The following is a 72,089-nucleotide window of genomic DNA, read 5'->3' on the forward strand; positions in this document are numbered from 1 at the left end:
AGCGCCAAACTCAGCGTTTCATCCTTCCGAGGTCGATAAATGAGTACCACACACCGTGGGTAATAATAAGCAGCGCTCAGATACCTGAGGGTTCGTAGCGCTATATAAATGCCAAATTATTATTATTATTATCTCCAAAGTGACAGACTCTGGGCTGGAAATGTGAGTAATTCCCGAATTACTTCCTGGATTCTGTCAATGCAAGGCTTTCCTGTGGAGGTCAGATGTGGCCAAAACAAGAAGAGTCCCCTCGCGCCAGGTCTGGCTGACTTGCATGAATGTGCCAGAGAAAACTGTCTTGAGGACGAAAGACTTAAAATCAAGGACAACATGGAGGCATACCTTAATTCCCCACACAAAGTGTTTGAAGAAGACAAGTGTGAGGGAATGCCCACTGTCTATGTGGATGGGTGCTCCTACCATGTTGACAACAACGGGGAAAAAGAACTTGTGGTCGGCGTAGGGAATGCCTGGGTGAATGATGCCCCAGAACCCTCCGCTGGGTACACAATCGGTCCCCGAAGTAGTCAAATGGCAGATTTGATGGCTGTGCATCAAGCCATCCTCACTGCTGTCCAACACCAACTCCATGAACTGGTCATAATCACAGATTCGGATAATGTACGGAACAGGTTCATGGAGCACCTGGTTAACTGGAAAACCAGAGGCATGCTATGTGCTAATAACAAACCATTGAAACATGGAAAATAATTCGAAATATTGATGATCTGGTCACCTCAAATGGGATGACCATCTACTGGAAAAAGATCAAGGGTCATTCTAAAGTAGAGGGACCAGACAAAACTGGAAATGACCTAGCTGATCAGCTAGCCAAAACCGGAGCCATCCAAGGGGATCTACTTGAGATCGAGTCCCTGTTGGGGAAAATCCAGGTCACTGCTATCAATAGGTCCCAGACAAATGCTCACAATGAACTCTCAACTGCACAATGGAGTAAGGAGACCCAGATGCTTATTTGATTAATGCTCAAAAAGTGTTGATGAAATGTCAAAAAATGTTCTGGTTCCAAGATGGTTTGTTGGTGAGGAGTTCCCTAGCTGGCCATGATCAGTGGGTGGTCCCTAGCTCATTCCGAAGCCTGATGCTAAGTCATGCCCATGATGCGGCCATAGCCGGTCATAGGGGGTTTCATACAACACTTGAAATCTTAAGAGAGGTTGCATACTGGCCACACATGGGGCAGGACCTCGACCAATACTTGAAGGGGTGTCTTGTGTGTGCACAATTTCAGCCAACATCCCTCACACACTGTGCGCCTCTCCAAAAGAGGGGGATGACACTGCCTTGGTCAGATTTACAAGTCGATTTTATCGGGCCCATGATTCTCTCCTCTAGGGGGAACAAGTACATGTTGAGCGTGACATGCTTGTTCACCAAATGGGTGAAATGTCTCCCGGCCCCAAATTGCAAAGCAGAAACAGCAGCTGCCCTGATGATCAACCACATCTTCTCGCGTTTTGGACTACCCCAAAGGATCGAGTCAGACCGAGGTAGCCATGGCACTAGCGAAGTGATGACAAAGATATGGGAGATACTTGTGGTCAAAAGGAAACTACACATTGCCTGCCGGCAAGCCTCTAGTGGTAGAGTTGAGAGATTCAACAAGACAATTGTGAGCATATTAAAAAAGTTTGTGGCAGATTCTGGGCCAAGTTGGGACATTCGATTACATCTTGTCCTGATGGCCATCAGATCTACCCTCTCTTCTGCAACAAAAATGTCACTGTTTGAGCTCATGACTGGACGAAGAATGGTGCTTACCCAGCATCTGCTCTACAGAACCCAAGAGCAGACGATAAATGCCACCACAACTAATGAGTATGTTGAAAATCTGAGAAAACACCTTCAACATGCTTTTGCCTATGCTCAGCGAAATCTAGAAAGATCTGCAGACAGTATGAAGACCCAATATGACCTTAAGGCTACTAGAAAAGAATACCGAGTAGGAGACCGGGTCTACTTGTACAATTTCCAAAGGAACCAGGCCAAACAGCGCAAATGTCTTCCTAGCTGGCGGGGACCTTTTGAAATTGTAGACAAAATCTTACCAGTGACCTACAAAATCTGTATCCCCAAAGGCAGTTTGTCAGAGGGGGCAGATAAGTGGATCAACCAACTGAAGTGTTGCCATCCTAGGCACACTCTGCAGCAACTAGAGGATTCATCTAGAAACCCAGAGGAGACATCCCAGACCCCTAGAAATTCCAACTATAAAACTATTCCATCTGTTATAATTAGGAATAATTGCAAACAGAAAAGATTGTATGTAAAATGTATGCGTCTGCCCCACTACATGAATAGTGGTGGGGAAATGTCAACAAATATGCTCTGCTTTGTCATCCTAGAATTTGAAACTATGGATCCTAAGCATCAAGGAGGACCACTCGGGGACCGGAAGGAAAGATCCAAGGGGCCCTGGGTATCGCTCCATACTCTCATCCGGAACCGGCGAGGACAACCTGATGATCCCTCACTGATGGGAGAAGCAGATGAATTTTGCCATTTGGGCCAGAAAGAAAAAACTGAACATCCCAATCTCGCGACGTCCCCTTGTCGGGCGGTCAAAAGTCAAATCTCGAGGGGTGGGCTTTGTGGGATGTTTTAATCCACTCTGCTCTGCCCTGCGACATCCCTGTGTGCTGATGGTGCAGGAATCATCAAAATGGCCGCAAAATCTCTGGGCGCACCAAAACCTATGAAAATTGAGCTTTGAAACCGGAAAAGATGGCTGTCAAATCTACTTTGCCTGTTCTCAGTAGTGGGAAGGAGACCACACTGCTGAAACATGCCACTGGGATGCCTACCAAGGAAAAATGAAAACTGCATGAAAGGCAGTGCTTTATTGCAAGAAACACAGAATTTGCTTTTGAATCCCTTTTTCTTGGTTGCTGAAAATACAAAATAATGGTCCAAAACACCACAAAACATCCTATATCGTTGCTGGATGTTACCCGCCACTTCATTTAAGGAATCATTATAAACACACAATGACAGGAAAAGCAGACTATATCATCAAAATATCCACAGTAAAAAGTGTGCTTGCCTTTGAAAATCTGTCAAAATATTGGCGCTGTACCAGCGGTCGCCTGTATGACAGCTGTTATTAGTTGCATCAGAAGCTTAAACTTGTGCAATTGAAATCAAATGTCTATAAATTAAGTGACCTGTTATCAAAGGTAATATAGGTTGCAACTATTTAATCTCCACGGTTTAGAGACTGGAATTAGAGTTATAGTTGCCTGTTTTAAAATTGCAGGTTTATTTTCAACAAAGAAAAATTTAACAAAGTGACTTTTAAAGTAAGCCTGATGCAAGCCAAAACTACAAAGCAACTCCCTCACTGGGCAAGGCACCTCCCTTCTGCTCTCTGGACCAGGAACTCACATTCAGGTGTTGATTAAGAGGGAAGGGGCAGTGGGGCTGTTCCTGGGAGAGACAATGAACCTTCCTTGGCTGAAAGGATATGAAGATTGGAAAGTGTCAACAGTGGCCTCTTCCAGAGGAAGAAGGCGGCGATTGCTCTTGAGCTACAAGATGGAGATGGAGGTGGGTACAGACGACGATTTGTGGATTCACAAAGCACAGAAAGCATATTTTTGAAAAAGACTAATAAAGCACTGTGCGTATTTGTAAAAAGTATAAAATTAATAGCATTGTTAATGTGATTTTTTTGTGTACATTTTAAGAGGAGCCAGAACTCTGTGCGATGTTCTGAGAAGGCGCAGTGAAAATTCTGGTTTTGTAACAATTGTATTTATGTCAGAAGCATGAAACTTCATACGATTATGCCCAGATATCATGCGCAAATATGTACAAAATTCTGGACAAGTCATATGTTGTGTCCTGGTAAAAAAGTGCGAACATTTGTCAGATCCAGACCCAAGATCCCACCGCAACGAGGATTGGAAGAGGGTTTGCTCCACAAAATATGTGATTTATGTATTTATTGGTATAAAGATTGTACACATGTAAAGATGTATTATATCAAAAATAGATTTTATGTGCAAAAGGCAAAGGGGAGGATGTTTTGCCTCATAAACTACATCATCATGATGACACTCTGTTTTCTCCTCCAATCAAGGGAGAGAGCAGACTTTAGCCAATAGACTACCTAGGGGGTGCGCCTACGACAATTCAGCATGGCCACCCCTTTATGAAACACATAAATAGAGACAGCTGAGGACCTAGAAAAACACACGGATCCACCCACCATCCCGAATTTGGCGAAGCACTTTGAAGGAGATCCATCCATACTCCTTGTTCCAGACTCCAAAAACTTTGCAAGCAGAAAGGCTCAGAGCGTAGCTGAACCACTTTCAGCTGGGACTAACTTCCAGAACCCATCCCTCAACTTAAAGGGGAAACCAAAGTGCAGCCAGGCTGTGCTGTAACTGCTTGCCTGCCAAAGAATTATCTTCATAACCAGAAGGGCTGATTAAAACCTAATCTGGTGCCGTGCTGTGTTGTGCAGACCAGAGAGCCATTGCAGATCCATTCCAGTCGTGCTGTGCAGTGCAGACCAGAGCGCTTTGCTGTCCAGTCCTGCTGTGCGGTGTCCAGAGCCCCTTGCTGATCACTGAACCAGACCAGTCCGGTATGCCCAGCAGTCTGTCCCAGAAAGTATTCCTGACCAGAACCAGAATTCCGGACGGTTCCATTCAAAACATTGGTAGTGAGTATACATAGCATAGGAGTGTCACTAGAATATGTACTGTCCATCGTCATCCCTAACCAAATCAAATCTATCTTATATCCAGAACTGTATTGTTAGAAATCCTTTTTGTCCTGCCTGAACTCTCTCTCTTATCCTATAGTCCTTCTGTAATAATATTGTTAAAATCATCTCTGCGCTGATATATTCATCTGAAGAAGGCAAGCGTCTCGGTGGGCAAAAACCTGATCGGTGACATCCTGGTCTGGTGGTTGTGCTGTCATGTAGTTTGTTTCTTCATAGTCCATCCCTAGTGTAAAGAAACCTTGTTTGTACTTTTAAAAGCGCATCTTGTTTTACATTTTGCCTCTATCTGAAAAAAACAACCTCCACAAAACAATGCACATAACTTCTTCATATTTTGTGCTAGAAACAGAATTTAAGTGTCTACTTGAAGCTAACATCCTAAGCTTTCCAAAGAATCCAAAACCGTATCTCAACTCCTTATAGTTTTTTTCGCAATCGCGCTTATTGTGCGCAGAAAAGTTTGCCGTGAATATTTTGTTTGGCTAAAATCTATAACGTATAAAATTGCTTTTCATTGCACCGACCTCAAAATTAGGGTTTCAACTTGCTTATCGCTCTCAAATCATTGTTAGTGTCTGTCTGAAACCATACAAAGCGGCTCCCATGAGAATTTCAATAATTTCAGGGAATTAAACCATTTTCAGCGTTTTACCCCATTCATTCAAAGCCAACTTTAAAACCATGTTTGACAAGTTTGCCAATCAATTCTGTTTTTCTCTGGTGTTTCTCTTTCTATTTCTTCATATTGCATATTGGGGGGATTGAAGGGTGTGCAGGGGAAATAGAATTCACATTGCCATTTGATTGAACACACACAAAAGTATTATTCGTGTGCTGCATTATTTTTCCCATCATTGCCCCTTGTGATTAAAGAGATTGTTTAGTGTGACATCCGCCCATTGGTGATCATTGTATACCCATTAAAATAGTGTGATATATATATTGTGAAATACATAAATGAATATTTTAACTTTGCAAACCAGCCTGCTTCCTGGTTCAGTGTGACCGGGGGGGTTAAACGAGAGGGGCATGATATAAGTGGTACATCGTTCAGAATAATAGACACAAATAAATAAACACATGTTTTAGCTCTGCGGGCCCAGTTCAGATGTGAAAGGGTTATTTATATTCCCCCAGACAGGCTTGACCCTGCCCTACTGCCAGGAATCTAGCCTGGTTTGATTGCCTCTCTTTGTTCCTTTGTAAAAGCAGGTAACACACTTCCCCCAGGGACAGTCACTCCATAGGATGCTGGCCTGTGAACAGAAATCAAAGGGCATACCTATTCACAAAGAGCCAGGCCTCACACCAGGGGGCTGCATTTCTAAAGACCTTTCTTTCTATTGAGCCGGGTCGGTCAGGGTTAGTGTAGCCAGGGCGGATGTGTACAGTTTGAGGAGAAATCTGCCGTTTCATTTCTCTCTGCCTCTCTGTCTCTTCCTGTAACCTCCACTTCCTGTAGCACACAACACTTTAAGTGTGAAGTAAGAAAGGCAAAGTCCCATCATTCCAAGAGCAGGCATTGAACTCTTAGAGCGGGCTAGCTTTAGTCCAGTCATCTGTGGGCCTTCACCTTTCAGCACTTCTTGGAATCATCTTGAAGCATCCTTGGATCATTACTTGAGAAGATTTTGTGTGGACCCTGCTTGTAGAGAAGTCCATTCCAGAGTCCTCCAGTTGTCAGGTGAAGGAAGGTGTTCCAAGGCAGGGGAGAACTTTGTTCCCTTACTATCGCAGGGACCATTGGGGGTGATCTGTAGCTGAAACAGGATGTTTCTGTGTGCCAGCCCAGTGGTACCCAGGCCCTCACCATGTTGGAAGACCACTGCATTTGTGTGCCAGCCTCCCCCATGTTTGGGAGCAAGAGAACAGGACTAATCTTGTCCCTGTGCCCCTATATTGAGACTCATAGCAGCCTGAACGCCAAGACAGCCGGGATACTTCTGTTTTTTGCCATTGAAATGCTTGATCACGTTTAAAGAACTGTTTAACACATTTTAACCAGCAGGACAATCTGATGCTGCCTCTTGCGCTCTCCGGATCTTTGCACAGCAGCAGGAAGTCTGGTTCAGTGGTGCTGAACCATCAAGAACCGCATATGAGGTGCTATTGACTGTTAGCTTAGTTTAGTTTAGTTTAATATTTGTAATGCGCGCCAGACCCGAAGGTATCAGGGCGCAATAAGCATCAAGAGGGTTGTTCATCTTAGGTTACAATGCTGTACAAGATCATACGTAATATACAAAGAGTTATATTGTTCATCTTAGGTTACAATGCTGTACAAGATCATACATAATATACAAAGAGTTATAGACAATGTTTACACAATACAGGTGTGAGACAGGCATGAGACAGACAAGATACATGCTGCAGTGGGCAACGAAGACAGTATTTACAGTATGTACAGGCGGTTCAGAAGATGCAATGTGTGTATGGAGGTCAGAGGTTGTTTTCCTTGATCCAGTGGATGAGGCTGGACCTAAAGCATGGGTAGGGTAAGTCTTCCCTCAGGGGCAGAGGGAGTTCCAGTATTGGGCAGCTTTGACCGGGAAGCTGCTTCCACTAGTCTTCGTACGTTTAACCCTGGGCACCGTTAGAAGGTTTCCGTTGGCAGATCTCTTGGGACGGTTGGAGGATTGTCTCGTAAATCTAGTTATAAGGTATTGTGGGGCGGCATAGTGGAGACATTTGTGTGTCAGGGAAGCTATTTTGAGGAGGATTTTGTCTTTTGTTGATAGCCAGTTGTTAGATCTTCTGAGGTCAGAGATGTGGGCTTTCTTGGGAATACTCAAGGCATTGTTTTGTCAAATCTGAATCTTATTGGTAATGTATTTGTTGCTCCCTACGTATAGGGCATTAGAATTATTCAGTTTGGACAGGACAAGGGCTCTTGCTAGGGTGATACAATTATTAGGGGATAGGAAGGGCTTGGCTGTTCTGATTAATTTACAGGTGTAAGCAGTAGATGAGGCCATGGAATTGACTTGTTTATTGAAGGTTAACTTGGAGTCGAGGTAGAATCCTAAAGTTTTGACCTCCTTGGCTACTGTGATGTTGTTACCATCTATTTTGAAATTAGAGTAGTTGTGTCATAGTTTGTTAAGCTTCGCGGGGGTGCCGAGGATGAGGAGTTCCGTTTTGTCATCATTCAGGCATAGACCGTGAGAGGCCATTCATGCCTGGATGATGAGGTACACTCTATTCACAAAGGCCAAATCCTTGTTGTAATCACCCGTCAACGGGATGAGGATCTGTGTATCATCAGTGGAATTAGTGTAGGTGATACCCAGACTGTCTAGATCATCAAAAAGGGGCTTTGTAAAAATGTTGTACAGAGTAGGTGACACACAGGAGCCCTGGGGCACACCACAAGTAATGGGTATGAGGTCAGCGGCTGCTGAGGGTGAGAAGACGTGCATTGTTCTATTGTTGAGAAAGTATTGGATCCATCCTATCGCTTCTTGTGAGAAGTGGGCGGCAGAGTCTAAGTGGTTGCATAGGATCTTATGGTCCACTAGGTCGAACGCCGCAGAGAGATCAAGCAGCAGCAGTAATGCCACCTTTGTCCATTTTGAACCTTAGAGACTGGTTAGGTCACGATGAACACTTTGTGCTCACAAGAACATATCCTTTTTCAAGAACATTGTTGGTTTTTCTTGCCTGTCACCCCTGATTTTTTACCCAGAGTGCTGCATCTACTATCTATGCTTATTATGTGTTCTTTCTGCAAGGGTGGGTTGTGTGTAGTGTTTTCAAAGTTAGTTATGCTGGTACATAGTGTGTGTTTCATTAAAGTGTATATATCTTTGTAGAACCTTGATTGGACATTGCTTTATTTTGGACTGTAATACATCAGTCTTTGGGTATAGCCTTCTATCTGTATACATTACCACATAAGGCAAAGGCAGTATAGCTCTTAACTGTGCCTGTTTTGCCTGTATGATTGTGTTGGCTCTTGATTTGTTGAAGTGTGAGGACTGACTGGGTGTTTTAGCCTCTACTCACCCTTGTACTCCTGCATAAGCAGAATTCAATTCGTCACACTGACCCCAGTAACTTCTCAGCTCTTGATAAGTAAAAAAACACATGTCATATTGGCCCGTATGATCACGAAAGGGTATCAGGTAATTTTATCCCCACCAAAAATATCGCCGTACATATTGTCGTCGGGAACGGCCATAGGCGATATCTTTGGTGGGAATAATTTATGGGGTAAATGGGTGTGGGGGTTGCGGGGGTGGCCCCTGCTCCCTTTAAAAATATATGGGGGTTGCGAGGGTGTCCCCCGCAGGTTCCATGGGGTAATATTGCTGCAAAAATATGGCAACATTTTTGTATGGCGATATTGTTGCGGGGATATTATCGCATGGAACCCACAAAAGGAGTTAAGCATGATGGAAACTTCATGATATCTGAAGATCATATTTCAGTAGTGTCTCCCCCTTGATTTTGGATAATATATCCCTCAAAGCATCCTATGTTTTGATCTCTGAGTTCTGCACACATAGATAATCTCAGGTTTATTTCTGATATGGAACTTCTGCACACTCAGCTACCTACTTTATCACATATGTTTAAAAAATGATCTATATTGTAATGAGATATTTCTATGGAATATATATTTACTATAAATGTTTTTTTATAATGCAGAGATATCCTGATCTAATATCCCCCACCCCACTGCAACAATACTACCCGTTTTGGGGCAAGCAACAAGCTGTTTTGATCATTATATTTTGTTTAATTTAAAATCATAAATCACAGAAATGCAGGTGGTATCCCAACTTCTAATGATGGAGAAGTCACCTTTAAATCACTATGAATAACTTCAGACTATAATTAAAATGGATACACTGCAGCCTGACTACTTTTGTCTCATTAACCTTTCTCAATTACATAAAACTTCCTGTCTATTGTGCATCAACCGGAAGCAATTTTGACTAGAAACTCGGCGCGAACGCACGGGTGTGGGTGGGTCTGCCAGTGCACAAAGGTATACATTGACAGACTAATTGTCACCTTCTATAGACCCTTGATATTTGCTATGCGATTCATTTTTACTTTATATTTGTGTTTTTATATATTTTAGATCCTGTGGTAAGTCCTTTCCCATTTATTTCCCATTATGGGTATTGTGGACATTCTAGAGGCCATTGCCAAGGCCAGGAAGCAATCCTTTGGTCGGTCTTTGGGCAATGAGCAAGGGTATGCTCCAGAACATGGAAGTGTGCCTACTACTGCTGTGGTGGAGGTTAGTAATGCAAGCAGCCACAATGAGATGATCCCTACGATTCCTACTCCCAGTATCACTGGTGCTGGGAAAGTATGAGGTATTCGGGTTGTTAGACCTGCTCATGGAAACTATAACAATGGTCAGGAATTTCTCTCTGACAGTAAGGATACTCAGGCAGTGCCAACTCAGTGCTCCCCTTTGCATTACCATTAGCAGGAGAAGTGGTACTAGCCGATTCAGACAGTGACAATCATAACTACCACATAGGGCCTCATTACGAGTTTGCTGGTACAGTAACAACAGTACCGGTAAGCTTGCCGGTACCGTTGTTACCATACCGGCAAACTACGAGTTCTGCTCGCGGGTGCAGGTGCCTTTGCAGCCACCAGGTCTGATCTGGTGGCCGTACTGGCACCCGCGAGCAGAACATGATGGTAGCACTGGTACCATCATTAACCCTATGGGGCTCAAATGGGAATGGGGAAGAATGTTTTCCGGCGCCCAGAAAAGGGCAATTACCGGGTCTGGTAATTGCCCTTTTCTGGGCACCGGAAAAAAAATGAATACCAGCAGGAGCCTCGTAATGAAGCCCATAGTCTCTGTACAGAATATGGTATTAAAAGAGATAGAAAGCACAAGTTGCAATGTAGATACCCTTTCGCGTCCTACTGCAACAACCCAAGAGTTTGGCTAATATCGTGCAACCTAACTTCCTGAAAATATTAAAAAACTCCACTAAGGCCAATATTAATATCCCAGCAAAATCCTCACCTAAGAAAGTTAGTGTAATGACTTTAAGAATCTGCCTCCTGAATACTCGCTTCTTGTGCAAGCATGCATTAAGCATTCACAATTTTATAATGGAAAAGAAGTTAGATATTCTCTTCCTCACTGAGACATGGCTCAAAGACCCTATAGGCCCGGTTTGCAATACTGCGGTGCCTGAAGAGTTTACCATTCATAATAAGAATAGAGATACAGGGGTTGGGCGTAGAGTTGCAGTAATTGTTAGGGACTCTATCCACTTGTTTAAGGCTCAGTTTTCATGCACCGGATGTGAAACATTACACCTTAAATTTCTACCACACAAAATCAATGTATACATTTCATAATTATTTATAGACCCCCATCGCTCAGCTCAGACTTTTGAAAGAAACTAACACAGCAGTTAAATAACCTAAAGTCAACTAACACAGCATCCTTGCTAGTTGGTGACTTTAATAGGTGGCGAGGAAATCTGCTGGATAAGGAGGCTCTGTTCCTAGAAAAAACCATGAATAATTTGGATTTTAAGGTCTTAAATAATGAACGAACTACAGCAAAGGAAACAAGCTTTACTGGATTGTAACCCAAAATCTTAAGGCACAGATGGTTGCTACACTGCCTTGTATCTGGTCTGACCATTTTAAGGTCCTAGGTACCTAGGGCCCATCCAACTAGAACAATGTCTAAAAAAGATATTGAACAACTTTCAGGAAGGGGATTCATTGGAGGATATGACACAGCAGTATTCTGATTCAATCTTAGAACTGGTGGAACTGCTTGCACCTCTCAAATCTAAGCTGCTAAGATAAAATAGTAACCACCAGAAATGGTTTCATAGTGAGTTATCTAAACTCAAAAAAGACAAAAAGAGGATTGGAAAGAAAGTGGCTTAAATTCCCGACAGCAGACTCCAAAGAACAATTGAATAGCTGCATTTCACTTTATAGGAAGGGTATCGGAGAAGCTAAGATTAATCATTATAACAAATTGATATTGCTGCACCCAATTATTTGATATCCTCAAGTCCATTGAGAAACCGGAAGTTCTATCGCCTCCGTTTGCACCTACATAGGAGGATTGCAAGTTGGTGCAAAGAGCTTTTGCTTCTAAAATACAGAAAGCTAGAGACACAATTATTGCTGCTAGAGAATTGCGAAACAGTAGGCCTATCATACTGGTAGGGGAACAGAGGCAGATGGAAGTAGTCAGCTTCCATTTTCATCCTACGTCTAACAAGGAGATGGTTAGAGTGTCGGCCTCTATGAAGCCCACCACTTGCCCCGATAACATAATACCTTCGAAGATCATACTGGAACATAAGGAAATCTTTTCTCCAGTATTGACTAAAATAGTCAACACATCCTTTATTGAAGGTATAGTGCCCAAAGCCATAAAAGCTGTCACCATCACCCCTCCCATTAAGAAGCCAGGCCTAGATCCTAAGGATCCCTGGAACGTGTGTCCTATTACAAATTGTAATTGTATTCTTAAGGTCCTAGATAAAATGGCAACGGCTCAAATCCAGAAGCATGTTGAATCGACTCCATATTGTATGACCAACAATCAGGATTCCGTGCTGTACATAGCATGGAGATCGCTATGTTGGATTTACAGGCACACATGCTCAGCATTCTGGACAAGGGCAAAATGGGGTTATTGGTGTTCCTGGATCTGAACGCGGCATTTGACCTCGTAGACCATCAACTATTACAACAGGTCCTGGACAAAATGGCCAGTTGCTCTAAGAAAGCATTGGCATGATTTCCATCTTTCTTGTCCGATCGAGAGGCTAAAATCCACTGGGGAAGGGATATTTTCCAAGGCTGAGCACATGAGATATGGGGTTTCACAGGGAGCCATATTATCCCCCCTACTCTTTAATCTGTACATGTGATGCCTGTGTGATTTACTGGAAAGCATCTTTGCCGTTTTCACAAATTACGCTGACGATACCCAGCTGGTGGTAGAATTGGAGGGTGACTATATTAAAGACAGCGCAAAAATCCTACCCTAAATAATATCATTGCATGCTGGATGGAGGTCAATTGGATGTGCCTGAACAGCAAAAAGACTGAACTGTGGATTTTTGGTAGCCGCCAAGTGGGAGTTAAGCTAGGGTCAGACTATGGGCCTCATCCCAAGTTGGGCGGTAACGCCAGTGCTATTAGCGCCGGCACTAATAGCCCTACCGCCAAACCCCCTGGTGCTATTAGCGCCGGATCACGGGTTTGGCGGAAGGGTTATTGCCCATTCCCCATTGGGCCCATTCGGGAATTCCTCATTCCCCATTGGGCCCAATGGGGAAAATTTGCGCTATTACCACCTGAGGATTTCCCGCCGGCGGTAATCGTGCTGAAAAGCCATGATCTGGCGGACCCTTAAATGCGGCGGTAATAGCGCTACTGCCACATTTAAGGGTTACCGCCAGACTCGTGATGAGGCCCTATGAGTCTTTTCAGATCAAAGACACTTGTATCCATGTGACAGAGCAGGTTAAAACCCTGGGGATGATTATGGAGGCATCCTTGGGAGCAGATGCATAGGTCCACTACCTTCACAGAAACAATTAGTACTATCTTCATCTATTAGGAACTATTTGCCCATTCCTTAGCGAGAGGAACACAGCAACTATTGCAAGGGTGCCTATCCTGTCCCGCTTGGACAATGGTAACTCTCTTGTGCTTGGGACTTCAAAAAATTGCATAGAGAGATGCCATATTATGGAGAATAATGATGTATGTGTCATCAAGGGTATGAAGAAAGGTGACCATGTCTCCATGGAAAGGAGAGCTTTGCATTGGCTTAGAATTGAAGACAGAATCCTCTTCAAAGCTCTCACATTGGTGCACAGGTGCCTATATGGTACTGTGCTGGTATATCTCAAGAAGATATACCCAAATCGCTCCTTGAGGTCAGGCAGAAACCCAATGTAAGATCTTAGTGCCCTCTTCCAAGCGAGTTACTGGTGCTGAAAGAGCTTTTCCAGTAACGGCAGCCATATACTGGAACAATCTTCCCCTAACTATGTGATTGGAGCCAAGTTATCTGGCCTTCAAAAGTTTTATGTTTTATGTAATGCACCTCAATGCCATCGGGCTTTCGGCGCTTTAAAAGTATGTAATCAGTCAATCAATCAAACATCCATACATCGAGGAAGAAATATGGATGTCTATTCTAGACAATATATTCGATTTCTTTTTACTACAAAATTTACATCTGAGTACCCTTCCTCGGTATGTGTGCACACAATTTAGCATACATCTCTACACAATTAAGTCTACCTTGAGCCCACCTCCCCAAAAACCAATAGGTTAGGTTGTTGTCAGAATACAATTTAAAACAAAACAATTTACTTAGTTTTCTCTGAATCCATGAACAGGTATTGACATCAGAGAAATATGTTTGCTTTAACAGATTTTTCTCCAGTTCTTGGGCTAATATAAATCTTAAATGTTGGCCACTATCTATGGTAAACTATGGGTTCTTGGGCATATAATCTATTTGAATGAACTGTCACTAATGCTTTATCTCTTGCAAATAATTGAGCAGGTGTGGATTTCTCAGACATTCTGTAGCTTTTGGAGTACTGGTATAGCAGAGCCTAACTCTCTCACTATTTTCAAGACATCAGATACAAACTCACAGCACCCATGTTCCACATGTTCATTACGGAATAGATTTCAATTAAATTAACTAATAAAGGCAAACTCCAATAAATTGACTTGAGAGTCCACATTTCAATTTGAGAATTATAAAGTTTCCAGAGATCCCAAAATGGCAGAGGAAAAGCCTATTACGTGATACTACCAAGAGTTTCAATTTTAAATATGTAAATCACAAGCATGTTGCACTATATTTCCTATATTAGTGGAATAACCTTTAAATGCTATCAGTGAATTACATCATTTCATGACGAATTTCTAATGTATCTATGTTTGTGAAACTCATTGTCTTTTTGTCTTTCAAAGTGCCAGGCCATGTAAGGATACTGACTGGTCTCAGTCACCTGCATTAGGTACGGTTTTCCTGCAGTGTGTGAACCTGCTCCTAAATTCTCTTTCAGGTAATCCGGTCATGCTTATATGAAAGACCTCTGCATTAAGTCCTGTCTGGATAAGGCGCTTTTATGTAGATTGCCCCATCATCTACATTCAGTTAAAATCAAAATCGGCTTCTCTCCTGTCCAACAGCCTTGTTTGCTTCTCTAGTTTCCAAAAGGTTCCCTTTCTTCCTTAACATTTGAGCTTAGATACCCAGCAAAATCTATCCATTGAGTGTCATTTGACACAGTGTTTTAGATTTCACAGACCCTGGGAAAGGTTTCCTTCATTTTCTCACCTGTCAAGGCCCTCCTATGTATTTCTATTGGGCATTTGAATTTTGATGTTTCATAAGGCACCATGCAAACCTGTAAGTGACTCTAGGCCAGTGGTCTTCAAACATTTTGTCCTAGGCCCCCCCTGAGCAAAGTTTGGGCCGGCCGGGTCGCCCAAAAGTGCCAGATGGACAGTATGTAGAAATCGCTATGAACTTTTGCATGCCGTCACCACACCCTACTCCCAGTACAGACCCTGGGCACTCCCCACCCTACTCCCACCACTATTCCAGTGCTGCCACCCATCCTGCTCCCAACACAGTCCCATAACACAAGCATACACGCATTCATACACATTTAAATAAAAATATAAATCGCCATAAACGTACCTTCTGCAGTCGCCTGCGTGTGGTTGCTAAAATTTCCCGCTCCAGATTGCTCTGCCCGTATGTGCGAGGAGGCGCAGAAGCACCCCTTCGCACATACATACATGCAGTGCCCCAGCCAGCATTTCCAATGAGCTATGCAAGGCTGGCGAAGCAAAACACGCCCAGCGTTGCATGGCTCAGTGATCATGTGCGGCTGGAGAAATTAACTGTCAAAGGTAAACAGTGTTTCCCTTTGACAGTTCAGCCAGCCTAGGAGCACTCCCTCAGCTGGAAAAAGCAGCTGAGGGAGTGCTCAGTGTTTCACTGGGCTGGCTCCTCGGCTCCTCCATAATGGGTGAGGTGGCCAGTGGGTGGGCGCCCTCTCACCCATTATGGATGAGCCAGAAGGCTTGGACTGGCCTATAGGGCGATGACCGTACCAAAAATGCAAAATGCTAGTGTAGGCCAGTCAAAATGGGTCACTTTTTTGGTCAATATGGGCCAGTTTGAGGAGTTACTTCACTATGCAGCTAGTAGTTTTGACCATTGTTGCTGAATAAATATTCTTTAAATATCACAATTTGTTTACATTTAAACAAAAAATAACCCTATGGGTACTATTCAAACAGTGTGACTAAAGGACTGAATATCCATTTGCAACTGCTGGACATTTTTTTCATTGGTGCCTAAGACCGTTTTATGGTCCAGTCTGACCATGTGAGCTGCCCCTTCCCATTTCCTCCAATCTAAAAAAAATATATATATATATATTTTTTTTACATTTCATGCTGGGCTCTGGCGCCACCCCTGGGATGCGGCCGCGCCCCCCTGGCGGGGCGTGCCCCACAGTTTGAAGACCTCTGCTTTAGGCATAAGAAGAAACTATGTGTGTTGGGTCCTGAAGAAAGTGGGAGAATTTGTTTTATAAAAAAACACTGAAACCGGTCAACCATAAACAAAAGGGATGTATAGTAATCTACAGACCTGTGTAAAAATATTGGTTTTAGGAATTTCAATGAGCAGATGAGTGGGAAGGAATACAATTGGGTTACTTCCCTATGTGCTCCTATTCCAGTGTTTGCCAGATTTATTAAAACTTGCATAGCTGTTGTGTGTGGCCCATGAATTTGTTCCATAAATCTTCCTAATTATAAAGTCGAGGGTCAGTCTTTTTCTATCCCCTAACCCAAGATAAGCGGTGCACTAGAGCACGCTATTGTAAGGTACTGCAGAAGGGATAGTTAGCAGAGGATAGTCGGTGTGAACAGGTAGAATTATGAGTTTGGAACTGAAAAAGTAAGGTTTATAGATATGAGCATTATTTTGTGATCAGAAGGAGATGTGCTAGTTATAAATGACCACTCTTCTTTGGATTTAAACCAATATTACACGTTTGAAATATGCCCTACTTGGACTTGAGATATTGTTGAAAATATCAGATCCAGATTCATGAGACAGTTCTGAATCCATGTCATTTATGTTTCTGTCACGACATGCATTATGAAGTTATTAAAACATGCAAATTGTATATTACATTTTGATATACAATTGTCTAAGAATGCAGTCCATGTTTTTCTGCTGAATACCGATGTGTATTCTGTTTTGTATTACATGATTCAGAAATGATAACTACTAACGTATTTCAAATTGTCACTTTGAATGCACAATTTGAAGTCAACTTTGCACGGTATATTTTAGCTGAATTTCATTTGTGTGTTGAAGCTTGCCTCTCTGGGTGTGTTGAAGCTTGCCTCTCTGGGGACACCAACAACATGCCTGAAATTTTCAAAATCTGCAAGGAACTCACCAATACTTCTGCAGCCTTCACCTCTCTTCTTCCATCCCTGGCCCTCTGCACTTCATTGGCCTCTCACTTCATTAGTAAAACTCATAGTATCCTGTTCTCACTCTCCTCTACACCACTCCCTTCTCCCTCACCCGCTCTCAGGCCTCCCTTGGCCCCCTTCTGCCCTTCCCACCTACTCTCCTCTTTCTCTCCCATATCACCTGATGAGATCTCTATACAAGTCTGCTCCATGAACGTCTCACCCAAGCAGGTGCTCCCCTGCTACTCCAGAACTATCAAGAACAACATTGACTCCCTTGCTCCAGCCTTGGCTGATTTCTGTAATCACTACTCTGTCACTGGATCCTTCCCCTTACTCCTCAAGCACTCCCTTGTGCACCATCTCCTCAAAAAGCCTTCTGCCGACCCCCCGTCCAACTAACTACCGCCCTATCTGCATTGCCCCCTTCCTTGACAAACAGTTGGTGAAGCTGGCCATCTCGAGCCTATCCACCACACTGAATCTGTTGGTTGTCTCCATGACCACCAGTCTGGATTCAAAGCTGCCAGAGGCATGTAAACTGCTCTCCGGAAAAGCTGTGAAGACCTGTTCTCTAATCTCGATTCCAGTGCTCCTTCTATTCTCATCCTTCTTGACCTTTCCTCTGCCTTTGATATGGTCAATCATGCCACCCTAATAAATCATCTCTGTGGCACCCTGGGAATCACAGACCTGACTCTGGACTGGTTGGCCTCCTTCCTCTCTGACTGACCTTCCGAGGTTCAACTGGGCCTTTTTCTCTCCTCCATCTCACTCTCCACCTGTGGTGTCCCTCTGGGCTCTATCCTCTCACCTTGGATTTTTAACATCTACCATGCCCCTCTAGCCCATTGGATCTCTGCCTTGTCTCCTAACTTCTAGTGTTATGCGAGGGCACACAGCTCTCCTTCAAGCTTCCCTTCTCTTCCTCCTCCTCTTCCTCTCTCATTCCTGGCTGTATGCTATTCAGGCATGGTGCACTGCTAACGATTGCTGCCTTTGTGCCAGCAAGACTGAGATACTTCTCATTGGGACCCCTGCTCCTTTCTTACCTCCCACGCTCTGACCACCCACCTAGGGCCCTCTCCCCTCACCCTACTGTCAGGCTAAAAACCTTGGTGTCATCTTCAACTCCTTTTGCTCCTTCTCGCCTCACATCGTGGACCTTACCAAGAAGGTGCACTTTCAGCTACACATCCTGTGGGGTGCATTTAAAGGCCCCAAACAGAAGTCCCTTGTACATGAATAGCAGCCATTTAAATACTGCAAGCAACAACGGCCTGGCTTTTGCTTTCCCTGTCTCATGAAGGGCAGGAATTTAAACATTTCACCAAAAATGACCTATATTTATCTTTTTTCATGTAATGCTTGAGAGCCATGTGGAAAGGTGTCTACCTATCAAAATCAATGGACAAGCAGCAGTTAACTTGTCCAAGAAGGAGGAATCAAAGAATCCTGTCACATGGAAAACAGGATTCTCAAACATTAAAAGCTAAATCAGCCTGCACATGTGTTAGCAAATAAAAACAGCTTTAAAAAAACCACAATGGAAAAAGATATCATTGCCCTCAGAAAAATGTTAGGAAAGCAAAACATGATGTGTGGGGTGACCAAAGCAAATGTAAATTATGTTTCACCCACAAAACTCCAGTAATATGTCAAGAGACACTTACTTCAGGAAAAACCTGTTCTGGCTGGGTGCCCAAACTTCAAAATGAAAAGCCCCATTCCAGCTGGATGTCACACCTCCCATCTAATAACCCCGCAATAAAATGTGATGCCTCTGGAGGCGTCAATATTCCCTATTCTGCAGACTGGCTGGCAGGAAAGCAGGGATTTCAAAGAAAGCCATCCTGGGGTTTGCCACCACTTCAAAGAGCCCACACTAATTTCAAAGAGACTCATACAAATCTCTGGTCACAGGGGCACAGATGGCTGTGGGGGGATGAAGGGGCCATCACATTTGTTGAGCATGAGACACTCCCAATCAATTTAAAAGACTATTGTTGTTTTAGGCATTTTGCGCAGCAATCAGACTGAGGATTGATTTCATTTCATGTCATTTTTCATGTAATTTCCAGGTGGTTTTGGGGGTATATAATACATTTACTTGGGACTCTGGGAACTGTAATGGCCAGTTAGATTAGGTTTCTGGCTGATCTGAAGATGTGACAATTATGAGAGTTGATGAAAAGGTGGATAATGAAATTAGGAACATGCTTGATAACTTACAGATTCATAACTGTTGTACATTTTATGAACACGACAAAAATGTGACACATGGCCATGCTACATTGTACGGATTTGGAGGTCGGCTTATCTAATTCCCCATGATCAGCTCAAACAGAATATATGTTTCATATGGTAGTGGCTAGTACAATTATGAAGTTATAATACATAACTAGTTTTTGCCAAAAAGTTGTAAGGAGAACAAAGGATGATGACAAATGGAAAACAACAGATGGTGCTCCCCTCCCCTAAACCAATCCTGACTGGGGACAGAGAGAGAGAAAGTAACTGCCCAATCCTCGCAGCAGGGATGATTGCAGGGTACTTCACATAGATTGTAAAATTAGTGATATCATTTCTGCTATTTAAGGGGGACTGTGCTCGGCAGACAAACAACAACCGGGGAAGACAGAAAAAGGAGGACGGAGAGAAGGCTGCTGAAATTTACCATTTTTGAGAGTGCAGTGACCAGACCTCTGCCCTATCTGTCCAGAGTGTCCTGAAATGCAGCTGGCTTCCTGGAATCTTAAACAAAGGCTTGCTATGTAAGTAGCAATAATCCCAGCCCTAAAATTGCATAAGCCCTTCATTTATGCAGCTGTGCATCCAATATTTCCCATTGAAAACCCCAATTGCCTGTGTAATTCAGTCATCTCCCCATAGAATAATCTCTTGTTTGCCTTTTGTATGTTAGCATATCCCCATTGAACAACCACTCATTTGTCTGTGTAAATCCTTAGTATTTTTGTAAGTAAATCAATTAATTCTCCCATTGAATTTCATGGATCGGGATTGTTGAAATTCGAAACCAACAATCTTGTTCCCAGTGTTGTTGTTTATTGTTATAGGCCCTCATTACGACCCTGGCGGAAATCGCGGTGCAAAATGCACCATGGAGCACGGCGGAAAGCTGCCGATAGCGCCATGGGGGTTGGCGGATTTTCCGCCCCATTCCGACCTTGGCGGGGCGGTAAATCCCCATCCCCCATTTTACCCTTCCCCATTCCCATTTTTGCCCCATAGGGTATAATGGGAGTGGGGAAGGCGTTAATTACGCCACCTCAAAATACGGTGGCGTAATTAACGACAAGGTCCCGTAGCGCCATGGATTTCTCCGCCCGGAAAAACCAGGCGGAAAACGCTCCATGGCGCTACGGAAACTCGTAGTAGGGCGGACGGGTCCGCCGCGAATAACGCTGGCGTAAACCCACTCCGCCAGGGTCGTAATGAGGCCCATAGTCTTTAAAGTGTTGCCCAAAAGAAGTATTCCCCTTGTGAGTTAAAAACCAAATTTGTCCATGTATTGTGTGCGTTACCAAACAAATTCCTATTTGCATCTGTCAGTTTAAAACCCAACTTGTTTCATTAGTATGAGCAATCCCTTTGCTTAGAAATCTATCTATTATATGCCTCTGTCATTGTAACTGAAAACCGATTTTCCTATTGTAAGTTACCCCTTTCCCAGAGCCTACCTGTCATTGTAAGCCTCAGTGTAAACGAATTTCCATTTGCTACTGTATTTTCCCTTTGCCTTTGCTCTCTCCCAAAAACTGATTTTCCTACTTTATTTCAATTTTCGCTAGTGTGCTGATTAGTATTCTCTAAAACTTTGACTGTCTCCTAAGTGTAAGCAATACTAATTTCCTTCTATTCTGTACCCTCGCAGTTGTGAGAAATAGTAAAAACCCTTTCTTCTATTTTGCTCCAAAAACAGGTTTTCCCTTTCTTTACTGGCTTCCCATATTGTGGTGGTGGGCATCTCCCCAAAACCGAGTTCCCTCTATATTCCTACACCTTGCTTCCATTCAAAGGAATCAAGTCCAAATGATGTTTGGGGTTGAGTGTTGCAGGGGGGAGTGCTTAACTTTAGGTGCTATCAATTTGTGGTAAGTTGTCCTTTTTCTGTTCTGCCATTAAAAAAACGAATTAACTGTAATAGTATATCTTAAAGCTGGTTGTTTTGTAGAGATTATTGCATTTTGTGTTGCCACAACATTGGTGGGTGTGTAATTGGTTGATTTTCCTTTTTCATTAAATAATGAATTAGTACATATATTACATATATTATTGATACACACCAGCCTGGTTCTTAGTCCATGGTTACACAGGGTGTTTGTGGAGGTTGGGTGTGAGAGTGGTTGGAGACCTACTTAAAAATAATCCGTAGTATATTAAAAATAAAAGACATTTTATTGTGCGCCGCATTTAGTGTAGGGGAAGGAGTTCCCTAGCTGGTGTGTGCCATGTAATAAAACATGACACTCCCCAGAGTCATTCTCCCTTTCCTCACCTTCCCCCAGAAACAGAACTCTACAGAGCTCTTTAGGAAGAAATTAAAAACTCTGTTATTTGCTTGACCTGCTCTCTCTCTCCTGGATTACTTTCCTGATTAGCCCTTGCTTCTTGATTCTGATCTGTTTGTTGGTTTCTTTGCGTTGTGTGTGCCCTTAAGCCTACGAGTCCATAGTTTGTGCGGTGTAAATCAACTAAAGTAAAGAAAAGTAAAAAGTCAATGTCTCCAGAGCTCTGGTGCTCTCCAGGCTGGACTACTGCAACAGCCACTTCATCAGTATGCCTAACTTCTCCCTTGGCCCACTTCAACTGATCCAGAATAGGACTGCAAGACATATCCTTGGCCTCAAGCCCAGGGAGCACATCTCTCCAGCCCTAAAACCTCCCCACTGTCTCCCGGTTGCTGCATGGCTGAAGTTCAAGACACTGCATCTTCCACAAGGCTTTCTGGGGCCTGGGACCCTGCTACACCCAACACTCTCTCTCTAAATACCTCCCTGGTAGAGCCCTTTTGGTCTTCTAGCTCCAACTCCCTGAAGATCAGACGTGTTTGCAAGCAGACACTCAGTGGTAGATCTCTCTCCTCTGCAGGTGCCTGGAATGGCCTCACTGCCCCTCTCAGACTTGAGCTGGAACTCCTTAAGTTCTGGAAGCTCTTTAAGACCCTCCTTTTCTCTTCCTCCTTCTCCCTCCCCCTCCCCTGCTAATGTCCCCCTCCACCTCTTGACAGGCTGCTTGGTTCTTTCAGATTCTTACATGCCAACAGGCCTTCCTCGACCAGTTTACCCCTGCACTTGGTCTCCCCTGAACCCCCCTCCATCCTGCACTTGCCGTTCTGGGCTCCCCCCCCTGTACTTGCCTGGCTGGGCCTGCACCCCCTGAGCCCTCCTAGCCCAGACCCCAGCACTTAGCACACAGACCTCCTTCCACTGCATTCCCCTGGCACTCTCCACCTGGCCTCCTCTGGCACTCGCTTAACCCACTGGCCCTTCGGCCATGAACGGCACTTCCCACCTCCCCTCTGACCCGCACTTCCTGTTACTGCGCTTGCATGATCCAAATGTCACAAGGCCTAGTAGGACCGTTTTTGTTTTCTTCATCCCTTTCCGCCCCCCACCCCCCTCTCCCATTTGGTCTTTTTGCATCTAGAAACACTTAGTGTATAGGCGCATTGTGAATAGCCAATAAATAAATAAATAAATAAATGCATACAATCAAATGGGCACCTTATCAACTGAAACCATTTGTTTTGAGAAAGAAATTCAGTTGAACAAAGGATCTTTTTAATAAGCAGCTTAATGGAACAGATGCACGTTTTTCATGGGGGTTAATAGTTTTGAAGGTCAGTAGGTTAATTCATTCTGGCATCTAAACACCATTATTTATGGCACTAATGATCCTTCACTTTATCTTAAAAAAACAAGACCATAAGGAAGCTGATTCTGTTTTGTTTTAGACACGCACAGGTTGGCCACTTATCTTCTTTGCGCTGATCAATGTGATGGGTAATGAGGGCTGGGCACTGTTGTTTTCAAAAAAGCTGACTTTTGCACAAAAGCAGAGATTTTGAGTTCAAACTAGACAGACATTTTACCTATTGGCGGTATGAACTTCTTTCACATATAATAACGAGGGGAATGTTCAATTTAAGCTATGCCTTTACTAGTCGTAATGATCACAATGTATTGATGTAATAACTAGAGGAAAACACAATATTTTTGATGTTTTTATTTTTAATGACTGTTCTGGTTTTCTGTCCATTTGATCTCGTTTCCTTTATAATGGCATTAAATTAGCAAGAGACTAATGTATCTCTTTGTATCTTTATTGGCACAAACTTTATTTCCATGGCTTGGGTGCATCTGAAAGCATGAGGCATTGTCGTTTTAGTTTACACTTTTCTGTGAAACAAAAACAGATGCCAATATCATTGTATTTGTTGCTCTTATTAATGCCACAACACCCGACAAGATATTCCTAAATCAAAATGTACCTGTAAAAATGATTTCAAGATCCATGCCTATGTGTCCTATCGCAACCATCTGAGTGCTGACATATAAGTGAAATTTAAAACCTAAAGGTATTTTTAGCACTGCTGATTCATTTGACAATAATGTCCATTAATGGAACTTGGAAATTACCCAAAAGAGCTATATCATGCCAGGTTAAACTGATTATTCTTAAAAATATTAAGATTAACATTAACCCACATTTGCCTGTTCACCGTATTATGTGTGCTCATTACATTTAAATAATTATATAACATAGTTACATAAAGGGAAACAGAGACAAACCCCTTGCACCAGAATATCATGATCACATTGAGAAGGGCAGGTCAGTAGAGAAACCAGAAAATCAGGAAGTGAAATGCCACCATCGCCAATTCTTTTGCAAAGCTTACACTAACTACATCTTTGCTGTTAATTTGTCCATCTACATTTGGAAACTGTTGAGTTGATCTCAATGGATTAGTGGATAGAGCAATAGGACAGGCCTGGAAGATGTTTATTTGGGGGGAGGAAAGCCATTTAACGGCATTCAGCCAGCAAGGAGCACTAATGGGCATATGGGATAACCAATTCCAGAACTGTTGCATCTAACGCACATTATATTGATATTATTATTTATCAATATTGGACCCATATACATTCTATGCCGAGTTAAGAGGCATGTTCTCCCTGAGGATCACAATATGGGAGATATTTTCAAACACATCACTTGCATCTTGGTTGTGTCTAATTAATAGCTAGATATGTGTTCAATGTCAGTGAAGCAGAATGGAAATATATTTTTTTCCTCTCTGTTTTCTTCTTTAGAATGTCCACTGTAAAGTGGCATCTTGATGCTTAGCCACATCTCACATGTACACTTACCTGCACCCTCTGACATCACCACACCCAAATACTTCTACGTGTTTCTGCCACATCCTGAATCTCTCACTCCTACCTCCAGGCTTTACATTCACCACACATTTGATACTCTTGCTCCGGCCCTTGCCGATTTCTGCAGCCTCTCCTTTGCCTCTGGATCTTTCCCCGCCCCTCTGAAGCACTCCCTTGTGCATCCTCTCCTCAAGAAACCCACAGCTGATCCCTCTTGTCCAATTAACTATCACCCAATCTCCATTACTGCCTTTTTGGGCAAGCTCCTGAAAAGCTTGCCTTCTCTCAGCTTAACCTTCATTCTGACTTGGTTGGCTCTCTCTCTCCATGGCCACCAATCTGGCTTCAGAGCTGCCAGAAGTACGGAAACTGCTCTCCTGAACATCCTTGAAGACCTGCTCTCCAACCTTGACTCTAAAATTCCCTCTGTCCTCGTCCTACTTGATCTCTCCTCTGCTTTTGACACGGTCAACCCTACCACCCTGATCAATCGTCTCTGAGACAACCTGGGTATCACCAATCAGGCTCTGGCCTGGCTGACCTCTTTTCTCTCTGATTGACCCTCCCAGGTACAACTTGGGTCCTTCCTATCCTCTATCCCCCTCTCTACCTGTGGTGTGCCCCAGGGATCTTTCCTCTCGCCCTGGCTTTTCAACCAATACCTGGCAACTCTCGCCTACTGCATTTCCACTTTCTGCTCAAATTTCCCGTGCTATGCTGATGGTACCCAACTCATTTTCAAGCTTCCTTCAGCCACCTCCTCTCCTTCCCTCATCTCTGACTGCCTAATCGCCATTCAAAATTGGTGTGCCGCCAATGATCTTTGATTAAATGCCAACAAGACTGAGATCCTCCTCATCGACACACCGCTTTCATCCTTTCCCCTCACTCTCTGGCCGGCCTCCCTTGGCCCTCCTCCTGCCCCTATCTGCGAGGCTAAGAACCTGGGGGTCATCTTTGACTCCACGCTTTCTTTCCTTCTCTGCACACATCTCTGACGTCTCTAAAAAGTCAAACCTTTTACTGCACATCCTTAAAGGCACTCTTCCGTTCCTCTCCTTCCCTCAGAAGCTCCTTGTCTCCCAAGCTCTGATTCTCTCTAGGTTGGACTACTGTAACAGCCTCTTTCTAAATCTACCTGCCTCCACTCTCCGCCATTTACAACTAATCCAGAACAGGACTGCAAGACTTGTCCTTGGCCTAAAGACCTGGGATTGTATCTCTCCAGCTCTGAAATCCCTTCATCGGCTCCCTGTTGTTGCAAGCATTAAATTTAAAACCCTTTGCATTGTCCACAAGGCTTTCTTGGGCCTGGGTCCAAAATACCTTCAACTATCCCTCTGTAAATACCTCCCTTCTAGAGCCCTTCACCACTCTACCTATAACTCCCTTGGGTCAGTCGTTTTTCAAAGAAACGAGCTGGTGGTAGACCTCTGTCTTCGGCGGAGGCCTCCCTCTGGAACTGCCTCCCTGCCACTTTGAAACTTGAGGAGAACCATCTACAGTTCCGGAAGCTCCTCAAGACCTTCCTCTTCACCTCTGCCTTTGCCCCTCTTCTCCCCTGCTGATCTGCTTTCTCTCCCGGCACCACTACACCTGGCCACCCTCTGCCCTTCGGGCCCAGGTTACCTGCTCACCCTGCCAACCTCCTGTACAGTCTCTTGGCTACCCCTTGCACTTGGGCCTGTATCTGTACCCATACAGGCTCCCCCACTCTTTCTCTCCACTTATCAGATACTGCCTGACTAACCTTGCACTCGGCCACTCACAGGCTGCACTACTACTGCTTTGGATCACCTTATTTATTTATATATTTGCTTATTATTTATCTTGTCCTCTCCTATGCTCTGAACTTTCCAATTTCTCCCCCCTCCCATGCACTTCTATCTTTCCCTTCCCCATGCACTTGTGCGTTCTCAATGTCACTGGGCCTAGTAAGATCGTTGTTTTTGTTTTCTCCCGTTCCCCTCCCCTTTGCATTGTCACACTCTGAAACACCTGTGTACGAGCGTGATATAAATAAAATATCATATCATATCATATTACTTGTCCATCTTCTATACCTGCAGCCCACACCTTTTAAATATGTACACTGTCAGTTATTTGTATTCTGTATAGGTATGTATGGGGAACATGGTGTCTCAATCAGAAACACTTTCAGAGTGCAAAACAGAGGAGTGGGTAGTCCTGCAAGCAGATGACTTACAAAAGATTTCCGAGCAATGAAATCTTAACCCATGACCAGTTGCTAATGAAGGTTAAAAAGAAAAAAAAAGGACAACAAAAATCACAACATATATTTGAACGGGTGGGGAGGGATGATTACAGGTAAATGTTAGTAGTAGGGAAGGTGGCTTCAGAATGGGTAACGCTATTCGAGAGGGAAAATAGAAGATGGAGCTCTAAGATTGAACTGAAGAATTGACTACTGTCATTTTTTTATGTCAGGATGAAGTGACATTTAGTGGAGGGGGCAAGTAGTGAGAAGGAGCATAAGGCGAGCGAGGGATGAACAGATGCAGAAAACGACCATGAAGGTGGTGAGGGAATATAGGAGATAAGGAATGGACGCTGTACATGATATGGGTGACATTGAGGATATTTTTATTGGGAGCAAATGAGTGAAGAAGTATCTCTTTGAGGAGCTTGAGCAGCATTTAAGATGCCTGTGCTGACCAAGAGACAAAACTCAAACCACAGGTCCCAAACAGCAGGCAAGATGCAGCAACAGCCCCACAGTCATCTGCACCAGCCATACAGTCATCTGACCCTTAAAAGGCTTGCACAGTGACCCATGGGTACTCCTTCCCTGGTCAGGCACAAGGCATTACAGGGCTTTTGTTATGTCCTTAAGTGCTGTTTTATTGAAACGTCTGCTGATTAACACAGCTTCCAGCATGCCTGCAGGGATGCCATTTTGGGGCGTGGCCGGGCTTCAAAATCTCTGCCATGCCCAAGGCACGCCATATGCTGTCAGAAAGCCAGGCAGACAAGTTGTGGCCCCTCTCCTCCATGAGCGCACACCGCCTCCGAACACATGCTGCCTCGAGCAGGAATTACAGTGGGGCAGTGGGGCCATCCTACTGCGCTTGTACAGATAAATGTTTGCTTGAGATAATATCTGCGCAGAATTCCTGTGTGCTCAGCAGTCTTAGAGGTTTAGAGAGAACCCTGTATTCAGGGGGATTAGAAGTTCTCTGCTCCCTCGAACATAGAGATCCAGGGTTCAGTGATCTGACACTATGGGCCTGATACACAGAACGTTTTCCTATGGGATTGCGCCTTTGTAAAACTCTTCTGTGAATCAGCCCCTCTGTGTGCTGGGGAGTCAGCAGCAAAGACATGTTGAATGAATGCATGCTTTTCAGTTATTGATGGGATAATTGTTGTCTTTGATAAGTCCGAAAAGCCTGTGGTCCTGAACGGATTCTCTTCCTGTCATTCAGCACCTCAAGCCTCAGCAATTTGAGCATACAGATTAGCTACCATGTGCTTATGTGTTCATGGCCAATTGACTATACACTTACTTCAAGCCCTATAGCAGTTTCTAATCCACGAATGGACCGTATTTTGTACTTGCTAATAAAGGAAGTGCATTAACTGCATTTCTATCGTTGATTTAGATTACCTGAACATGTTAAAGGGTGAACCATGTGTCTGTGAGTGAACCAGTACAAGTCTCACTTTGCTAAGAGTGTCTGGTGAAGAAACCAGCATAGGGGTAATACATTAAGAGAGTCTGGTGAAGAAACCAGCTCACTCATATGTGCCCGGTGTATGAAGAAGTGCAGGAGTGACTGTGAAATACATGACAAAGGAACAAATAACATTGACCGCAATATTGTATTGCTACTTCCCCAGCCTATCCACAATTTCTCTCTAGCCTTCTATCCAGTTAACCTGAACTCCCTCATCCTTCCTCTCAACAAACCCCTAATACGCTTTGCCCCTGGGGGTCTGAGAGCCAAAGAGTATCTACATTTCTGGGTGGCTGGTGCATCCTGTTTCTTTGAGGAACATACTTGTCACCTGACATAAGGGGACAGAGGACCAGTGTGGGGATGGGGGATTTAGTAGAATAGTAAGTAAGGGAATCAAGTCTTTTGGATGCTAAGCGTATGAGTCCAAACAGATGTGGCTGTAGAGGTGATGCACTGATGGGGAGCTTTAGATGAGTGACAATGTGAACCCCCAAGGTTTTATGCCTCACGGTAAGGTGAGAGGAGTAAGAGGGAAAGGAAATTGGAATGGGAAAAGTGGAGGGGCATTGAGGGCTGGGAGATAGCTGACTTTGGTCTTACGTCAGAGGTTATGTCAAACGTTGTGTTTATCAGTGTTTAATTAGGGCCCATCAGTGGCAGATGCTTTAGAGGAAGTTGCAGTCTCAAGAGAGGTCAGGTCACAGATGAAAGAGGGGAAGGAGAATCATCAACGAGGTGATAGGCAAACACAGAGAAAGATATGAGAAGTGTGATAGTGTCTTGGGGCTCTCATTGGACGAGTTTTAGGATGATAGGTGCCACTATTCAGACATATAGAGAAGGATTGACTAGAGAGGAAGGAGGCAAGTGGGAGACGTGTGACAGTCCAAGGAGTGACAGGTGCAGAATCCAGATTGGATTGAGTTTGGGTAACTAGCGATTCTGTCGAAGAACATGCACAAGAGGAGTTTGGAACAGCAGGGACGAGAGGCACGCCAATAGTTGACAGAGCAGTTCGGGTTAGCAGAGGGCATCTTGAGGAAATGTAGTACCATTCTTTCCTTTCAGCAAGTAGGAAAGGTCCCAGGAAAGAGGTGTAAGTTGCAAGGGGGCAAGCAAGAGGAACAGATTACTGGTGTAAGATATTTGATTGTTCACAGAACAAGAGGATGGGAGCCAGTTTGAAAACTGAGGAGGTGAGGAAAGTCTAAAGGGTAGAAGGTCTAGTGGTGAGCAGATGGGGAGAAAAAGCTGGGAGTTGGTGGAAAAGGCAGGGTGGATTTGGTGTCAGAGATCATACAGGTCTTAGAGGGGAAGTATGCAAATTCATTAGCTGAAAAAGAAGAAGAAACAATAAAAGCATGAGGAGGAGCCAGCATGTTCTGTGGGGTAGAGGAGCATGTTTAGGGATAGGTGCACAGAAAAGGGTTAAGCTGTGTGAAGCAGTTATAAGTTCGAAAAGTGCATTTTTGAATGCTGTAAGAAGTTGAGAGGTGCAAGACCTGTGACATTGGCAGAGGTGAAGCTGCATATTAGTTTTAAGCTGCCTGATCCAAGGGTAATCCAGGGCTAGGGAGGTGGGCTAAGTGCAAGGTATGTGTAAGAAACAGGGATAGGAGGGACGAGCTGAGCTCAGCTGGAGAGTGGGTAAGAGAGTTGGTTTAAACTTGTGTTTGGAGATGGAAGAGGTAGGATTGTGGGAGACAGTGGAGGACTCTTGCCATTCCATGATTCTCTGAATAATTTCCAATTTTGTACCTTGAGCAGGTAAACCCCCCCTCATTACACATCTTTCTCAATGTTTCTGATCTAGAAGCATTTAAGGATATAAAGGCACTTGTTTCCATTATATTAGATAGGTCTATGGCCTTTACAGTTATCACTACAAAGTCACTAAGTGTCCTGGGTAGGAATAACTTGAAATGCCTTCACTAGTGTGCACCACTGGATACCTTCACTCCTATACCACTGCTGTACACCAATTTGTTAAGACAGATTTCTGAACTCTTACCTGGTGAGAGGAAGTTCAGGTGGCCAGCCTAGTTTCTTGGAACAGGGTAACCTTCTGGACAAGCCAGACCAATCAAGGTAGCTTGGCGGCGGTCAAGACTAGGTCTCAGGAGGGTTTAGGGTTACCGAAAGACCTCAATGAGCACACAGAGTAAAGGACACTTAAGAATTACCCCCAGTCAGGTGTATATATATTAAAAATACAAATACATTTATCTCAAGGCCTTTGAGTTTCAACACAGAAATCAAATCACAGTAATACTATTAAGCCAACACAATCCTATCTAAATACATATATACAAGGCCAACGGGGTCTAAAGGGTTAATGCACAAAATGGGCCCACAACCTAAAGGGGAATGAAACAGGCAGTGCAGGTAGTCTTTAGTCCTTTCTGCATCCATCACACTCCTAACTAAGAGGCAGTCCAATCCCTAAGAAGAGTGGAGCCTATTGCTCAAATGTACATGCAACGCTGGTGCACACGGTAATGCAGATGGGCAAAACGGGGTCTCTTCAAGGGTCTCTAGCAGCTCAGGAAGGTGGTTGAGGTGATGAAGAATAGGTTCCCACTATTCGAGTTGGGCCTCCACTTGAGGGCAGAGTCGATTCCAAGGGTTGGGAATAGTTTGCTAGTTCACACTAGCAGTGGAAAGGAGAGGGGCCCTTATGGGCCACTCGTCTGTAAAAATGGATGGAGACGCTAGGGGCCACCGGTTAGAGTTGTGCTTACTCACCGACCCCGGGTGCACTCTGGACCAAACTTCGGCAGTTGAGTCCACTTCGGTTGCAGGTTCAAGTGTAGCAATTTGGCAGCTCTACGGCTTTTAGCGGCGAAGATACAGCGATGATTCCCAAATAGGAAAGTGGTGATTTCTCTGCTCCTGGTAGATAGATCAGGCCAGTTTCACTGCACCAGGCTTCAGGGGAAAGAGGGGCACAAATGCAGCACTCCTGCAAAGTTCATCACCACGGCTGGGCGACACAGTAACCGCAGATACTCCGGTTCGGGCGCACTCACTTTACTCCACATCTGGGAATGCCAAGTGTACAAAATTCAGTGTGAGGGTGCCGTGTACAAAGAGCTAGCGATGTGCAAAGTTTTGAGGGCTTCCTCTAAACGGTGGCTGTATCAGAGCAAAGAGTCTGCGTAAGATGGTCAGCCCACTGGTTGGGCCAGGGACACTTCCGAAAAAGCTTACTTGCAGGGTTTGTTGAAGGTGCAGAGAATAGTTGGTCCCACTATTCCAATGGGTCAAATGATCTTCACAGACCTTCTAGGATGACCAGATGCAGTGGGGTCCCACGGGACGACAGCGGGCTCAGGGTTCCAAACCTTCCAGCGGGTCACCAGCGGTTCCATGACTCGGCTTCTTCGTTTCAGGATACTTGGATCCTATCCTCCATTCAGTGAGAACTCCAGAGATCAACATGGTATGGGTGTTTGGGGCCTTCTCTTATCCAAAATCTCCTTCACGCCGAAAGGAAGAGGACCCAATGGGAGATTTGTTCACATACAGGCATACCATACATGGACCAATCACAGACCACAGTGTTCCCAGGCATTCACAGTACTCCAGATACTCTGGCAGCCAGGATGTATATTGGCAACAGACATCCCAGCCCACATCCTTGAGGCACACACACACACGGGATGCAGAAGCCCGTGAAAACTTGGTGTTTCGTGGGAGAATGCATGCCCAAATAAGGACTGGCCCAGATCGGCTCGACCTGGGGAAGGTGAAGGGGCAAGATGGCCAAAGGACAGGACAAAGAACCTCATGGCATGGCCATTTTGGAGCCAGGCCACCTGTTCGTGCCAAACGCGGTAATCACGGTTTACCTCACAGGAAAGGGTTAAAAATACACTAAATGATAAGCTGCCACCAGCCCTGTCCAAGGCACTGCACCTCTCCTAAAGAAATCATTTGAGAGTATCTAGGGCCTTTGGAAATGACTAATAGACCCAAGTGCACTGTACTGGAAGGCACATTGTACACTTGTTACATGTTGCAGAAAAGTTGCAACATTGGAAAGGACTAAGGGAAACAAAGTCTCCCAGTACTGACTGTCTTAAGGGCATGTCAGTTTCCCCATAAAAAGTGAGCGAAAAGCCCAGAGGTGTGCAGTAGAAGGCTGGGCTCCTCTGGTAAAGTCAGACTATGGTGTTTAACATCAGCAAAAAGTTGGGGGGTACACAACTGGAGGGGAAATTACACATAAATGGGAATCTTTCCTAACAGGAGACACATCCTCGTATCCATGGAGGGGGAGAGAAGGAAGGCTGGAACATAATTGCAGGTCTGAATGCTGTTCAATACCCATTCATGCATCATTAAATAACAATTAAAAAGTGTTCACTCTTAGACCCATACCATGGCTTCATATTGTCATCTTTGATTAATATTAGAGTGTGGGAAACCCTAATCTGACTCAAACATGGGTCACAATACAAGTATGCTACTCTAAGAAGCACCTGCATTGTATGGGGCACACACACACTTGAAGAGCATGATTGCATATGACATCACACAATGTCAAAGTGACATATCAGACTGGTGGCAGTATTTGTAGTCATTATATAGTTCCATAGTGAAAGCGAACTTCACCAAGTGTACTACGAAACTATGTTCGCCCATTACAATGCTTCTCTGCCAATAACAATGGCATTCTCCTCTAATTCAGATTCCAAAACATGAATTCAACTGAATAATGCATTAGGTTCTCCCCACAACCTAGGCCTAGATAGACGGTTAAAATTACTTAGTCCTGTGCTTATCTCAGACTTTTCACCACCTTAAATTCATCCTTACTTTTGGGCTTAATCCGTGATAAACTGAAAAATTGATGGTTAAATCACCCATGAAGAAAGCATTCTTGGACCATAGTTCTTCCTTGAGTTTTAAACACATATCCCAACTGCCTTATTTCGGAAAAATATTACAAAAAATCTAATGCCACCCAGATGCAAAACTTAAAATTAAATGCAAAAATGACTTCAAATTTATCAGGAAGTTTTGTCTCTGCGGTTGTCGATGGAAGAAGCATTCGTTGGCGTCCTTTCTGACCTGCAAAGCCCGGTAGATGCAGGTGAGGCATCAGCTCTGATCCTGTTAGATTTCTCCACTACATTCGATATGGGTAACAATAGCATCCTCCCAGATTGGTTTCCAACTGCATGGTTTTCAAAGCAAGGTCTGGAATGATTTAAAATCATATTTTATAAACAGGGAATAATCTGTGGCCCTGGGTACTTTTGAGTGCAGTGTGTCATTTTTGATCTCTGATGTTCGCCTCCACCATATATGCTTCCTGATTGGAAGATTTGATGGAATCTTTTGACCTGCATTTGTATACATTTACCAACAATATACCAATAATTTTCAGGCTGGATGGCCAAAATCCTATCCATGAAAAGAATATACAATCTTATCCCTCTGCCATGGAAAATTGGATGTGTACTAACAGAATGAAACTCACTTTTCTGAAAACTATGGTACTAATTTCATTGCACAAATGTCATGTAGCTTTACAACCCTCTTTTATGAGCCCCTGTCTGACACCCTCCCAGGAGGTAAAACAAAAAGAGGTGTTAAAACAGATACCACTTTTTCGATTTCCTCTCAGATAAAGTAACTGGATAAGGCTGTTTTTCCCAACGCAAGATTCTTTGCAGCATCTTTAAATGCGTATGTCTGCCACAGAAATGTACCATTACCTTAGAATTATCGAGATTAAACTAATTTGATGCACTTTATTTATATCCCCCTGACTATAGGATTGCCAAGTTGGAACAATTTCAGAACTTCCCAGACAAAACCTCTTTGTTTTTTCAGTACTAGGAATAATTTATCATCTACATTTGCACGCCTACACTGTTAACCTGCTAGATAGAGGATAAGCTAACAAGGTTGTGATTTTCTCACAATGCTCTTTATTCAAACAAACCAGCTTTCCTAGAAAATAAAGTGGAGTGGTTCATCCCTTCCCATGGGAGGAGAGGCCCCACAATAAACCTTTTTATTGAACAGAGCTAAGGTTGCGGGTAGGACCTTCTCCTGGAAGGCTACATTTTGGTTGTGTGGGATGTTTTACCCATGCAACCGAGCCCTACCACAAAAACTGTGCATTACTGGCATTGAAAACATCTTTTTATTTTTTATTTTTTTAAAACATCATGATGGCCAGAACTCCCCAGAAAATGCACAGGGAAAACATGAAGAATAGGCTGCTACCCATTTTTGCCTATGTTGTGAGCATAGGAGGGCACTGCCTAAAACCACCATTGGGCTACACACACACTAGCTTGAAACCATTGGGAATGGCAAGGCTGATTGCCAAAAGCAACCCAGAGCTGTTGGGAATTCATTTTCTTGATGTCAAAAAGTTGCTAAAATCATGGGGGTGCAGTACCAGCTTTGTCCACAAACCGGCGCTAGCGGTCTAAACTCTTACAGGAGAGCTGTCTTGCAGAACTGTCATTGATCAGAAGGAGTCTTAGTTAATTAAAAGTTCAAAGAGTCTCTGTTCATGGGATGCATTCACATCAGCCCTGAGCAGCAACAGCCCAGGAAATCACAGGTCTCTGTTAATCAAATGCAGAGTGGCCCCCTGGTCTGTTGACCTCAGCCTGCTGGACCCAACACGATAGACCCTTGCAATTGAATGGGGTATGTTGATTTTCGGTGTGGACTGTAAACAGAGCCCTGCCTGGAAGGAGAGACATGTGTTTCCTGACTTACCCAGTTTCTGGGGGTGGGCTCAGACACTTTTGTGGAATCATATTGCTGCAAATATATGTTTAAGTTAAATGCTTCTAAAATATTGTATTAAGCTTACAAAAATGTGCAATTTGGAGATCCTTAATCTAAGAAATGTACCCACAATTCAAGACTTGATTCAACTTTGTACCATGTTCTGAGGCAAAAACCCGCTATTTATTGATATTACAGACACTGTGTTTATGCTAGAGACCTAGTAAATTAATGGAATATGGGTAGAAAGACGATGTACATGTGTGCCATTTTTGGTAAGCGTCCGATATTGGTAAATTAACTAAGAACGAAAATAAGTTGTCATTTTTGACTGCAAGCCCCCAGGAAGATCAGAGTTGGGCCAGAATCTACCTAAAGTAATCTGTAATATGTACATGTAATGTCAAACAACTGTGTATCTGGGAAATATGTGTAGTTATGAAAAATGATTTCTAAGGTAAAAGCAAAGGGGCGTTTCTTCAATAGATCGTAAATGGCTGACATCACTCTGACACACCATCCTTTCTCAAATCAGGGACCAAAGAATCCTTTGGCCTATCAAATCTTGAGAGGGTTGGGCATGCAGAATTAGCCGACCCACCACTTTCTAAACACATAAAAAGAGCCACTTGAAGCCAGATAGGACTTTCGTTTTCACTTTCTGCAGAGCATTTTGAGAGACAACTTCACATCCAGACTTCAGACTTCACATCCAGAGATCCAGACTTCAGACTTCACATCCAGAGATCCAGACTTCAAATCCATCAATCTCCAGAGACCAGAAATTAACTCCAGAATTTGTAGCAGAGAGGCCTGAATCCACAAGCTGAATCCTTTTTCAGCAGGCCTCCAAATCATTTGTAAACTATTCAACAGCAGGGCGAGCTGTTTGAATTTTTGCCAAGAACGTTTGCCAGAACCAGAGACCCAGAAGGCAGAATTATTCAGAGAGACCAGACCCAGACGAGATCGCTGTGCAGTGCTGAGAGCTGACCCAGATCGCTGTGCGCGGAACCAGTACCAGAGAACCGCAGCCAATCCTGACCCGATCCGTGGCGAAGTAGCATTTCTGTCGAAAATATAGTGTGAGTACCGCCAGAACTGTGCAAAACCCAATCACTTAGTTTAAAATAATCTAATTCAAACTATTTTAACCTATTGGGAACTGCATCCTAGAAATCTTGTGTTCCTTCTGTGATCTCAAACCTGAAAACTGTAATCTGTCATTCTGAGCTTGACTTTTCTTTTGAGAATCTACCTTCACGAAACCGTCCGTATTTCCGGAACCGTTGGTTGTCATTGTAAAGCTAAGATTCTAAGCTTTCCAACGAACCTAAAACCGACTTGCTACCCCTTATAGTGCCTCCGTAATTGAGCTGACGCACGCAACTAAATTGCCGCGATTTTACATTTTGCTTCAATTCAGCCACGTGTAAAAATATTTGTCCTTGATTTCCTTTGCTGAAATTCGTTTCCAACCTGACAATCATTCATAGAGCATTGATAAAGTGATCCTGAACTAATTAAAAGTATCTCTCACTCACCCTGAACCTCCTATAGGGAATTACAAGCAATTTGAGTATATTTTTCACTTCATTGCCACCACATTTAAAAGGATTTTGCCTGTGTTTAAAATCATCCTTGTGATCCAAGCTGGTTAGGGGGGAACTTAATTGGGATTGTACTGTGATTGTATTCCTGAAGAACTGTGTGTGTCACTTCCACCTCCTTACATTGCATAGAGGGGGGGGGGGGTGAATTGCCAAAAGGGGAAAAGTGATTATATTATGTTTTGCTGAAATCATATCAAGTCTATTCCTGTGTTGCTTCTTTTCCACCTTGCATTTCCTTGTACCATATAAAGCATTTTCTGATACCTTATTCCCCTGTTCCTAGTCATAAGTCACCAGAACTGCCCTATTGTAGGATTACCTATTGCTGATTACTGCTCATATTCATTAGTGTGATATCAATTATTAATTTATTATAAAAGTGCGATATATATATATATATATATATATATATATATATATATATATATATATATATATATATATATATATATATATATAGTTTAATTCTCAAATAAACCTTTTAAATTTGCAAAACAAACTTACTTCTTGGCTCAGTGGGGTCAGGGGGATTCTAAGAGAGGGGTGTTATATAAGGGTTGTCATCCAGAGTACACAAACTGGACATAAAAATATATAATTAAGGGCTTCCCTTGAGCAATCCCAGACAAGGCCCTGACTTAGTGCGACTGCTTGATTGGAGTCATTAACAAAGTGGGGGCTCGGAGCTGGGATATTCTGGGTTAGATTTACCACTTGTGCAGCTTAATACAGTGTACCAACTGACCGGATACATATATCCGGTTAGATCACCACGCTGTTTTACACTGTGAAAGCACCCCTCAAAGGAACGCTCTAAGGAAATGGTCTGTTTTGCAAAATAAAATACAAACTTCTGTAAGTCAGGAAGGAACTCAAATTCCAGAATAACGACACTGGTAGACATCAAAATAGCCAGAGAGCACTTCTTACATAAGCTATTTGTGAGAGGTGAATGGACTGAGCAGGGCCAGGATGCGTGGTTGCAGGCAATCACACAACAGGTCACTGCAACTGGGTTAGATATCTGGATAGATCAGGGTCCCTTACATGTGGCCCTGTGTGAACTATACATGGCTCCTAAAGCTAAAGATGAACACGACAAGATGGTTAGGATAGCGGCATATTTGTATCTACATATGGGAGCCATGCAGGACAAATGTGCTGAAGGCCAAGATCTGGCAAATAGGCAACAGAGGGCGTTAGAAAAGGCACAATCTGACCTGGTCTCTTCTGAGCAGAGGCTGCACAGAAGCCAGGAGTCAGAGAACGAGAGTAGACAATACATCATTAAAATGAAGGAGGATATGGATATCCTGCAACAGGAAAGGGCTGACCAGGATACCAGAATCCTGGCTTTGCAGAAGGAGTACCAAGACAGTTTGGACTCCTTACTGCAGTGCCAGAAAAAGCTGGAGCAACAGATCAATTTCAACAGGCCATGCACAGAGCAGGTAGCCACCCTGCAAATCCAACTAGACAGAGAGAAAGAGGAAAACAATAAAATGATTTTGAAAGACCTGGATACCCAGGCAGAGTTTGATGAAGAGCGCCAGAAAGCTGGTGCCCTTCAACGGCAGAGGGACGACCTGGTGGCACAGAGGCAGGCTCTTAGTCAGGAAAGGGACACCTTAGGCCAGGAAGTCTGCCAATTAAAAGAAAAAATTGAAGGAAATCACCTGGCCCTCCAGGGGCTGGGTGACCTCCAAAAAGAGCATCACGACTTGCTAGAGCACACCAGAAGGGTGGAAGATGCTCTGGCAAAAAAGGAGCAGGCCAGTAGGGATGGGACTCAGGAGGTAACCCTCCTGCAGCAAAGACTGGCCCAGTACACCAGGACCAATCAGGAGGCACAGAGAGAGAATGAGGCTCTCTGTCAGCACAATGATAGGCTCCAGCAACAGGTAGCCATGCAGGAGAGACGGATAGAGTCTAGTAAGGCCTTAACTGAGGAACTGAAAGCGCAGGCTCTTGCATTGCAACAGGGTGCAGGGGCTGACAGAGATGAAGTTCGCTGGGAAAGGGAAACACCTGAGCATAACCTCAGGAGCCCTAGTACCAGAGGCCTTCATCTCTCCCAGTCCTTGGACTCTGCCACCCGCATGTCCCCTGGCGCACATGAGCACAGGGCCAAAGGGAGGGCAGATTACTATCCGGCCAAAAGTATGGGGTTCATAGGCCAGTACCTCCCAGGAATGGATGGGCGGGCATCCGGGCATGGGCACCTAAGCACAGTGCAATTTAGTCGGGAACCCCAGGAGAGTAGGCCCACTAAGGGCATCCTGAAAACCTCTGCCCAGCTAGGTCAGTGGGGGGGTACCCAGCAAATCCTGGTAGCAAGGAGCGATCTGAAGACTCCTCTGAGCGTCACAGGACACAGGAGACCAGGTCCCCACATTCTGCCAGCCATTCCCAGGCTCACAGAATACGGGAAAACCTGGAAGATCAGATGGGCACCTCTGGGAGCAGTGCTTCTGAGTCGGAGGATGAATGGACCAGGGTTACCCGAACCAAAAAGGCCAATAAGGCAAAAAAGGGCCTTGCTTAAGGACCCCTTAAAACAGATTAAGGCAATCAGGAGTGTCATCACGCCGTATCACAAGAACTCCAAGTATTCTGTGTGGGAACACTTGGAGCTCTTTGAGCAAATGATGGAGACCTTCCATTTGAAGGACAGCAGTAGTTGCATCCAGTACGTCAAATGGACATTCTCCCCAGAATACTCTAGTTTCTTTGCGGGGCTGGAGGACGAAAATCATTCAAGATGGTCCACCTATGGGGCGGCCATCTTGAAACACTTTTCTGTGCATAGAAATCCCCAAGAGGCTAGCAAGGCAGCCTACAATTTGCAATGTGGGGAGGATCAGGCCCCACAAGAATTCGTGCAAGAATTGAAGCATGCCTTTGCGCAGATCACCAGAAGGGTGCGCACGGACAGCAGAGAATTCGTCAACACATTTTTCCATGCTCTCCGCAAATACATAATGACCCAGCTCGTGAGAGATTTTCACGAGAAAAGATCTTTAGACTGGGTCATTGAGCAAGCCACCCGCATCTATGAGGTGCAGAAACCGGTGGAAAACAAGAATCAGCCAAAAAAAAAAAAACCAACAGCACCCCTGCTGTTGCCAAGGTGGCAGAGGTAAAGGTTGTCCCCGTTTTAGATTTGGAGATGGGGGGACCTAAAAACCTGCCTGCACCAAATAATTCACAGCCCAGAAGGACCTCGGGCCAGTCACGGACAGGGAGTCAAGGAGGTAGTCCCACAAATGGGGTCCCCCGCTCCCCTGACTATGTAAGTCCCTGCTACAAGGGAAACAGACCAATCCTGGGTTATGTGTGGACTCCTCCAGCCCAAGGGTGGATCAAGCCAAGCACCTGACCCAGGGAACTTCCCTCCTAACTTCCCACAGGAGGGCAGAAATTCCCCAAATACTGGGCAGAACTTTTTTCCCAGGTATCCACCCAATTTCCAACCCCAAAACCATCCATCCTTCTTTCCCCAATTCCCTGAGCCCAGACAACCTAATCTGGGAGAGGGGAGGCCAAGGGTGGAGGGGTACCCAAATCTTTCCAACCCAGGGTATTACCAGAGAAGGGATAGCTTCCCTTCCCGGGTTCCGCCCAGGGGAGAAAACCGACCCCGTATCAGCCTGAGCGGGTTTCCCAGTTAGAGCGCCAGGTTGAGAACATGGCACAGGATTTGGGCCGCATGCTGAGGGCCCAACAGAACCCTCAGATGGGCATGCCGGCACAGAATGCCCCAAACTCTGGACCTAGTGCTCCAGAACAATGACAGGGGCAGCACCCCGATAACCCACCGGTTCCCAGGGAGGAGGCACAAGGGGAAGGGGGGTGTAAAGCCTTGGAGGAAGCTTCCTTCCCAACTTGTAAACAGCCCCTGGAAAACCAGGAACCGGAAACAATAGCTCCTACCCATGAAAGTCTGCCACCCAAGGAACAAAGAGGAGGTAGGAGAAACAAAGGACCCAAACAGACCCATTTTGTGGAGGAGGTACAGGTCTTCCAATTTGAGGGAGAGGGATCCCAAGAGGATCCTGGGGAAAGGATCTTCTCCTTCAGAGAGGGGGGAACCCCTCCCAAGGGAAAATGGTTCCCAAGGGATTCTAACCTAGAATGGGTAGATGTGGGGATTGAGCTGTCGCCGCCCATCATTCTATCCCAGAACCAACAATACCAAAATCCCATGGGTCAAACCCATCCTGATGACTGCCTCCAAAAAGGGGGTGGGCGGCCCAGAACCCGAAACCATTTCAAGTTGCCAACTTTTTCTTTCAGATTCCCGAGACTCTTCACAGAATTCTGCCCAGATCTCTTCTCTCTCAATGTCCAAAACCAGAAAATTAGCCCACCAGTTGTCCAAAAATGTGCATTATCTGTGCCCCCTTGAGGAAAAGGAGGGAATTTCTATGCCCCGGTCCAAATACAGGGGCAGGGTACAATTGTGGCACTGGTGGACACTGGATCCCAAGCTACCCTTCTGTAAAAAAGGGCCTTTGACCAACTGAATTCAGGAAGGGGGGAGAGTTACCAAATTCCTCTCACCCCTCTTCCTGGACAACTCCAGAACTTTGACGGGAAGGAAATTCCCGTCGAGGGGACTGCAGACTTGGACATTAAAATTGGGCGACACAAGGTGAAACACCCGGTCATAGAAGTGACTCCAGAGGGCACCCCTTGTTTACTAGGGAATGACCTCCTGAGAAGGTTGTCACCCCTAATAGATTGCATAAACAAGGTCCTCTGGACCCAGACTAGCCGACCAATAAAATTAAAACAGAGTGTCAACCATGTCAGTTTAAACGGCACCTGCCACATGGTTGAACAAAAATCTGACCAAGTAGAATTTCACTTCCAGAACAACCAAATTCCAGACGTGACAGTAATAGCAGTAGGGCAACAGACTGGTGATGGGGGGTCCTCTCTATTTCTGAAAATCAACCTTCCTTCCAGTTTAAGGTGGTATTCCACACTAGAAGGAAACACTCTGAAATTCTTCACCAATCCACAATCAGACACTCCCACTCCTATAGTCCAGAAAGATGTGAAATCAGCTCAGAGCCTGGCTGATATTCAGCAAATTGGAGAGCAGTTGTTCATACCTGTTCAGTTAAATGATGGGAAGGACTCTGTTCTCGCTCGAGTGTGTGCGAACAACGGTAAGAGCGTCTTCAGCGAAGCCATGTTCCGCCAACTCCCAAAAGATCCAGCCATTTCCACATTCAAACTGATAGACAAATGGGGAATGGATCTGGAAACACCCAATTCGAAACATCTCCTGCCAAGCAGGTGTATGCTCAAAATCTCCATTGGCAACAAGAGCATAGTCCATAATTGTTGGGTCGTGCGAGATGTCACTGCCGCCTTTTACTTAGGCAGTGACATTCTCAATCGCTTTGCCATTAGTTTGGACCTAATAAACTTCAAAGCTTGGTCCCGATTAGCGGATAATCCCATGGGCGTTGATGATCCAGAAAAAGCATTTAGGTCAGCTCAATTGCTACCTTATGCAGTCGGAATTCAGATTAAAGAGGAAGTCACCATCCTAGAAAGGACCCGACAATTCTCCCTGGAAGTGAAAGTTAAAAGAGGACAAAAATTGAAAAACCCTGATGCTTATATTCATCTAAATGCTTCTCTCCAACAGCAAGGGTTAGGGGTAAACCCAACACCATTAGTCAACATAGAACATGTCACCATTCCAATAGAGGTGGATAACAGCGATTTAAAGAGTATTACTCTAGCCGCAGGCACCATTATTGGAATGGCGGTTGATGACCGACATTTCTCCATTGATTTAGGAAATGAACTGTTAGGACCAATCCCCAAGGACTGTTTTGACAGTGACAGTGATGACAATACAACACCAGACAGGATCTTTACCCGGCATGGGGGGAATTTCCTGGTGTACACTTCTTGCCCTTATGGTAAGGAAGACGTGACTTGTGACTTTAGAAGGGATGAGGTGATTTTCCAGGTCCATGAGGGCTGCCTTTCCCACCTGAAGCCTCCAGTCCAAATCAGCACTTTGACCAGGGACTTCTCCACCCAGCTGGAGGAGGCCGCTGAGATAGCAAAACCAGAAGTCTTTCCAGGCTTCAGGCAGATGGAGGAAGAGAGAGTCAACCTAGCTGATGCCTGCGTGACTCTGGAACAGAAGCAAAAGTTGAAACAAGTTTTCTTGGATTTCCAAGACCTCTTTGCGGTAGACTCATATGACTGTGGTCGCACCGACATCCACACAACAACAATTCCCACGGACCCTGGCATGACTCCAGTGTTTGTGAAGCAATATCGCTTGCCTCTCGCATCAATGGAGTCCCTTGCTGAAATAATTAAGAACCTTAAGTCCCGAGGAATAATCCGTCCACTACACAGCACCTTCAATAATCCGGTGCTGGGAATATTGAAGCCAAACGGCCAGTGGAGACTCTGCGCCGACCTTAGGGAGCTCAACAAACGGGTCCATACTTCCCGATGGCCTCTGCCCTACATTGACCAAGGGCTGGCCCAGATTCAGGGGTCACAGGTATTCACTGCAATAGACCTGACCAATGGATACTGGACCGTGCCTGTCAGTAGGGAGGACCAATACAAACTGGCTTTTACCTTTGGGGGCCAGCAGTACACATGGACCCGAACTCCCTTCGGATACCTCAACTCCGGCAATGAATTCAACATTTTCCTAAATAAGGCCATGCCCAACCTGGGTGCGAGGGGTAACCTGGCTTATGTAGATGATGTCCTCATCAAAAGTTCATCTGTGGAAGAACACATAGCGGATATCCGTTATGTTCTGACACAGTTGAGGGCTGCCGGAGCAAAACATTCCTTTCAGAAAGCAAAGTGGTGTAGAACCCCTGTTAATTTCTTGGGTCATGAGATTACTCCTCAGGGCCTCTGTCCCAGGAAAAGAAAGTGGAAGCACGTCAGAAACTGAAGGATCCCACAACTCTGCGGGAACTAAGGAGCCTCCTTGGACTGACTAATTACAGCAGAAAGTTCATTGAGGGCTATGCAGAGATCACCAGACCCCTGATTCATCTTTTGAAGGGGGGGTTAAGTGGGAATGGGGCCCAGAACAATCCGAGGCAGTAAGACAACTCAAAAGAAGCCTCTAACAAGCGCCTTGGCGAGCTTACCCTGTCAGAAACAAGGAGTTCTTCCTATAGACAGGGTTCTCTAATACGTGCTTGACGGCAGTATTGTACCAAAAGCATGACAAGGTCAATAAAGTAATCTCCTATGCGAGCAAAACTTTATCCTCTGTGGAGGAAAAATTCAACGATTGTGAAAAGGCACTCCTGGCAACGGTGTGGGCATTGAAGAATTACCGCCCGTTCATCCAGGGGGAACACATCATAGTGGAGACTCCACACCAGCCTCTGCAACACCTCCAAAGTGACAGAATCCGGGCCGGAAATGTGAGTAATTCCCGAATTACTTCCTGGATTCTGTCAATGCAAGGCTTTCCTGTGGAGGTCAGATATGGCCAAAACAAGAAGAGTCTCCTCGCGCAAGGTCTGGCTGACTTGCATGATTGTGCCAGAGAAAACTGTCTTGAGGACGAAAGTCTAAAAATCAAGGACAACAAGGAGGCATACCTTAATTCCCCCCACAAAGTCTTTGAAGAAGACAAGTGTGAGGGAATGCCCACTGTCTATGTGGATGGATGCTCTTACCATGTTGACAGCAACAGGGAAAAAGAACTGGTGGCCGGCGTAGGGAATTCATGGGTGAATGAGTTCCAGAACCCTCCGCTGGGTACAAAATTGGTCCCCGAAGTAGTCAGTTAGCAGAGTTGATGGCTGTGCATCAAGCCATCCTCACTGCTGTCCAACATCAACTCCACAAACTGGTCATAATCACAGATTCAGATTATATACGGAACGGGTTCGTGGAACACCTGGTTAATTGGAAAACCAGAGGCATGCTATGTGCTAACAACAAACCCTTGAAACATGGGAAGTTGATCCAAAATATTGATGATCTGGTCACATTGAATGGGATGATCATCTACTGGAAAAAGATCAAGGCTCATTCCAAAGTCGAGGGACCAGACAAAACTGGAAATGACTTAGCTGATCAGCTGGCCAAAACCGGGGCCATCCAAGGGCATCTAATAGAAATAGAGTCCCTGTTGGGGGAAATCCAGTTCACTGCGATCACTATGTCCCAGACAAATGCTCACAATGATCTTTCAACTGCACAATGGAGTAAGGAGACCCCTGATGCTGATTTAATTGCGGCTCAAAAGGGGGATCCAATAATTGGTAAGTTTTACCAACACATTGAGGACCCTGAGAACTTTCCCCTGACGGATACCGATTACATTGGGAAGGAGGACCTTAGAGTGTTGATGAAATGTCCAAAGATGTTCCGAATCCAAGACGGTTTGTTGGTAAGGAAATCACAAGCTGGCCATGCTCAGTGGGTGGTCCCTACCTCATTCCGAAGCCTGATGTTAAGTCACGCCCATGATGCGGCCACAGCCGGTCACAGGGGGTTTCACACAACACTTGAGATCTTAAGAGAGGTTGCATACTGGCCACACATGGGGCAGGACCTCGACCAATACTTGAAGGGGTGTCTGGTGTGGGCACAATTTCAGCCATCATCCCTCACACACCGTGCACCTCTCCAAAAGAGGGGGATGACACTGCCATGGTCAGATTTGCAAATCGACTTTGTAGGCCCTGTGATTCGCTCGTCTAGAGGAAACAAGTACATGTTGACGGTTACATGCTTGTTTACCAAGTGGGTGCAATGTCTCCCGGCCCCAAACTGCAAGGCAGAAACAGCAGCTGCCCTGATGATTAACCACATCTTTTCCCGTTTTGGTCTACCTCAAAGGATTGAGTCAGACAGAGATAGCCATTTCACCAGCAGGTTAATGACAAAGATGGGGGAGATACTGGGGGTCAAAAGGAAGCTACATATTGCTTACCAGCCAGCTTCTTCTGGGGCAGTAGAACGCTACAAGCGGACCATTGTGAGCATATTAAAAAAGTGTGTGGCAGATTCCGGGCCAAGTTGGGATAACCGATTACCTCTGGTCCTAATGACCATCAGATCTACCCCTTCATCTGCAACTAAAATGTCACCGTTTGAGCTGATGACTGGACGCAAGATTGTGCTTCCCCATCATTTGCTCTACAGGACCCAAGAGCAGACATTGATAAATGCCTCCACAACTCATGAGTATGTGGAGAATTTAAGGAAACACCTCCAACATGCTTTTGCCTATGCTCAGCGGAATCTAGAAAGATCAGCTGATAGCATGAAGACCCACTACGACCTGAAGACCACCAGGAAGGAATATAATGTGAGAGACCGGGTTTATCTATACAATTTCCAAAGAAACCAGGCCAAACAGCAAAGGTTTTTGCCTACATGGATCTGAAATTATAGACAAGATCTCCCCAGTAGCTTATAAGATCCGAATCCCCAAAGGTAGTCTGGCGGAAGGGGAAGACAAGTGGGTCCATATAAATCAGCTAAAGTGTTGCCATCCCAGGCACACTCTGCAACAACTGGAGGAATCCTCTGGAATCCCAGAGGGGGCCGCCCTAAAATATCCCACATATAGTCGCTAAAATAGGATGATTCTGGAAAGAAAATATTTCCTGTTATATCTTGTTTTTTAAAAATAATACTGCAAAATGTATCCGGATGTATAAAATGTATATGTTCGCCACACCATTAATAGTGGTGGAAAAATGTCTATGAATAGGTATTGCCGCTTTTGCTTTATCATCCTAGGAGAGATGAAACCATGGAGACTGACTAAGGAGGACGAGCGGGGACCGGGAGCAAAGATCCGAGGGGCCCGGGGTGCCACCCAATATTCCCATCAGGACCGGCGAGGAGAACCGATCGATTCACCTGATGGAAGAAAAGATACAGAACTGTGCCATCTACCGGACGAAGATGAGGCGAACATCCCAGATCTTGCGAGTTCCATCAGTGAAAGTACAGAATGGCCATCGCAAGAAGGGGGGCTTGTGGGATGTTTTACCCATGCAACAGAGCCCTACCACAAGAACTGTGCATTACTGGCATTGAAAACATCATGATGGCCAGAACTCCCCAGAAAATGCACAGGGAAAACATGAAGAATAGGCTGCCACCCATTTTTGCCTATGTTGTGAGCACAGGAGGGCACTGCCTAAAACCACCATTGGGCTACACACACAGTAGCCTGAAACCATTGGGAATGGCAAGGCTGATTACCAAAAGCAACCCAGAGCTGTTGAGAATTAATATTCTTGATGTCAAAAAGTTGCTAAAATCATGAGGGTGCAGTACCAGCTTTGTCCACAAACCGGCGCTAGCTGTCTAAACTCTTACAGGAGAGCTGTCTTGCAGAACTCTGCATTGATGAGAAGGAGTCTTAGTTAATTAAAAGTTCAAAGAGTCTCTGTTCATGGGATGCATTCACACCAGCCCTGAGCAGCAACAGCCCAGGAAATCACAGGTCTCTGTTAATCAAATGCAGAGTGGGCCCCTGGTCTGTTGACCTCAGCCTGCTGGACCCAACACAATAGACCCTTGCAATTGAATGGGGTATGTTGATTTTCGGTGTGGACTGTAAACAGAGCCCTGCCTGGAAGGAGAGACATGTGTTTCCTGACTTACCCAGTTTCTGGGGGTGGGCTCAGACACTTTTGAGGAATCATATTGCAGCAAATATATGTTTAAGTTAAATGCTTCTAAAATATTGTATTAAGCTTACAAAAATGTGCAATTTGGAGATCCTTAATCTAAGAAATGTACCCACAATTCAAGACTTGATTCAACTTTGTACCATGTTCTGAGGCAAAAACCCGCTATTTATTGATATTACAGACACTGTGTTTATGCTAGAGACCTAGTAAATTAATGGACTATGGGTAGAAAGGCGGTGTACATGTGTGACATTTTTGGTAAGCGTCCGATATTGGTAAATCAACAAAAAACTAAAATAAGTTGTCATTTTTGAATGCAAGCCTCCAGGAAGATCAGAGTTGGGCCAGAATGTACCTTAAGTAATCTGTAATATGTACATGTAATGTCAAACAACTGTGTATCTGGGAAATATGTGTAGTTATGAAAAATGATTTCTAAGGTAAAAGCAAAGGGGTGTTTCTTCAATAGATCGTACATGGCTGACATCACTCTGACACACTATCCTTTCTCAAATCAGGGACCAAAGAATCCTGTGGCCTATCAAATCTTGAGAGGGTTGGGCATGCAGAATTAGCCGACCCACCCACTTTCTAAACACATAAAAAGAGCCACTGGAAGCCAGATAGGACTTTCGTTTTCACTTTCTGCAGAGCATTTTGAGAGACAACTTCACATCCAGACTTCAGACTTCACATCCAGAGATCCAGACTTCAGACTTCACATCCAGAGATCCAGACTTCAAATCCATCAATCTCCAGAGACCAGAAATTAACTCCAGAATTTGTAGCAGAGAGGCCTGAATCCACAAGCTGAATCCTTTTTCAGCAGGCCTCCAAATCATTTGCAAACTATTCAACAGCCTGTTTGAATTTTTGCCAAGAACGTTTGCTAGAACCAGAGACCCAGAAGGCAGAATTATCCAGAGAGACCAGACCCAGACCAGATCGCTGTGCAGTGCTGAGAGCTGACCCAGATCGCTATGTGCGCGGAACCAGTACCAGAGAACCGCAGCCAATCCTGACCCGATCCGTGGCAAAGTCGCATTCCTGTCCAAAATATAGTGTGAGTACCGCCAGAACTGTGCAAAACCCAATCTCTTAGTTTAAAATAATCTAATTCAAACTATTTTAACCTATTGGGAACTGCATCCTAGAAATCTTGTGTTCCTTCTGTGATCTCAAACCTGAAAACTGTCATCTGTCATTCTGAGCTTGACTTTTTTTTTGAGAATCTACCTTCACGAAATCGTCCGTATCTCCGGAACTGTTGGTTGTCATTGTAAAGCTAAGATTCTAAGCTTTCCAACGAACCTAAAACCGACTTGCTACCCCTTATAGTGCCTCTGTAATTGCGCTCGACGCACGCGACTAAATTGCAGCGATTTTACATTTTGCTTCATTTCAGCCACGTGTAAAAATATTTGTCCCTGATTTCCTTTGCTGAAATTCGTTTGCAACCTGACAATCATTCATAGAGCATTGATAAAGTGATCCTGAACTTATTTAAAGTATCTCTCACTCACCCTGAACCTCCTATAGGGAATTAAAAGCAATTTGAGTATATTTTTCACTTCATTGCCACCACATTTAAAAGGATTTTGCCTGTGTTTAAAATCATCCTTGTAATCTAAGCTTGCTAGGGGGGAACTGAATTGGGATTGTACTGTGATTGTATTCCTGAAGAACTGTGTGTGTCACTTCCACCTCCTTACATTGCATAGAGGGGCGGTGAATTGCCAAAAGGGGAAAAGTGATTATATTATGTTTTGCTGAAATCATATCAAGTCTATTCCTGTGTTGCTTCTTTTCCACCTTGCATTTCCTTGTACCATATAAAGCATTCTCTGATACCTTATTCCCCTGTTCCTAGTCATAAGTCACCAGAACTGCGCTATTGTAGGATTACCTATTGCTGATTACTGCTCATATTCATAAGTGTGATATCAATTATTAATTTATTATAAAAGTGCGATATATATATATATATATATATATATATTGTTTAATTCTCAAATAAACCTTTTAAATTTGCAAAACAAACTTACTTCTTGGCTCAGTGGGGTCAGGGGGATTCTAAGAGAGGGGTGTTCTATAAGGGTTGTCATCCAGAGTACACGAACTGGACATAAAAATATATAATTAAGGGCTTCCCTTGAGCAATCCCAGACAAGGCCCTGACTTAGTGGGACTGCTTGATTGGAGTCATTAACAGTTGACACTGTCTCCTCCTCCATATCAGATCTGCATCTGATCTTCTGAAATTGGGTAAATAAATTACAACCTGGCATTCTGATTATTAGTAGGAGCCTGTGTAATGTTTTTTTTTGGACTGCTAAGCTTTTCAGTGAACAAATTGCTGAGTGACAAACATATTTGTGATGATTGCCTCACACTTCATAAATGCAATTGTTAACTTTACTTTACTTTACTTTATTACATTTGTATGGCGCACCATAAACCCATAGGTGTGAGGGTGCAGACAACAAAAAAACATAGAAGAAAGGGGAGATAGAGAGGCAGAACGATCTAATGGAGAGCAGTAACTAAAAACCAGGGGCAACTATTTGAAGAGGAAGGTTTTAAGGCCCTTCTTGAATGTATTTAGGGATGATGAATTTCTCAGTTGGTCAGGCAGAGTGTTCCAAAGTGCCGGTGCCGCTGAGGCAAAAGCACCACATTGTGCCTTTTTGCCTTTGACTCTGGGCTGCTGGAGCAGGTTCCGGTTGTTGGACCGAAGGTTTCTGGCAGAAGATGTTATTCCAATGTACCTTTGCAGGTAGAAGGGCATCTTGTCCTGAAGGCATTTAAAAGTGATGACCATAAGTCTGAAGGAGATTCTTGATTCTACGGGCAGCCAGTGTAGTGCTCGACGTGCCTCCGAGACATGTACCCTGTATGCAAGACCGGATACCACTCTGACAGCTCCGTTCTGAACCACCTGAAGGCGTTTGATGATTTTTTTACTGGAGCCAGCTAATAGGCTACAACAGTAGTCTAGTTTGGAGCCTATAATGGCTCGGGCGATGGTCTCAGCATTGGATTGGGAAATGTATGGACGCAGATGGGATAACAATTTAATATAGTAGTTGGCGGAAGAGACGGTACTGGCCACATAAGAATTCATCTTGAGTGATTGATCCAATACCACGCCTAGGATTTTAACCTTGGGAAGAGTGGAAATTAGAGCATCTCCCAGCTGGAAATGTTTGTAAGTTGAGTCCAATTTGGCTATGATGCTATCCGATCCTACAACCATGAGTTCTGTCTTGCTGCGGTTGAGTGCAAGATTATTCCACATCATCCATTGTTCTATCATGGCAAAGATGCGATTAAGTTCTTTTTCATCCTCCGAATGCTGGCCTGTAAGATGGATGACACATTGAGTGTCATCTGCATAGTTGGAAAAGAGGATGCCCTCATGGGCCAGATGGGCAAAGAAAGGGAACATGAAGATGTTATAGATGCAAGGGGACAGACTGGCGCCTTGTGGCACTCCAAACAATGTCTGAATTGCAGGCGCTTTGGCATTGTTGGCACATACCCTGCTAGACCTGTTGGATAGGAATGAAAGTATCCAGTTGGTAGCGGCCTGCGAACAGTTAGCTACTGACATGAGCCTGTCTGCTAGTATGGCATGATCGACGAGATCGAATGCTGCCGATTGATCTAGGGAGATTAAAAGAGAGATCTTTTGAGAGTCCATTCTTTGTAGTAACTGAGACTTAAGGTCAAGAAGCGAAGTTTCCGTACCAAACCCTTGTCTGAATCCTGACTGAAAAGGATTAAGAATAGGGTGGGCATTTAGATGTTGCGCTATTTGAATATATGCTACTCGATCCAGTATCTTGAGCAAGAAAGAGGTGTTAGTTATGGGCCTATAATTTGTAGGGACGTTTTGATCCAAGCTGGGTTTTTTCAACAAGGGAGTGACCCATGCTTGTTTCAAATCGTCTGGGACCGAACCGTTCTGCAGCGAGGCATTTACAAATTTACATATGGCTTGAATAAGAGAGGGGGGACAGGTTTTGATAATTGTTGAAGCACAGGGATCCCCGGTGCAGTTGGTTGCCTTAAGTTTATTAATAATGGAAGCCAACTCCTCCTCTGATATAGGTGTAAAGTCAAAGATGGGGATATTGGGGTCCCTGATAAAGGTGTTACTAACTAAGTTGAAATCTGGTGTATCCGAGGCTGCTTTTTTGGTTGCTATAGATTCCCGGATACCGTCCAATTTATTAACCATGGCGGTCTGAATATCCAAACACCACTCATCATTTTTAATAATGGCGGATAGTGCCGGTTCTGGGACGGACTCTTGTTCTTTTAATATTTTAAATAGCTCCTTAGAGTTTGATATAGCCTGGGAGATTCTGGTATCCAAGTAAGATTTCTTGGCATCAATAACCGCCCTTTTGTAATTTCTTGCAGCTTCCTTATAGTTGGAAAGTGCTGTGGAAGAGTGATTGGCTTTCCAAGAATAGAATAGCTTGTGAGAGAGGGCTTTATGAGATTGAGTTTGGGCGAGAGCCAAGGATTAGTGAGTTTCTTTTCAATCGGTTTCTTTTTGTCTTTTATGGGAGCGAGAGTGTCTGCCACTAGTTTAAGATTAGAACAGATTTTCTTGGTAAGAATGTCAAGATTATCTGTCTCTTGGATGTGTAAGGTTTGAGAAGAAAGGGATTCAATTTTGTCCGAGGTTAACAGCTTGGTATTGCGATATGTAGCAGCCACCGAGCGAACTGTTTGGACTTTCGAGACGAATGGTATAGTAATAGAAAAATGAACTGCATCATGGTCCGACCATGGGCATGGTGATACAAAGACATCATGGTGCGGGCGCCCTCTCCACTTCGTGCTTGTTCTCTGACCACTCGCACCTGGATTACATCACTGTCCCACCTCCTCTCCACCTAACTCTCTAATGATGAAACACAAATTCAAAACCGACACTCAGGTCCCAGCATGAGCACTGACACAGAGCAACGCTTCTATCCTCGCAGGTTTTTAACTGCCTCACTGCTATAACCAGGGGTTAAGTCCTAAAAATAAAAGTGGGTGGACTCATCAATAAACGCAATGGGATGTGTCGTCACCAGAAAATAGCATACTAAGGTGAAATACGCCCATTTCATTAAATTGGCTTTGCATAACCACCTAATTTGCACAGCACGTATGGCATTTGCCTTTCATAAAATCAACACACAAACATAATCAAGAGCGGACATTTTCTTCTAATTGTTTTTTTTAAAACGTTACAAGATGTGCATGTTTTAAACTCCAAGAACCAATACAAATGTTTTCCCTGGGACATGCAGTACCAAAATGGGACATTTCACCTTTAGTTGCTTGTTATTTTTCATTAGGTTATAGTGTCTGGCCTGGAAACCTGATGACTGCGATCCCTGAGGCCGCTTTAATTCATACATTCAAAGAAGATTTTCAGTCTTTCTCATTTTGGCACGGGGGACTGAGTCCGTGCACCGTCGACTTCTGCCCTGGCTAGAGCACCCTTTCCGAATTGCAGCTACGGAGCATGGACACTGACATAGAGCAACACTATTGCAACCGAAAAGACTTGAGCGTAAAAAAACAGTGTGAGCTCAGCCACGCATTCCTCACCACTTATGGAACAGAGGAAGAACCCTCTACATCACGTGTTTATTCTACACCACTTCATTGGGCCTCATTACGAGTTTGACGGTACCCCACCGGTAATTCTAACAGGATACCATCAAACTGACCCTACTGTTACCATCACCTGATATCCCGCTATTGTCGGAATACTCCAGGTGCCGGCAACGGCAGGAGATTCCCATTCTAGGACTCCATGGAGATAATTGCAACATTTTTATGCAGCATTTTATGCTGGTGGGGCCCAGATTTACCAGCAGCTCAGGGTTTCCCCAGTACAGTAAAAATGTTGGTGCCGGAATTACCGGCAATGTTATCAGCATTTTTACCGTACCGGGGAAACTGTAAGGAAGCCCATTGTATGACTTTTGATCCCATCTTGAAGGAACACATTTACCCAGAATGCCTAGCTATGAATGAGGGAAATGAAACACTGTGTACTGCCATGCAATTTGCATTATGAGCCAAATTTAACAGAGTGCGTTTGTGAACAAAATAAAGCACATCGTATTGGACCTGGAGAAGGGAAGTGAGAGGGAAGTGGATGAACATCTTCACGACCCACCTGGTACAGCGCTGTAACACGGGCAGACTGCAGAAGACAGCGCCCTGACAAGGTGTGTCAACAGATTTGTTGTAAATAGACCAATTGTACATGTGACTATCCCCCTTTGTTTGTCAGTCCTAGATTTCCAAGGTTCTGTCTGTGAAAAATGCACCGATGTTACATTTGCATGAATACAAGGTAAAACAAATGTGGATTGTGAATGCATTATGAAGTAACGATAATGGATAAAATAAATACTCAGACCCTATGTTAATATTTGGTAGTAGCAGCAGGACATTAGTCCAACATAACAATCTCCAGTAAGGATGTTCTTTTGATAACTGTTCTATAGCCCATTCCATTAGTGGAATCAGGGCATAAGCTACACTCTTTTTGAAACATGCAACTGCCATCAACAACTGGACAATGCCCCGTGCTGAACTCCTCCACGACCAGTCATTTACCTCCTTGCTTCCAATGCACTGCCCTTCTTCCCCTCACCTACAGCCTTTCCCCCCAGACTGCTCACCCCAGCCGCCCAAGGCGTACAACCCGATATCACTCTTTGACAGAAAAACTCAAACTCCCGCAATTCATAACTTCAACTGCCAAAGCTGGAATGCTGAAACTAAACTCCTAACCTATGACGCCAGTAACAGCCTCTCATTTGCCTACTCGTGTCTTTGGCAGACTTATCTATTGCTCAAGCATTCCCTTGGGCCTTCCCCTTGCTCCTATGCTCTTCTAAACAAACCTCCTAAGTGTCCAATATTTACACAGTGTATAACCTCAATTAGTCTTAATCAACCTTTGCCCACAGCTTCCATGCTGGTTGGCTCGTATGCATCATTAATCTCTCTTCAAATGTCTCTTACTGTCCTTCAAGTCTATATAGGGTCTGCCTCCGCATCACTTTGGCTACCTCCATTCCTCAATATTCCAGAGCTTGTACCTTTCACCGTGCTGCTTTTCTTAGTCTCTTTGTCAGACCACAACCATGCACTGCATCTCTCTTCTGCTTCTGCTCTCTTCTTTCGCCCTTTAAATGGAAAGCCCTGACATCATGAAGACCAGTAACATTTCAGAATTCAAGTTTCTCCTCTCTCTTGGAGTGTCCTGAGCATGTACCTGAGTCATCATCACTGCCCCTGATCTGAACTCCTCCCCCATGTGTACTCAATGGTAAAAACTCCCTAAGGGCAGTACTAATCTATACTGTGCCCATGATTTGCTCCACTGCTTCATGATTACCAACTGTGCCACTTTCTACCACCAGTGCTCTCATGCATAGTGCCCAATCCAAAACTGTTTTCTTGTAGTAAGGTGCTTATGATTAAAACGGAATGCCTTTGTAGTTATATAGGGCGATTAGAGCAACTCTGTGTGCATATTGTTTCTGTCTCCAGCTCAGGAGAAATAAAGATATGTCTTGAGGGCAGCAACCAGAGCCAAGTGAATGCAAGCACACGCGTTGCTGCAATTCCAGAGGTGCAACTGAAGCAGTGGATTCACTGCAAAGAACGGGAGCCTGTGCCTATGAGTGTCCTCAATGTTTTCATTTACGTTTGCATTCATAGGTTTTATGATTTTTGTAGAGCACTGCATGAAATTTTCATGCACTTCAGAGTGCTTGTACAGGGGGGATGGTTGGCGTGATTGAGGGAAGTAGGCATAACTACAAAACATTTGTATGGCGCTTCGCAGACCTGGTTCTTCAGGAATTACTAGCTCTTTCTAGCATCTTGATGCATCACAAGCTTCTACTTTGAGTTGAAATCTGTATCTGCATTAGTATGTAAGGAACATGACCACCTGCCAGCACTAAATAAAAACACATTTACTGCACTAGCTTTCAACAAGACATACATTTCCAAATACAGGTGTAAATGGAAGGAGTGTGACAGACATGTGTTAATCTTGGCAAGTGGCAAGTCAGAAGTTTTTGTGAAGATGACCCTAGGCGTGTGGGCTTGGTGCCCACTTATGATATATCTAGAACAAAGTCCATCGAAGTCCGCAGAAAAGTTTCGTCAAAAAGGCATTGTGTATTAAAGTCTATGCATTGTTTGATTGCTACTAAATATATTACTTTCCTGGCAGGGAGATATGGTTGAATCAGTTTAGTCTTCATATTTTATTTATTCATTTATTTATTTATTTATTTATTTGAACTTATAAAGCGCACAACGGCCCGGGGGCATCGTGGCGCTGTTACAGAATACTTGCTTAATACATGAGATATCTTATGTTACATGAAATGTGCTTAGAACAAGAATACATTGGGCAGGCTGCATAGATGGGAAGCAACTTAATGTATTTTATGCTTGTTCAATTGATTACAGAGGAACAGCATTGTGCTAGAAGCGAGAGTACAGGATTACTTGAACAGGTTGGTTTTCTGCATTTTACGGAAGACCATGTAGGATTTTTGGTTTCTTAGCGCTGTGGGCAGGGCGTTCCAATATTTTGGTGCCAAGTGTTGAAAGCTGGAGCCTCCAGCTTTGGTTCTTTAGAAGGCTGGCACATAGATCTGGTGGGGCGTCAGAAGAAAGGCATCTGTGTGTGATTGCCATGGTTTTAAAAAGGATGCCTTCTTTCACCGGCAGCCAGTGTGCGTCCTTCCAACCCTGAGAGATGTGCTCCCTTTTGGGAATGCTGAGTGCTGCTCTAAGGTTGTTGTTCTGTGTGACTAGAAGTTTATACAGGTTTTTTGCAGAGGTGCTCATATGAGGTGGTCTGCTTGGGTTTCGGCTCATTAAAATGTTACCTTGAAGTGAAAGCAAATATGCCCAAGCCTCAATGCACCACCGTTCTTGGAAGGTGGACTTCCACCATGCTCGAACTGGTGTACAACACAATACAACGATTCTGAAAGGGCCTTCCCAAAAGGCTAGTCTGGGTCAGTTTCATGAATTAATGAACTGTGCAGTTGGAAGTCAGTAACACTTTTACTGAAATCATGTTCAATAAAAGGCGCAATTTGGCAAAGATTGTACAACAACTGTGCTTCGATCAACTTCTCAAACAGTTGGTGTCAAAAAGGAAAGAAAAGAGGTTTGCAAATGTGGGTCAAGTTTTAATTGGGAGCTGGACATATTTTCTGTCCACAGCCAAACCTTGTGAACATAGCTATTGTTAGAACATAGCAATTGTTAGCTATGATGTTCACTGTGTAACTGCCTTGTATATATCTGTAACTTTTGTAAATTATAAATGCTCTGTCTGCCTTTTCATGTTGTATCTAAGTGATGCGCCCGGTTGCTCCTGGGCCGGGTGCGCTCTATAAATAAAATAAATACTATAAATAAATAAATAAATATTAAATAATAACATCAAAATTGCATGAGAGCTTTACACCGTTTTTTTCACATCCAAAAAAGAAACACAATCATAACTTTCAACTTGATATTAAAAACACAACACTGTTGTGTTTTGTTACTCTGTTATGTTTTGTAGGTTTGAGTGATCCAAGCATGAAAGATTTGGATATCATCACTATTATTCATTATCAGCATCATAAAAGATCTCGTTCAATTACAAATCATAACAGCAGTTTAAAAAGATAAAATACAAAAAATACCAAAAAGAAAAGTACATTAGAGAAAGTGAGTTAAATTACAAAATAAACAAGTAAAAAGGGGGTTTTCCTGGATAGATCGCAGTTGGTTTTTGTGTAAAAAAATAGATTTTCCAGATTTTCCACGCAGTTTTTGAGTTTAGTGCTAGGTGCAAGATTTTAATTTATCCGATTGTTTTTAAAGTGTGGACTCATGGTCCCAATTAAAGGTCATCCGACACGTGTTTCGACCCGTGCGTCTTTTCAAGGCTATGGTGGTTATTTTCTTGCCCCTTGTGAGGACCTGTGTGGTATGGTACGGCACGGTCTGTCCTGTAGGTTACGGCTGGGCTCTTGTTGGTCCCTGATTCTGCCTGGAAACGTAAAAAGAGCGTTAAATAAACAACTAAACATTACCACAAATTCGGAGATACCCAACTCATTCTGCAAGGGCTCTCTGTTTATTTGACAAATAGAAGCATGCATGACGTTTTAATTCAACAAACATGCAAGTATCAAATGCAGTGGGAACATACCACATTTGGGAAATATCAATGCAGGGAGGACGCACCTTTACTCTATTTTGAGTGTTATATGTAGATACATATGCAAGGACTGCATTGGGTGAAACTATGCTATCTCAAAATCAGGAGAACGGCACATTGACGGAGGGCACATTGATGGAAGGGCACATTGACGGAAGGGCACATTGACAGAAGGTTACAATGACGGTTCGGACGCAACATCGGAGCAAATAACAGAAAGTGGATTTAAATTCATTCATACTAATGACAAAAAAACATACCAGTTCATTGTTTTGTGCATATGTAATTTGGGTAGTCTTATATAGCGCCCTTTTGTCTCTGTTGGTGACCTTGCTGCACAAGTTCAATGCTCTTTCTATGGGAAACAAACTAAAGCCTAAGCGGGTCAATCCAGAATCCATAAAAGTTAAGCTATGGTCATGCCTACATAATTGAAGTTTCACATCCTTTCTTATTTCTTGGTATACAGTAATTAAAACAGTGTTAGCAACAGTTCTTGCCACAACGCAAACTAAATTAGGTGAAGTGAACCAATGTTCTTTTTTAAGATATACTAGCTAGGGGAAACTTTAATACACATTGCCTCACACAAATATCTCTTAAAATCATACACCTAAGAACAGCCTTAGTGTTTCTCCACATAGATGTCCAGCTAACACAGGCCTCATCCTAAAATCATCCAGAATATAACCCTTATTCGATTCAGTGTGAGTAATGAAAAATGGAACCAAAGTAGGTGCATTCAGTTTCTGTTGGTGATCGCTACTCTGCCATCTCCATAATTCAGCACCATATAGGGCAATAGTACGTGATTTTATTTTACATACGCGCAGAATCCCATCAATTGGCGGTCTCCACGAACCCTTAGTACAGTGCACTAGTGGCCTGGGAATAGCAAGAGCCTATTTGTTCTCATGACACAATCCTCTAAGGTTCGGTGCAACAAAAAAAATAAATAAATAACTGAATTCCTTCATCTTCTCCAGCTTTTCACCTTTGAGACAGAAGGATTATTAAAAATGAATTTTAGCATCCTCATCTGGGATTTACAGGAGTTCATAGACAGGTCCCCATCTGCCAAGAAGGGGACTTGCTCATCCATCAAGGGTTGAAGGGCAAAGGGCATAATGGGCAAAAGGATGATATCATGCATACAGCATTGATGTGGTAGTGGCACTGACAATTATTATTCTAGAAAAGATGCATTCTACACGGGTTGTGTGACAATGTTCTAGAAGGATCATTTGCATCATAATGAGTTTGGCAGTAAATCCACCAATTTACTGGCGAAATTGATAACCATAAGTGTCACTGGGTCCAGTGGCCTCACCATGGGATTACAAGTGGTGGCACTGTGGTGTTTGTCCCCATTCTTGGTGTCTATAGTAATCCATAAAGGGTTTAATTAGATTTACCATTAATGGTTATTCCGCTCAGTAAATTAGATGATTTTCGGCAGTAAAGTGGATGATTTATCTCCATATTTTTACTGTAGGTAGATCCTCCACCTTACCACCAAAATCCATAGTCTGGCAGTGGGGTAATGTGGCGGTAAAGTGGAGGTAACATAATTAGCATCAGTTTACCAGCACCTTTTTCTTCACTGCTGCACTTGTAATGAGGAATATCTTGAGAAGTTTATAGATTACCATTTGTTTTACACGTCCTTAACTAACTAGCCCATTTCCCGGCACTATCATCAATATTACTGTCACACTAGTATGTTTTGGAATTACTGTATATCTCATCTTCAGTGCTACAAAGTCACCACAAGGGACCACACTACAAGGTTTGCGCTACAAGCCTCATGACATATACATAAATTAAACAAATCAAATATTTAAGTTCATGGATAGAGGCGAGTAGCACTCGAATGTTCAAAATACTTTCTCAGCAATTTACAGGAGGCAAGATGCACAGTAATGGTATGTTTCTGCTACGGGGTGTGGCTGAGTCAAATGTTGGGTGTGATGGGGAATGCTGCTTTTATCCCAATCGGATGTGCAGAATTGGGTGGAAGTCTACACTTATACTTTTTACCCTTATCCTGCGGTTATCTCTTTTTTATGCACAGCATGTATTGGAACCTGTGTCCCCTTGTGTATCAGTGTCGCACCCACAATCAGATTAGATTTGGAAACTGCAGAGGGCATATGTTACATCCAGGTTGTCCAGGGTGTTCATAGCAGAGACACAATGATTCCAGAGAACTCCAGCATTCCCACTAGGGCAGGTTGGAGATCAACAGTGATGGCAGCTATCATTTCAATGACAACTGCCCTTCCAACAATTCCACCATTGCTTTTGATGGATTGGGCATGTTATGTAAAGTGCAAGAAAACTGGTTGGAACACATTACAATTGATACTTTGGTAAAATACAAGCAATTAGAGCTAGAGAGTCCTCTTTTTTAGGGGGCTGTGTGGCCGAGGACAAGATACAAACATCTTGACAAGAGGCATACATTGATGTACATACCTCTATGTACATCAATGTATGCATTGCACAATATTAGCGAACCGCAATCCTTCGAGTTACTTAACTTAAGTATTCTTCTTAAGAATTGAATATACGGCAGTTCGCTCTGGACATACTTTTTGGGCATGCTGCGGCTATTGCAGCCTTTGGAGACACGAGTTCCACTATTGATAAAGTTTCAAGGACTGTGAGAATCCATAGTCTTGACATTCGCATTCGGTTGATTTGCAACCTTTTTGTGATACCACACACGCCACTGAAGCAATCAGAAGATTGTCACAATGTAAAGGGTAATTTTGTGAATATTTTTTGATATCAAAAATCTTTGTCCTTATCATCATTCAACGTCCTGAAGACGGGATCAGCACAAACCAAATAGTGATTCAAGCCAGCTATAGAGTGTCTCTAAAAATTGTCGCTTTTCCCAGAAACACATTTCTCTGTGTCGACAGAGCCAAGGACAATTTATTAAACACTAGGAACTTATGAAACAACAGTTGTTGGTTAAACACCTTTACTAACCTCACAATTTTGTCAAAATATGGGAATTACGGCCATTGTTTGATCCACGAAAAATTGTGTCCTTTATAGAATGTTGTTCTGTATGATATCTTATGCAAACAAAATGCATTGTTGGTGTTTCTTTTATAGGAACTTTTTTCTTAATGTTTTTATATGAATTTATTAAAATAATGTTTTATCTCTATTGTTCTTGTCTTGATCCAATGACTGACATGATCGGTAACACTTGTTGCAACTAGACACACCTAGTGCGTGTGTAGGTGGGTAGCTGTGAAGTGGCATTCCTTTTTGTATAAATTGATACTTTGGGACATGATATATCCTCTCCTTGCTGAATTCCACAAGGCCTCTTTCTGCTATGTGCCCTGTCTCTGTCCTGTCTCATATTACACTTCGGAAGGTGCCCCAAGACCCTACAATTCAAAGAATATCTCACTAATCGCTCCATCACCCTACTGAACCATATACTCCCCTGTTTTCCACCTCTGTTACCCACTCTACCCATCCCCGTTCCTCTGCTACCACTGCATCCTACCTGTAACCCTTGGGGTGTGTCATACGTATGTCAGTTCTCTGTTACTTCCCAGCTAGGTCTGCACTTTATAAATCTCATTCATACATGCATACATACATGGTGTGTCTGCCCAGGTGCCGGTGCTCTGCACCCCATGAGGCCCTGGAATAGGCAGAGAGAATCTGTGCAATGCTGGCTTATGTACACAAGGTATCGAATAAGGTTTACTGATTAATTGCCTGAATCCAAACAGATACAATTCTAAAAAACCCATTGAAATTGAGAAGACATACTGGATAAAATGACGTGAGATGAGAAAGGGAACTATCATAAGCGCATCATACTTTGTTTTTTAAATGTGTGTGACACTAATTGCTAAAAAAAAAAATACTTATAAGCTTATTCATAATTGTTTTCATGGCAATAGGATAGAGGCAAACTAATTTGTTTGCAAAAACGTGCGGCAACCTTCAGTAACGCACTATTTTTATGGAGATTGCAATATTCTGGTGAGTGTGGCAGGCAACTCTCCGGAGCCTATCAACTAGACCGCCGATAAATATCAATTGTCAGTGTTGTTTTGTAATGGGGACGTCTCTCCGGTGGGACATGTGCACCGGGACTATTAACTCATAACACATGGGCCACCCAATGGCCCACAGATGGTAATGAATTTTCAGATGCTAATGGCCCAGAGTAGATTTCACTGGTGAGCTGCTGTGGAGGTGAGGTAGGCAGCAAATCTGCATCTATCAGCGGACGCCTTTCCCCCTTGCCTCCCCTGACTAGCTACACCCCGAGGCTAGCCTCTATGGCGTCCCGAACATTAGAATACACAGCACAACATGCCACATCTCAGACACCGCCAAAAACGTTTTACAAAATAAGTGCAAACACACAGCAAAAATGTATTCCACAACGGACTACATCATTAGATTCTGTACACTGATCATGTAGTATAGCGAGGCCATTAAATAAAGTGCAGAATAATGAAAGTGTTTGTTAAAAAATAAATGAACTTGCAATTCCTAATAGGCAACAGGCAATTAAAAGAAAGAGATGTATTCTGCTGACACGACTGTCAAAATAAATGTGGGGTAGATAATTATAGTAATTAACAAAACAGTTAATTAGACTTTGTCTCGAGATATGGCTCGGTTCGGTTTCTGATTAGTAGTAGTTCAATACCAGATGTCTGCCTTTTTAATCAGGGAAAAATAACAAGAAGAGATCACAGCATTGTGTGTCATTTTCTGAGTAATGGCGTTCAGCGCATAATTGTGAAATCAGAAAACAACTGACCCATGAAGTAAAATAAACTCTTCAAAGTTGCCGCTGCTTTACTACAAAAGATCTTGCTATTTGTTGCCTTAAATTTCCAAGTATTTTAACGTTTTCCTCTCACGAGAACAACTTTTATGCTGAAAAAAATCCAAACACAAATCTTTTTTTCTTAAGTTGTGGGATGCTGTCCCTAATGTCGTACTGTTAGATGAAGTGTATACTTAAAGCTATTCCCACACCCCAGAGTAAATTCTTTCCTTTATGAACTAAACTGAAATGGGTTTTCCACTGGGGTAATTTCCTTAGAGGTGTGTGTTTGTCTGCTCAGATACAATTGGCATACTGTTCACGCGAATTAAAATGCAAGCCAAATAACTTTGTGACAGGGCCAACAACAAAACGGAATTCAAACATTTTGCGAATGGAGGGTCTCTAAGCTGCGCTGTTGGATGGATGTTCGTTTATCTATTAACCGAGGTGGACAAGATTTTGCCAATTCTCATCTGAGTTATGTTAAAAAATAGTCAAGATTCTTCCATTAGTTATAGGCTGCATAGTTCCGCAGAGATAGGCAGGGGAAGCTTTTGTTGTCTTTACATTTCCTTTCTTGGTGGCCACACTTTAGGTGCATAAAATCCAGTTCAGAATGTCACACATTTCTCATTGTCCTGCGACAATGCCAGCTCCTCTGAGGCCGTTTAGGTGACCAGCGCCAGTGTGGCATTCGAGGACTCCTTGTGCAGTATCACTCCTATGGGCCACTGCATAAGGCTGATGCATAGGTTACAAGATCTCTATCAGCCGCTGGGGATGCCGGGATCAGCTCTGTAGTTATGGTTGCTTCACCGAAACAAAGCGGTTTGACACAGGTGGAACAGACGGCACCTTCCAAGGTATATGTGAACCGCAAATGAAGAGTTACTGGTATAGTCTGAAATGTCAAGCTTGGAATGGCAGAAGTGCCTGATGACTCGAATATTCTATCTTGACTTATTGGCATCGTGCACTGCCACATTCCCATCACTGGCTGCCACTTATCATTTAAGCAGACCGTGGCAAAAAGGAGGGTGTGCCCGAACTCTTCCACTGTACTTGGTGATGCTGTCTCTTTGCCATCACTCAGCTTGAGCTCTGGACCAGTTGCAGATCTTCCCAGGGCTTTCTGTGAACATCTGTTCTTTCCTCCTACTGGTGACTACTCCTGCCCCAGTTAATGTCTGTGAGATACCCAGGGATGAAAGCGTTATGGACGGTTTTACCTTTTCTTTATAGATCCAGGGAAGAGAAGAAGCCGGAGGGACACTATGCTATTACCTAGGCATGGCACTCTATGTGCAGCATAGCAAAAGTACTGATGGTGTTGCTAATGTGTGCAGCACAAAATGGCCACCACAAGGGATTTCTGTCTCCCCATTAAATCATTATATTCCAACATTTCCTTAATAATCACCTTTTACCAAGTGGGATAATTATCTGCATATTTGAGTGCTTTGCGAAATACCCACTCCTTTCAGGTCTAAACGACTTGACACACATATTTTGGGTATAAGGCCCAGTGGGCAAGCCACATGTGTAACAGGACAATGACTTCAGTGACAAACTCTCCTATGAGATGCTAGCCCTCCAATGAAGAACCATGCAGGAAGGAGCAGAGCAGATGTTCGCCAGTAGTCCTAATGTCTAAAGAAAGAGCTGGTAAGACTCTGAGGAGTCAAAGCTTTGCTGTTAATGCTAGGGAGGAAATAGGCTAGGCTGCTGGGATTTTGATCTGATAGTGGTAGGAGCTACATCTCTCTCTCTCTCTCTCTCTCTCTCTCTCTCTCTCTCTCTCTCTCTCTCTCCATCTGTCTCTCTTTCTCTCTCTCTCTGTCTCTCTCTCTCTGTCTCTGTCTCTCACTCTATCTCTTTCTCTCTGCGATCTGCAACACCGACCTTGCTTTAAACTTAGAGAGTGTCTGAATGTTTTTCCATGCAGTTTCTCTGGTATTTACTATGACAAGGCAGTGGCAGCTTTTCTGCAATAAAACAGACTACTCATCTCCCTGGCCTCCCATATATTGTCACCCATGAACAAACTCAAAGCTTTTAAGAAGACACCTTTAGTGACAACCTGCAGAATATGTCTGTAAAACATTCCCTGTCTGGCTTGTACAGCTCCTCACTGGGTTTTTCTTCCATCACGTTAGTTTTGTGACACAATTCACTACTACAGTTTTATAGACGATTGAAATATCAAATAGGACAACCAGAGCTGTCCTGCAGGTTCCAATAAAAGACGGCAAAAAGACACCCCTCAATCACTAATTATGAACAAGTAGAAAACATCAACTCCTCCACGGATTCCTTGTTATCACAAATAAGGGCCGTTTAGGACAATAATGAACAAATATCACAAATAATCATAGCATTATGTGCAGTAGGTTTCGTATCACCGGGAGATTATCGCAACTCGCCATCAAAGCCAAAGGCGAGAATGACTCTATAGATACCCCCTAACCAATGACTAACATTGTCACCTCACAAAAAAAAGAAATTGTGTATCTTTAGAATCACAACAGAAAACACAATTGGGCCTCATTAAGAGTTCGGCACTATCCCGCCGGTGCTACGGGCGGGTTGCCGCCGAACTCATAACACAGTTCCGCCGCCTGATATCCCAGTGCCACCGGGACATTACAAGTCCGGCGGCCCGAGATGTCAGGCAGTGGAAAGGGTAAGTCCCCATTCCTGGGGGAATGGGCACACGGAAGCACTGGCACTGTTGCTAACAGTGCCGGTGCTTCCATAAAAACCATGCCTCCAGGGGCTGGTGCCCACGGCAGCAAAGACTTGCCGGAAGCAATGGCCCCTGCAGGCGTACTTGTAGTCTGGTGGTCCGTAAAAGTGCCATTATATTGCTACCGGCACCCTTATTTCTGGACTGACAGGATTGTAATGATGCCCAATCTCTCCATTCTCCACATTAAGCAACTTCTGTGTCTGATTATATAAATTACGTCCTCCCAAAGATTTCAAGTGATCAGGATCACAAAAATCCCTCTGAAGCCAAGCCCTTCTAGACGACCTTGAGATTAATGATCTTCAACTGTGTGTGCCCTAAGCACACAACATTTAAAGGGCCAGATTCACATACTGCATACATAATTGATTTGTTGACTAAGTATGGTCTAACTTACACGAAAAAAGAGAATTAACTAAGAAAATTCTGAAACCAGAACAAACTTACATCAGGCACAAAATCCTGCGTAAGTTCAAAAACAGGTCAGGGTGCCCCTCTGCAAGAAAGAACACCACATGATAACCTGTTCTGTGGGAATGTACTCACTCAGAGTCCGCAGCAGGATGTTTTAGCTCACTGTACATTTCACAAAGGAGGAATATCCATTTGCTTATCGGTCTTTATCCCGCCCACTTGAGCAGTCCAGCAACGAAATGCTAGGCAATCCTCTTTGAACAAGAGTACTGACAGCAACCTCAGACACGTGTTTCGGCCTAGTAGGGCCTCATCAGTGAGGTGGAGCTGTGCTTTTCTGAGCACCGTGAGCAAGGTGTCCACGTCTGGATAACCCTAGGTAACATAGGTTGACCAACCACCAAGTTCCTTTTTCATATTCAAAAAGAGGTCAGGGCGCCCTTTTGCAATAAAGAGCAGAGCATGATAACCTGTTCTGTGGGAATGTACCTGATCCTCTACGAAAGGACATGTATGCCACAGAACTGCCACTCCAAGAGCCAGTCCAGTACAGACCAACTCTGACCATCAGCACGGAAAAATTGATAACCAAAGAACAACAATATAAAAAACAAAAAGAACACAACATTTTACTACACACCCATAATAACACAACACACATCCAAGACAGTAATGCAACACATGAAGCACTGAGCCACCTGTCGCATCTCACATGCACCATCATTTTGCAGATTTAACTTATGACACATAAAACATTTCCTTCAAGCTCCTGAATACCTTAGAAAATCACAACCAACTTACACCTCGTGCCAGGGAGCCTATTATACCATGACACACCCACACATCATTATGCACTCCCACAGACTCACAATCAAGTCTATTGGCATGCCTCCAGACAGACCTATAATTTTCCTCGCAAATTCCCTGTCACCCTTCGAAAATCAATGACACACCCTGTGGTACACCCATTCTAACAGATGGATTTGCATCCCAGCACAGCCAGATCTAGCTCTGTCAAATGTACCAATTGCCAACTCACGCTTGCATGGCAAATACACATGGAGATAAATGGACCATACAAGAGTGAATATCGAATAATGATACAGTAGTGCAGTAATGCTAACCATGAACATAATCAGAACACAATGTACAGGCCCTCTCCCATACACTTTACTTAAGTCAGAACAAGCAGTATTTGAAAATGTACCCAGATCATAATGGCTAGTAGAGAGGCCCACAAAGTCCGACCCATAGGATGGGCAACATCGAGCAACGGGCATCTGCAAAACTCAAAAAGAAAGTGAATAATGAAAGCACACCCAGGTCCTCACAGTTGAAGAACAAGTACGCTCCTCATTCTCTGCTGCAGAGACCCATGCCCCCCCTGATAGCAGGACATTCTGGCCAGCATTCCTGAGATATCATGTTCAAGGATAAAAGGTTTACAAAGCCACAAACAGCTCACAGGCAAAGTCCACATCTAGATCAAAGACCACATCTAGATATCAACTACAATAGGCACATCATGCAGCTCACTTTGATCAGCGCTGACAATCATGTCTAGAGGTCACACAATAAAGCATGTTCATGCCACACCATTGACAAAAGAGGGTCTGGGGTACACAGTGTGATGGACTGGAAAGCTATGAGTGTTAAAATCAGCATATCCCACGTTACTTAGACACACAAAGCTAACACTGCAGTCTGTGAAATGACATGTCTGTTGCCCCCTAGGGCACTGAAACACATTACCCAACTCTGGATGCTTGCATAATTCAACATCTGTCTAAAATCTCAATAGCTCAAATGGGGACACCTATGCTTAAAAGAGAGTCTGCATAATCCCTTTACTTCGTGACATCACTTTGCTGCGCGAGAGGACATTTTACAAAGGCCATGTACATTAGCTCCAGGGGCCAATTTCGCTAACAACTAAAACAACAGGAGTATCCAGAAGGACAACCAGAGCACACCACAGCAAACGCCATACAGTGTCGGAGGTCCCCACATATGCATGTGCCATCCACACTTCACACTTTATGAATGTCCATAGCCAGAAACCCAGTGCTGCATGCTCCCATACCACCTACACCACACGAGTGACAAACATGCCCACCTACACTGACACACAAAAGAGCACCTTAGCTGGGAGAATCAATGTGCCATGCGGAAAGTGATCCAATTCCAAAGCCGGACATGATCTCTAAAAAAACATCCATCTCGTGCTATCCCTCTCACCCTATGGTCCAATATGTGGAAGCCATGTCACTGTATCACCTCACACTCTGCATTCATGTTCCACTTTCAAAATCAAACACAATGGAAGAATAACCACTGCTGAAACTATGATGCACTGTCCCCAACTACTCCTAGATTACAACCCCCAGGTACTCATACATGTCCACACATGTACCCCATGGATGCACAGTGGATGCACATCACATGCACACCACATAACCTTGCACTGAACAATCTTCTTATCTGCGAAAAGATATACTTCCCAGCACCATCCATAGGCACCCTTTACACAGGCCAAAGTCCCACTCCCACCAACAGACACATTCATTTTTCGCCTCATCTATAGACCAACAAGCCCAACACCTCCTTCATCAAAGACATCACTGGCTTGGACACCATCATGGTTCTCACACATGCCAATATCATCTTCCTCTGTGACTTCAACATATCTTCCTCTGTGACTTCAACATCCCTGGCAACCCAGCAACAAAGTCAATGAAGGAAGATCTCCACTCCGTACCCGACAATTTGAATCTCACACAACACACTAAAGACCTGACTCACAGGAAAGGTACTATCCTTAACCTCATCATCACTGCCCTGCTCACCCTCCCTCACAACCCTCCTATCCCTCTTGACCGGTCAGACCATCTGACTTTCCCCTTTGAGATTAGTCACACCAGATCTCTCAAACAAACCCTTCAGAAACCCAGCAAACAGGTCTTCAGATCATTTAAGAACTTCCCAGCGGAGTCTCTCATGGAAGACTTCACCAAACTCCATATCAAATGGGCTGATCTCCCTCTGACCAACCAGGATGGCGCCTCGCTTCTCCAAGAACTCAACACCACAGTCAAAAACAACATCAACATCCATGCCCCAATGAAACAACAAACTCTCAATCCTAAATCTTCTATACCATGGTACACTCAGGAACTAAACTCAACAAATGAACAAGAAAAGAATAGGTGTAGATCCTGCAGCACCTACAACTTTTCTCTGCTTAAGAAACTCTGTGCTACAAGTAGACTGATCACCACTGCCAAGTCCACTTATTACCAAAACACCATAGCCAAGGCCAACAATTAAAGCAGTGCCCCCTTCAAAGTCATTAAGCGGTGTATCAACCCTCTGCCCTGACCCACCCGCACCACACTCCACTGGATAATCCACAGCCATCAACTCTTTCTTCATCAACAAGATCAGCATGATCCACCAATGCATAGACACCAACACCACAAATGACAGCACAATATACAGCCCATCTTGCAAAACCATAACTACCTGAACAACTTTCTAGACACTAACTATAGAAGCCCTCACTTCCACCCTAGCATCGCTCAAGGCCACATCGTATGTGGGTGACTTACTCCCTGCCTGAAGCACTCCTCCCTTATTTGATGATCATCAACAGTTCCCTAATTCAAGGAATCTTCCACTCGACCCACACGAGCAGACAAATCTTCCCACTTCTCAAGAAACCAACACTATACTTTGATGACCTCAGCAACTACCACTCCATCACCCATCTTCCGTACCTATTTAAGATCCTTCAAAATCAGTAACCACACACCTCCTCCAGCACATCAAAGCCAATAACTTCCTTCAGTCCTACCAATTTGGCTTCAGACCCAGATGCAGCACAGTAATAGCTACCAGCAAGCTGATCAAAGATACCCTTAAAATGCTTGGTGATGGCCATCCTTACCTCCTGGTTAACTTGACCTCTCTGCAGCATTTGACACAGCAGACCACCAGATACTCACTGACAATCTATATCATTACATGGGGATCAGCAAGATCACCCAAGAAAGATAAAATCCTACTTTGCTAATCGGCAGCAGTTCATATGAAGGGATTTCTCCAGATCACCAACTCTACTCACTCTACACAGCATCCACATCCGCAAATACATGGATGACACACATATATACCTGAAGATATCCTCCATCGAAGACATCCACAAGCTCAAGGCCCGCCTCACATTGATCTATTTGTTAATGCCCAGTACTTACTTGAAGTACAACCCCCTCCAAGACTGAATTCCTACTGCTGACCAACAACACTAAAAACCCTGACATCAAGACCTGGCTCTTAGCTATGAACCTCGAGGGCTTCACACCCCAGCTGGCCAACCGCGCCAAGTCTCTTGGGTTCTACATGAGCAGACACCTCCCCTTCAAATAGCACCTAGGAAGGAAGACAAAGACGGCTTTGTACCAACTTTCTCTCACTGCATAAAATCAAGCCGTTCATCCCAAAAAACAACTTCAGATCCACTGCCCAAGCCTTGGTCCTCTACCGCCTGCTTCATGCCAATGCCCTTTAAGAAGGCCTTCCAGCGACTACCCTGGCACCCCTGAGATGTGCCCTGCACGTGGAAGCACAACTCATCAAAGCCTCTGTATAGTCAATGACATCACCCCATTTCTCATCAAATTGCACTTGCTCCTATTACAAGCCTGTATCATCTCCAAGTCCAGTTGCATCATCTATAAGGCTGTAATGCTGAAGTCCAGAAGTTACCTCACTGAGGAATTAAGCATCACTGGAAGGCTGTGATCCACCAGAAGTAAGGCATGTGCAGACCTGAACTCTGCTGGAAAGAACCAGAAGGCAGGCCTTCTCTGTATATGCCTCAGAACTCTGGAACCTCCTCTCCATCAACATCAGACTCACCCCATTGCCTCTACAGTTCCGGATAGAGCTGCAGATCTTCCTCTTCAAGAAAGGGCTCCTCCCTAACACCTATGTCCACACACACCCCACTCCCACCCCTATCTGAGACTTGATTATCTGTTCCTCACTGCTTCCTCTCCTGGTTGCTTCCTTCACTGGGTTTTCCCCCTATGATTGTAAAGCACACTGTTGCTTCCCAAAGCTAGGTCTGTGCTCAATAAATACCATGATAATAAAGATAGTAAAAAGGAAGAAATCCTACAACCGTGATACATCCATCAAACCAAACTTCATCTGAACTCATGCCAAGTGCAACCTCACCAATTATCACCCCACCACATCTTCCTCTCTACAGAGAACACACTCACTCCTTGACACATGCCACTGCCCATCTGATGGACAACATATCTTACTAGTGAAATTCATTGTACTCTTCATTAGAGAGCTGTTTGTACACTTTATTTCACAGCTAAACATCTGTGCAAGGTCACCTGTGCCACATTGAGTCTGTGTGCCCGAAAACACATACATCCATTGTCCAAAATCATTCCACAATATCGATATCCATGAACACAACACCTGTCACCAGAGGCGCTGCTAGAGAGGGACTGAGAGGGCTATAGCCCTGAGTCTTTTGGTTGTAGCCCTGGATAGAAGCTCAGGGGTTTCAACCAAAAAGGCTAGCTAGCCCCCAGTCCTGACAGTCCCAAAATTAGCGTAGCCACATATCTTTTCCAGACCTAGAAACACCCCTGCCTGTCACACATTTAAGGTCTCCCTTAGAGGGAAGTGCTACCGTGACATGGGCCCAACGGCCAATGTGAGAGGACACATTTTCTCATCCATCTTATCTATAAAGAAACTGTTAATGGTGTTGCATTTGTCAGTGTATTGTGTATTTTGCGGTATGGCAAACGGGTTTATGAAGTGTTTTATGGCTTTGAAGAATGTGCTGCTATTTTGTAATGCTATAATTCTGGCTGTTGAGAAGTAGCTTGCTTTCAATATGGTGAGAACTGTTCTGCATGCTAATTGCAGGGTAGTTGGGGTGATGTGACCCTCTAGTTGGTGGGCCTTTCTCCACAACATTTATTTTCTGCTAATGGCACACTTGCTGTTGACAGGTTCCTTTGTGCACCAATGTGTGGTGGGTATATGCCCGTTGAGTCAAGGTTTCAGTGGTGCATTGGGGTTGGTGCTTTCAGTTATGTTGTGGTTGAGTATGCTTATGCTTATTGAGTTTATATAGCACTTTACTCCAAAGCGCTTTACAGTATAACAACAAGGTACAATAATGAAAGAAGCATATTTACAAACATGAAACAAACCAGTGATACAGTATGTAGAACAATTTACTTAAAAGGAGGGGAAAGGGGGGGAGGGGAAAGAAGGTAGGTAAGGAAGGTTTCAATGTCTGATTTGAGGTCAGTGGGAGAGGGAGGAAGGGGAAGGGAAGGGGAGCTCCCTGATGA

The sequence above is a fragment of the Ambystoma mexicanum genome, chromosome 1q (genome assembly GCF_040938575.1).
Source record: "Ambystoma mexicanum isolate Mex_15411 chromosome 1q, UKY_AmexF1_1, whole genome shotgun sequence".
Taxonomy (NCBI): domain Eukaryota; kingdom Metazoa; phylum Chordata; class Amphibia; order Caudata; family Ambystomatidae; genus Ambystoma; species Ambystoma mexicanum.